Source organism: Zea mays, chromosome 6 (genome assembly GCF_902167145.1).
Source record: "Zea mays cultivar B73 chromosome 6, Zm-B73-REFERENCE-NAM-5.0, whole genome shotgun sequence".
Lineage (NCBI taxonomy): Eukaryota > Viridiplantae > Streptophyta > Magnoliopsida > Poales > Poaceae > Zea > Zea mays.
In genome coordinates, this window is record NC_050101.1 from 173,507,252 (window position 1) to 173,577,207 (window position 69,956).

General features: G+C 49.3%; 5 protein-coding genes and 1 pseudogene across 5 annotated transcripts; 5 read left to right on the forward strand and 1 right to left on the reverse strand.

Annotated features, from left to right (window-relative positions):
* Nucleotides 1-8,670: 8,670 nt before the first annotated feature.
* On the forward strand, nt 8,671-11,019 carry LOC103630676 (plant/F18B13-26 protein). Its single transcript, XM_008651725.4, has 2 exons — nt 8,671-9,390; nt 10,649-11,019. The coding sequence occupies exon 1, from the start codon at nt 9,071-9,073 to the stop codon at nt 9,380-9,382; it is 312 nt and encodes a 103-aa protein (XP_008649947.1). The 5' UTR covers nt 8,671-9,070; the 3' UTR covers nt 9,383-9,390; nt 10,649-11,019.
* An 877-nt stretch (nt 11,020-11,896) lies between these two features.
* On the forward strand, nt 11,897-14,359 carry LOC100285523 (polygalacturonase). The gene is made up of 9 exons (NM_001365189.1): nt 11,897-12,158; nt 12,236-12,367; nt 12,512-12,682; nt 12,769-12,795; nt 12,899-13,106; nt 13,386-13,467; nt 13,542-13,650; nt 13,728-13,844; nt 13,958-14,359. Exons 1-9 carry the CDS (start codon nt 12,018-12,020, stop codon nt 14,192-14,194), a joined length of 1,224 nt encoding a protein of 407 aa, NP_001352118.1. The 5' UTR covers nt 11,897-12,017; the 3' UTR covers nt 14,195-14,359.
* A 3,293-nt stretch (nt 14,360-17,652) lies between these two features.
* On the forward strand, nt 17,653-20,179 carry LOC100285007 (probable polygalacturonase At1g80170). Its single transcript, XM_008649732.4, has 8 exons — nt 17,653-17,790; nt 17,880-18,011; nt 18,136-18,312; nt 18,462-18,669; nt 18,919-19,000; nt 19,108-19,216; nt 19,340-19,477; nt 19,604-20,179. Exons 1-8 carry the CDS (start codon nt 17,653-17,655, stop codon nt 19,904-19,906), a joined length of 1,287 nt encoding a protein of 428 aa, XP_008647954.2. The 3' UTR covers nt 19,907-20,179.
* A 309-nt stretch (nt 20,180-20,488) lies between these two features.
* Nucleotides 20,489-21,458, forward strand: LOC100194407 (uncharacterized). The gene is made up of 2 exons (NM_001139435.1): nt 20,489-20,742; nt 20,896-21,458. Exons 1-2 carry the CDS (start codon nt 20,605-20,607, stop codon nt 21,358-21,360), a joined length of 603 nt encoding a protein of 200 aa, NP_001132907.1. The 5' UTR covers nt 20,489-20,604; the 3' UTR covers nt 21,361-21,458.
* Nucleotides 21,459-23,161: 1,703 nt separating this feature from the next.
* Nucleotides 23,162-26,273, forward strand: LOC100285923 (set1 complex component swd2). Its single transcript, NM_001158812.2, has 9 exons — nt 23,162-23,307; nt 23,391-23,491; nt 24,051-24,224; nt 24,319-24,418; nt 24,553-24,669; nt 24,762-24,899; nt 25,006-25,087; nt 25,748-25,797; nt 25,873-26,273. Exons 1-9 carry the CDS (start codon nt 23,233-23,235, stop codon nt 25,990-25,992), a joined length of 957 nt encoding a protein of 318 aa, NP_001152284.2. The 5' UTR covers nt 23,162-23,232; the 3' UTR covers nt 25,993-26,273.
* Nucleotides 26,274-27,052: 779 nt separating this feature from the next.
* Nucleotides 27,053-59,913, reverse strand: LOC103631615 (farnesyl pyrophosphate synthase-like; annotated as a pseudogene).
* Between the last annotated feature and the right edge of the window lie 10,043 nt (nt 59,914-69,956).

A 69,956-nucleotide genomic window follows, 5' to 3' on the forward strand; every position in this document is an offset into this window, starting at 1 on the left:
CTCTCTCTCACCCTCCTCTCCCTCCCTCTATCTCTCTCCCTCTCCCTCCTCTCTCTTCCCTCTCCCTCTCCTTCCTCTCTCTTCCTCCCTCTCGGCGGCGGCGGCGCGTGCCCTCCTCTCTCTTCCCTCTCCCTCTCCCTCCTCTCTCTTCCCTCTCCCTCTCCTTCCTCTCTCTTCCTCCCTCTCAGCGGCGGCGCGTGCCCTAGGGTTTACTAAACGCAGTGGCGGCGGCTGCCGGCGCGGTAGACGACGACGGTACGGCAGAGGGGAAATAGAAAGAGAAAGAAACCTGACGGCGGCGGTGCGGGGGCGCGGGGCGGGGATGGCGGCGTGGGGACGGGCGCGGGGACGATCGCCGGCGAAACCCTCGGGGTCGAAATCCAGCAGCCTGACGGCGTCTTGAAGTGAACTGGCGCCTAGGGGACTTGTAAATTTTTCGGCTCCCGCGTGCCACCCTTTATATAGGCGCCATTTCTACTGGCGGTTGACATAGAGAACCGCCAGTAGAAATTATTTCTACTGGCGGTTGTCATAGAGAACCGCCAGTAGAAATGGCTTCTACAGTCTGTGGAAGCCATTTCTACTGGCGGTTCTCTATGACAACCGCCAGTAGAAATTGTTTTTTATTATTATTTAACATAGTTTTTTATATATTGTTTTACTTCACTTTTTATATATTATATTAAGTATACTTTTATATATTGTTTAGTATACTTTTTATATATTTAATTAGTATAGTTTTTATATATTAAGTATACTCTCTCCTCTATCTCTCCTCTATCTCTCCTCTCTCTCCTCTATCTCTTCCCTCTCTCTCTCTCCTCTATCTCTCCTCTATCTCTCCTCTCTCTCCTCTATCTCTTCCCTCTCTCTCTCTCCTCTATCTCTCCTCTCTCTCTCTCTCCTCTCTGTCTCCTTTCCCTAGCTCCTCTCTCTCCCCTCTCCCTCTCTCTCTCCAAGTCCTCCCTGCTTTTATTTTACCTCGCGTTCTAGGTGATAAACCATGACCGGGAAAAAGACCACGGCTTCCTCTGACGGCGGCACTCCAAAGAAAGCCAAGGTGGTGGTGGAGGATGAGGAAGAGGCGGGGTTGGAGGATGAGGAAGAGGCGACTGTGACACTATCCGTGGAGAAGGACGCGCTGGAGTGCGACATCTGCTGCCTACCCTTCCAGTCCGAAGTTTTCATGGCAAGTCAGATTACCATGCATGTATATATACAGTACATATTGATCGGTAGGCTCCAGCATGATGTTCTGCTCTGTGTAAAATCAGTGCAAGAACGGGCATTCTAGATGTGCAAAGTGCTGCATCCGCACGGTGTATGAAATGGATTCACATTTTGTGCAAAGTGCTCTGTGTAAGTGCTGGACCTGCTCCGAGCGCATTGGCAACAATAGCTCTCTCTCCTCTCTCTCTCTCCCCTCTCCCTCTCTCTCTCCAAGTCCTCCCTGCTTTTATTTTACCTCGCGTTCTAGGTGATAAACCATGACCGGGAAAAAGACCACGACTTCCTCTGACGGCGGCACTCCAAAGAAAGCCAAGGTGGTGGTGGAGGATGAGGAAGAGGCGGGGTTGGAGGATGAGGAAGAGGCGACTGTGACACTATCCGTGGAGAAGGACGCGCTGGAGTGCGACATCTGCTGCCTACCCTTCCAGTCCGAAGTTTTCATGGCAAGTCAGATTACCATGCATGTATATATACAGTACATATTGATCGGTAGGCTCCAGCATGATGTTCTACTCTGTGTAAAATCAGTGCAAGAACGGGCATTCTGGATGTGCAAAGTGCTGCATCCGCACGGTGTATGAAATGGATTCACATTTTGTGCAAAGTGCTCTGTGTAAGTGCTGGACCTGCTCCGAGCGCATTGGCAACAATAGCTCTCTCTCCTCTCTCTCTCTCCCCTCTCCCTCTCTCTCTCCAAGTCCTCCCTGCTTTTATTTTACCTCGCGTTCTAGGTGATAAACCATGACCGGGAAAAAGACCACGGCTTCCTCTGACGGCGGCACTCCAAAGAAAGCCAAGGTGGTGGTGGAGGATGAGGAAGAGGCGGGGTTGGAGGATGAGGAAGAGGCGACTGTGACACTATCCGTGGAGAAGGACGAGCTGGAGTGCGACATCTGCTGCCTACCCTTCCAGTCCGAAGTTTTCATGGCAAGTCAGATTACCATGCATGTATATATACAGTACATATTGATCGGTAGGCTCCAGCATGATGTTCTGCTCTGTGTAAAATCAGTGCAAGAACGGGCATTCTGGATGTGCAAAGTGCTGCATCCGCACGGTGTATGAAATGGATTCACATTTTGTGCAAAGTGCTCTGTGTAAGTGCTGGACCTGCTCCGAGCGCATTGGCAACAATAGCTCTCTCTCCTCTCTCTCTCTCTCCCCTCTCCCTCTCTCTCTCCAAGTCCTCCCTGCTTTTATTTTACCTCGCGTTCTAGGTGATAAACCATGACCGGGAAAAAGACCATGGCTTCCTCTGACGGCGGCACTCCAAAGAAAGCCAAGGTGGTGGTGGAGGATGAGGAAGAGGCGGGGTTGGAGGATGACGAAGAGGCGACTGTGACACTATCCGTGGAGAAGGACGCGCTGGAGTGCGACATCTGCTGCCTACCCTTCCAGTCCGAAGTTTTCATGGCAAGTCAGATTACCATGCATGTATATATACAGTACATATTGATCGGTAGGCTCCAGCATGATGTTCTGCTCTGTGTAAAATCAGTGCAAGAACGGGCATTCTAGATGTGCAAAGTGCTGCATCCGCACGGTGTATGAAATGGATTCACATTTTGTGCAAAGTGCTCTGTGTAAGTGCTGGACCTGCTCCGAGCGCATTGGCAACAATAGCTCTCTCTCCTCTCTCTCTCCCCTCTCCCTCTCTCTCTCCAAGTCCTCCCTGCTTTTATTTTACCTCGCGTTCTAGGTGATAAACCATGACCGAGAAAAAGACCACGACATCCTCTGACGGCGGCACTCCAAAGAAAGCCAAGGTGGTGGTGGAGGATGAGGAAGAGGCGGGGTTGGAGGATGAGGAAGAGGCGACTGTGACACTATCCGTGGAGAAGGACGCGCTGGAGTGCGACATCTGCTGCCTACCCTTCCAGTCCGAAGTTTTCATGGCAAGTCAGATTACCATGCATGTATATATACAGTACATATTGATCGGTAGGCTCCAGCATGATGTTCTGCTCTGTGTAAAATCAGTGCAAGAACGGGCATTCTGGATGTGCAAAGTGCTGCATCCGCACGGTGTATGAAATGGATTCACATTTTGTGCAAAGTCCTAACAATAATCAATTACATGACAAGTCCTAACAATAATCAATTACATGACAAGTATATAATCTAGGAAGCTATTGTTCTGCCTTGTCCATCGTGGCGTACCCAGGGCAACGAATTGTGTGGGATGCTTCGCTCAACATTCCTTATCTTGGTTGGATGGTCTATGAAAAGAGACATGTCGTTGAACTGGTTAAAATCCTCTAAATCAGATACACCATCAACTCCTATAGCTTGTTGTTTTCCAGGAAAAACTACATGCTTCGGTTTGTCGGTGCTTTTCTTCTCATTGTTAGAAATGATCTGTTCAGCATAGAAGACCTGTGCAGCACGATTAGCAAGGATCCATGGGTCATCTTTGTAACCTACCTTACTTAGATCAAGAACTCTGACCCCATAGTTGTCTACCGTGACATGTTTGTCTTCAACCCATTGACATCGGAAAACCAAGATCTGAAATGTACCATAGTCTAGTTCCCATATGTCCTCAATAAAGCCAAAATATGTAATAATCTCACCAGTTTCATCATCTATGGCCTCGCATCGAACACCACTGTTTTGTTACATGCTCTTTTTGTCCTTGGACTTGGTACAAAATGTGAATCCACTAATGTCATAGGTTTGCCATGTTGTGACCTGGCGTGATGGTCCAGATGCCAAGCCCTTGATGGTTTGTTCTTCTATTGTTTCTCCACGTGGAATGTCCTTCACCATTAGCCATGTGTTGAACCGCTGCTTATGTTGCTTCATTACCCAATCATCCGTATGCCCAGGATTTTGCTCGCGAAGCTCATTGATGTGTTGTTGGATAAATGGCTCCATTATCGTTAGCTGATGTAGGATGCTCTGATGTGCCTCAAGTACTATATCGTAATCCGGTGGGATGAAAGATTTCCGTCCCATCCTCCCGCTTCCATACAGTCTACCCTCGTGTCGTGACGGAGGCAGACCTATTGCAACCTGGTCTTTTAGGACACTATTGCAGAATGGACCTCCGGACTCAATGGCCTCTTCGGTACAATACCCCTCTATCATGGATGCCTCGGGACGAGCACGGGTTGATACATAGCCATTCAGTATTGACATGAAACGCTCATACGTCCACATTTCATGCAAGTACATAGGACCCAATGCCTCTATTTGTGGCACCAAGTGCACCACAAGGTGCACCATAATATCAAAGAACGATGGAGGGAAACACATCTCAAACTGTGATATTGTCTCCACTGCGAATTCCTGAAGAGATGCCAACTCATCACGGCCAATTACCTTTTGTGAAATCCTGTTGAAAAAGTAGCACAACCGTGTGATTGCCATCTTTAAAAACAAAGGATTTATAGCCCTGATGGCAATAGGTAGGAATGTAGTCAGCATGACATGGCAATCATGTGAGTTGTAGTTGGTGTTTGTCAGGTCTTTCATTGACACAATACTCCGTATGCTAGAGCAGAATCCGGATGGGACTTTCAAATTCTTGAGCCAAACACACATCGCATGTTTCTCATCTACATTGAGATTGTAGCTTGCTGCTGGGAGATGGTACTTCCCATTTTCTTGAAGAACGGGATGTAGTTCCTTTTTTATGCCTAAATCTACCAAGTCCATGCGTGAATTGAGCCCTTCTTTTGTTTTGCCCTTTATGTCTAGCAAGGTGCCCATTATGCTTTCAAACACGTTCTTCTGAACGTGCATACCATCGATCGCATGTCGCACATCTAACTCTTTCCAGTAAGGCAAGTACTCGAAGAAAATAGACTTCTTCTTGAATATAGCCCCCGGAGCTGGTTTGGCATCCTTCCTTGTTTTTCCGTCTTTTGTCTTCTTCCCGAAAACAAACTTGATATTCCTGACTATTTCAAAAACTCTATGACCTCTATTGTTACCCGATGGAGCAGTAGAATGTAGTTCACCATTATTGTCGAAGTACTTATCCATCTTTCGCATGCGGTACCTGTGTCCTTCCAATAAAAAGCGTCTGTGCCTCATGTAAACTATCTTCTTAGATGCAGCAAGGGATACGTAAGCAGTTCCATCAATGCATACTGTGCAACCAACCTTTCCCTTAAACTGGCCTGATAATGTGAAGAGAGCAGGGTAATCGTTGATCGTAACAAAAAGAATTGCTCTCAGCGTGAATGAACCTTTACGATACTCATCCAACATTTGAACACCCGTTTCCCACAATATTTTCATATCCTCCATTAAGGGCTCCAAAAATACATCCATGTCAACTCCAGGTTGTGTAGGTCCAGAAATAAGGATGGTTAGCAAAATGTACTTCCGTTTCTGCATCAACCATGGAGGAAGGTTGTATATGGTGAGGATCACCGGCCATGTGCTATTCTTGCTGCTCCTCTCAGCAAATGGGTTCATTCCATCAGTACTCAGTGCGAACCTAACATTTCTTGGTTCATCGGCAAAGTCTCGGTGGTTGTCATTGAAATCTTGCCACTGCTTCCCATCGGCTGGATGTCGAAGCTTCCCATCGTTTTTGTGCTCATCAGAAGCATGCCAGCTCATAAGTCTGGCATCCTCAGGATTAGCGAACAAACACCTCAATCGATCGACGATGGGGAGGTACCACATCACCAAAGCAGGAATCTTTTTGAGCGCATAATAGTCTACTTCTTTTTCTTTGCTCGTGGATTTTGAAGTCTTTTTTTGGGCTTTCTTTCGCTTCTTTCCTTTAGACACGGATGCAACACACTCTTCCTCTCGATAGTCTTTATTCGTCTTGTACCTACTTGCACCGCACTTTGGGCAGCTCTCCAAGTCTTTATAATCATCACCTCGATAAAGAATACAGTGATTTCTACACGCGTGGATCTTCTCCACACCCATAGTGAGCGGACTGATTAGTTTCTTTGCATAGTACGTGTTAGCAGGCACTTTGTTCTCCTTTGGAAGCATGTCTGCGATAATACTCAAGAACGCATCGAAGCCAGCATCAGACACACCATATCTAGCTTTTAACATCAACAGCTTTAGCACAGACCGGAGCGTCGTGAACTCTTTGGTACAACCCTTAGACTCGTCGTACAAAGGCTCTTCTGCTGCCTTCTTTAGGGACTCCATACCTTTCATTAAGAACATCGATTGATCTGTATGACGACGCAACATTGCCTCTAGCAACTCTGCATCTTCCTCATCCATAACACTTGGCAGAACATGAGGTCTATCATGTTCATTTCCTCCAGCGTAACCATGATCAGTAACATTTTGCACTACATGTTCGCTCTGTGGAAGAGGTTGGTGTGTCTCGTGAACGAACTGAAATCTGTCGTCGATGTTCTCAGGGTTTCCAGTCGTATAAGGCGAAGAGCTACCCTCTCCATGCTTTGTCCAAATTGTGTAATCCTTCATAAATCCTCGGCATACCAGATGAGATATGATTTGTTCTGTGTCATTAAATACAGCAGCATTTTTGCAGTCCATGCATGGACAATATATGTGTTTTGTCTTTGTTCTCCAAGCATGGTTCGTAGCGACATCAATAAACCTATGGACCTCGGATATGTATGATGGATCTAGCCTTGATAAGTTATACATCCAGGATGTCCTCTCCATCACCACCTGTAAAAAAGTAACATAAACACACAAGAACCAAATAGAGAAAATAACCTAGCTATACACTTTCTCTCAAATGGTGAAACCCTAGATCCAAAATGTACTAATTTGAGGGAATAGAGAAAATAACCTAGCTATAGTACTAATTTCACTGGCGGGTTGCTTAAGAAACAGCCAGTGGAAACCTTTTTTCACTGGCGGTTATCCTAACACAACTGGAAGTTGGGCTGCGAGCTATAGTTCTTGTCGGGAAGGATGAAGGGGTGAAACCCTATATCCAAAATGTGGCTAAATTTGAGGAAAATGAACAAAAATTGGCAAGAGGAACATAAAACCAAACTTTCCTAGCCATACTCTTCTCTCTAACACATGGTGAAGGCCTAGTTCCAAAATTGAGCAAAGATGAACAATAATTGGCAATTAAAACATAATTAAACCAACCTTTCATAGCAACTAATAAAAACAATCTTAATTACCAAACCTATCTTCTTCTCTCTCCACACAACACATGAACCATTCATTAAACAACTTAATATGTCATGGATAAACTGGATTTGAGAACTAAACATGAAAAAGGAGAGAGGATAGACAAAATCTAACCATATTAAACAACTTTATTTGAGGGAATAGAGAAAATAACCTAGCTATACACTTTCTCTCTCAAATGGTGAAACCCTAGATCCAAAATGTGGCTAAAATTGAGCAAAAATGAATAAAAATTGACATTAGCAACATAAACCAACCTTTCTTAGCAATCTTCTTCCAAAAAATGAAGATCAAAACCTCTCCCCATGTATTCTGTGAAATCTGGACCTCCAAAATCGCCTCCAATGGAAGTTGGCTGCGAGCATACAGTTCACTGTCGGAGGAAGAAGAGGGGTATTTATAACAGACAGTTCACTGGCGGTTGGCTTAAGAAACCGCCAGTGAAAATTGATTTCCACTGGCGGTTATCTTAACACAACCGCCAGTGGAAATAGGATGTTTCCACTGGCGGTTAAGTTAAGATAACCGCCAGTGGAAATCAATTTTCACTGGCGGTTGGTGTTACACAACCGCCAGTGGAAACATCCTATTTCCACTGGCGGTTGCGTTAAGATAAACTGGCGGTTTTTAAAACCGGACCCACCTGTTTCTTTCACTGACGTTTGATAACGAAAACCGCCAGTGAAAAGTTGAACGTGCCGCAGGCTTTGAGCTCTTTTCTACTAGTGACAAGCACAGCATAGGGGCTATCATCTGCTTCGGCTGTTGGGTGGGCACTTGGGCTACACCTGCAGCCGCGGCCAAGCAACAGCCAGCCAAGAGCTGTTTAGGCCCTCCATTTTTTTGCCCCCAAACTAGTTCTAAACGAGCACCGTGATTAATAAAGGCTAACACTGGTTAGCGCAGTCGATGATTATATTATCGATAGATGATGTGGTGGGCGGCATAGACAAGTTGAGCATATACGACGTAAGGCTTCATGTCATTTCGTCACCATCGTACATATATACAACGGCAACATGCATGATTTGACGGCCGAACCCGGCGACCCCCACGATTGACTTGCCCCCCTTTTTTTTTTGAAGCAGAAGCAGTACGCAAATGTGATGGTGTAGGTAACGGTGACATTGATATGCACACCTTGATTCTCCCTTTCATGGAGCTGGTCCACCATCTTGGACCAGCAGCCGTCGTGCCGGAACCGCCATTCTTTCCCGGCTGCGGGCGCCACTACCTTGCTTGCACGGCCACGGCTCGCTGCCGCAAACGCTGAGTAGGCTAGGCTCATCAAGAAGCCATCAGGCCCCGCGCGGGGCGTCTTCTCCTTCCATGAACGCGACGCCGCCTGCTCAGGCAGCTGGGCCAACTGCAGTACTGCACCAGGAAACGGAGCAGGTGGGATCATCCGGTCAGCTGACCACAGAGTAGCATTATCGCAAGGAAGCCGCGGCCTTTTTCTTTTGTCGCTCATTCGTCTGGGTCAAACGCACACGTCCCTTTCGGTTCCCTCCTCCATAACAGATTTTTTTAATCGCATTCGCAACCGCCCCCGGCGACGACGGCGTCTAGCGTTGTACAGTCCTGCCGCCGTATATCTATCTGTCAATCAATCTACCTGCACCGCTGCACACAAGTCCAACGCCGGCTCTCTCTCTCTCTCTCTCTCTCTCTCTCTCTCTCTCTCTCTCTCTCTCTCTCTCTCTCTCTCTCTCTCTGGCTCTTTGCTGCGTGCATGGCGGGGCTGCAGCGGTCCAGCGAGACGTTCCGGCGGTCGGGCTCGTCAGGGCTTGTGTGGGACGACAACAAGAGCTTCTCGGGGGAGATCAAGCCGGCGGAGGAGGACGGCGGCGCGGGCGCGGCGCGGGCGGTGGAGCGCAGCCGCTCCACCGGGCACGCGCACGCCGGGTACAGGGCCACGGGGCGCGTGCCGCCCGCGCTCGACCCGCCGTCGCCGCGCGTCGCCGTCTGCGGCTTCTGCAGGCTCTTCGGCGGCGGAAAGGGCAAGGATGGCGGCAACGCCAAAGCCAAGGGCAGGCGCCACTGACTGATCTTGTGCGTACCACCTCCGGCTCCGATCGATCGGAACAGAATTCGGTAGCTTTCGTATGTTATTCCAAATTAAAGCCACTGTAACGGTCGCTTCATTAAAATTACAAGAAAAAATCACAGAAATTTCTGACACAGAGACATTTTGACCCTACAAGAAAATTAGAATAATTTATGACGGAGTGCTTAGTTTTTTCCCCCCCTCGTCTCTGTAATCTTGTATCTGAGATGACTGTGTAGAGTGCAACCGCACAAGTGAATCCAGTTGCCAGTAGTGCCAGCTCCCAGCTCCCATGGATCTGATCGTGCTTTGTGTTCTCTGTTCTTCCTTCAACGGACAAACAAACACGAAGGTTACAGCTCGATTCCTTCCGGAGACGGGAAAAGCTCAGTTACCTTGTGCACATTCGAGGGAACAGAGCAGATGACACGCAGCTTTCAGATAAGCTCGTTTGGCTGTTTCTCCAGTTCGGAATCACCAACAGATATGTTCCTTCCTTCACGCTTCCCTCCGCTTCTCGTTTTACGCATGGAATCGTCCACACCACTCTTCTGCCTCACGCCACTCACTGACGACGACGACGATCGCGCGCGGTGGCCTGCTTTCTTTGACGAGTTGAAAAGCTGGACTCCGGATCCGGATTCCTTCAGCGTTCCACATCTGCCGCGAGATCGATTTTCTGGCGGCAGCGTGTTGGAACTTTCCGTTTCCGACGTAGTAGTAGTAGAAGGAAGGGGAAAAAAAGGCAGAGAGAGGGGAATCGTTTTTAGGAGCAGTTCAAAGTTCAAACAACCACGATTCAACAGCTGCAAGTTCCAGACTTTGCAGTGAGGAATCGTTTTTAGAAGCTGCCTCTTGTGAAATTTTTTTCTTCTTTAAACAGAGCAGACATTAGACGTGTCTGAAGTCTGAACTGCATTTCGTCCTGGAAAAGAAGGCCTCATTTCTTCGTCCCCCAAAAAAAATCCTGCATCAGTACTGAAAAAAAAACTTGTGTGCCCCAATAATAAAAGGCCGTACATACAGTACCCCACAATAAAATCGATGGAATACCCCCCGGTAGTTCGTGTTTCTCATTTCGATTTGTACTCCGTAGATTAAGATTGACATCATATCATATTCATTCATTTTTTTTCCCTAAACGATTCATAGATGAAACTGACTTATAATAACCAAAGGAAGAAGTCATAAAACTTAAAACAAATGCCGTTTTATCTTTAATCCAACCGATGATTTGACCCAATTGATGCCTTTTTTATCTAGAGACAGGAAACGTGCGAGGCGCTTGATTTTGACAAGCAAAAAGGCGGGCAGCAGCACGTCTCGTGGTAGCAGAGTGCTTGCCAAAGGTCAGAAAGGAAGGTGTCGAATCATTTGAGACAAGGTTGAAAAGGGCCGGCCGGACTGTCTCAGGTGGATGGCATGGCGCAAGTTCTACTGCTCTCGCATTGGTTCCTTTTCGGCTACTTTGGTTAGCTCTGGTCGTCACGAAATTCATGATCTGACCAAGAGATCATATAGGGGAAAGGTATCAGAACCACACTGAAAAAAGATAGAAAATTCTTGTTAGGTCTACTCGGTCCACCGAATTGATCATCCAACAGTAATATATACTCCTTCCATGTTAATTTTTATTTATTTATATACATAAGATTTTCTATATATTTATGTATACTCTGTTCCTAGAAAATTAGAACACCCTACACAGTTTGGAATATGATGAAATAACATTTTTTTTCTAACACTCCTCAAACATATCGGTAAGTGTTTGTCAAAAAAAAAATATAACATGTCCAGATATCAATGTTGTAGTTTGAAAACTTTGGATGGTGGACAAAAAGGAATAACACACAGAGGTGAAGGTGAGCATGTTTTATGATCGCACCGGTACTTATTGTACCCAACCTAAACGTACCCTGACACTAAAAAATGAATCCCTGGTCGTACCTGAAAGCCCGAATTGATGGGCATTTCCGTTCGTTCGTCAGTTTCAAAGCGCCGGGCCGAATTGGGGGATGAAGGAAGGCTAGTAACAGTTGTGCCTGTGTGCAAATCTATGATACATTGATAATACCCTATTCAATTTGCCCTTGAAAAAAATCACATCCAAACCGCCCCTGCTGAATTCCTTTCCTTGCCATTGATTCGGAGAAACTCTTGCAGACTTCATGGCATGTCTGTTTAGCATCCAGTAACCGGCAACGGCAAAAGGGGAGTAGAGAGAGGGACTGCCGTGGTCCAGCTTCACCTGGCCAGAGCATGAACCGAGAGGCGTTTCCACCGCCAATCGCGGGCGTAGTCCGTAGACGGCAAATCTCGTGTCCGTCGCGCGTCACTCACCAGCTTAGCTTCCTCCGGGTCCGGGGAAAGGCAGACGCAGAGCCGCCGGCACAGCACAGAGGCCGCGCGCACATGCATGCTACCCGCTAGGTGTCGTACTGCTACTACTACTGCTGCCACAGTGCACCACCTACTTCTTCCAGCAGCACACGCTGGCGCCTACTAGTACTTCTCCCGTCCTCCCCTCTCCTCTCATCAACCTCTGCTGACCTCCCCGACCCCCGAGGCCGTTCGTTCGGTGCCTGCACTGCGCAGCAGCGCCGGCTGCTGGAGCTGGTCGGCGCGCGCAACAATGGCCAAGGCCGTGCCCTCGCCGCTCGCGGCCGTGGCCGTGTTGGCGCTGCTCCTCCTGTGCCGCGGCGCCGAGGCCCGCGTCCTCCTCACGCTCGACGACTTCGGCGGCGTCGGCGACGGCATTGCCAACGACACCCAGGTACGTACGTCGGTACGTGACCTGCTTGCTTGGCAACGGTGGACCGACGGCCGGCCGCTCTGTTCCGGAATCCGCAGGCTCTCCTGGACGCGTGGGCCGCCGCGTGCAGCTCCACCCAGGAGGCCGTCCTCGCCGTGCCGGCCGGGAAGGTCTACCAGATCTGGCCGGTGCAGCTCTCCGGGCCCTGCAAGAAGAGGCTCAAGCTGCTGGTACGTCACGTGCCCTGCCCCTGTCCATCCTGGCGTACGTTATACGTACTCGTTGCTCGCTCGATCGGTCGCTCATCAACGCTGGTCGGCTGGTGTGGATGTGGTGGTGGCGTGGCGTGGCGTCTCGGCCGCTGTGCGCGCTAGATTTCCGGCGCGATCGTGGCGCCGTCGAGCCCCGACGAGTGGGCCGGGCGGGACCCCATGAAGTGGCTCTACGTCTACGGCGTCGACGGCCTGTCCGTCAGCGGCGGCGGCACCATCGACGGCATGGGGCAGCAGTGGTGGGCCAGCACCTGCAAGCGCAAGAAGACCCAGGTAAGTAACAACCAACCACCTAACCCGTCTGAGCCTGCACCTTTTCGCAATGAAAGCCGCCTCCCTGAAGTCTCCTACTCTTGCAGCCGTGCTACTCGGGGCCTCGTCCAAAGGTGAACGAACGCTCTGCTCCTCTTTGTCTCAGCTGGTTGATCGCCGACGGTGGATGCGATCCATCCTTATTCCGTCTTTTGCGTTGCATTGCATGGCATGCAGGCGGTGCACTTCGAGGAGTGCCGGGAGGTGAGCGTGCAGGGCGTGACGCTGCAGAACGCGCAGCAGTTCCAGCTGACGTTCACGCGCTGCTCCTGCGTGAAGGCCAGCTTCCTCCGGGTGGTGGCGCCGGCGGACAGCCCCAACACCGACGGCATCCACCTCAACGACACCTCCCACGTCCGCATCACGGACAACCTCATCTCCACAGGTCCGTTGTCCGTCCACGCTTGCCCGATTAAATTATATATATTCGCAGGCACTCATCAGTAAGACCGTCAAAGCCGCCGCCGGTGACTAGTTGACCGGACAGATTGAAGTCCAAAATCGCTGCTGGCCTGCTTATGCTGATGCGTGTTGCACATTGGTTCCTTATTGCATCATACAAATTTCCAAATCTGTAATTACTAGTATCGTTATTGTTGAAGAAATATTCGTGGCTGGCTGCTGCTAGTATTTGACTAAAGCGGTTCTTCACGCTTCCGTGCAGGGGACGACTGCGTCTCCATGGTCGGCAATTGCTCTGACGTCCGTGTGAAAGACATCTCATGTGGGCCTGGCCATGGCATCAGGTGACTCCCTGCTCTTCTACTCCTCCATTCCAGGATCTGATCTCTGACACAGGGACTAACAACGTGCGCGTCAGCATCGGAAGCCTTGGAAAGAACCGGACCACCGACATGGTGGAGGACGTGAAGGTCGACACCTGCTTGCTCACCAACACGACCAACGGCGTCCGTATCAAGAGCTGGCAGGTAAAACACCTGACGCTGTGTGACAGGAGCAGAGAGCCACCACACCCTCCGGCTCCAACACGTGCGATTTCTTTCAGGGAGGCACGGGCTTCGCGCGGGACCTGCGGTTCGAGAACATCGTGATGAGGAACGTCTCCAACCCCATCATCATCGACCAGTACTACTGCGACCAGCCCACGCCCTGCGCCAACCAGGCACGCCATTCCTCAGTTCATCTGAATATCCAGAGCCAGAGCACAGCACACTGCTTGCATTGATGTCTCCGGTGGTATCTGAGGTCTGAACAGCTCTGCATGTGGCGGTGCAGACGCAGGCGGTGGAGGTGCGCAGGGTGGAGTTCGCGGGCATCCGGGGCACGTCGGCGACGCCGCAGGCGATCAGCATCGCGTGCAGCGACGCCGTGCCGTGCCGGGACCTGGAGCTGGCGAACGTCAACCTGACGCTGGAGGGCGGTGGTGCCGGCCGAGCCACCGCCCTCTGCTACCGGGCGTCGGGGAAGAGCGCCGGCACCGTGGTCCCGCCGTCCTGCCTCGCCAGGTCCTGACTGAGACTCACCTAGCGAAGCAGTGGCCGAAGCGCGTATACACCCACATGCTGCATGGCTGTCGATTGGAGCTGTTGCCATACCCAAACAAAACCAACCTGTTGATTGTACACGCCGTTGTTGACGACAAGGAAACACAGAGAAGAAATATCGGAGCTTCTTACCTGCAAAATGTCGTTCGCACTTAAAAAAGGTTCGGATTAAAAAAACACAACTTGATTAAAAAATCTCTAGGAAAAAAAAAGAGTACATCATAGACATCTTCGTTTGATTTTTGACACTCACCGGAACCTCTACAAAGGAAAAATTAAAAGACAAGAAGGGAAAGATTTGATAGAGTTTGGGGCCTTGGCTTCTGGCTTAGTTTTGGACTAAGTTTTGGATGAGACAGGGTCAACCTTCTCCTCACACTCCCATGCACAATTCATCTTCCCACATATATACTGTCATGAGGTCGATAGACTTCACTCCTAGATTCTACTCCATGATGGAGGAGACTGCATCGATGTGCTTTGGCAAGGGGTCCCCCCTCATCCACTCATACCGCGGCACTGATCGCCAATCCAATAACTCAAGAAACTTCAACTCATGATTTCCACAATAAAAAATTCAATGGACAGTCAAGATATTAGTAGTTAGCACAAAGCTAAACACCAACACGTCCGACCACGGTAGGTTGGTCCGTGTTGGGGGTAAGGATAGAGAAAGAAGAGATGCTATATATAATAGAGAAAAGATGGGGGAATTTCAAGGTATGTCGTATAGTGATAGGCTAAGATTGCAATATGTAGAATTGGGATTCAAGTGAATGAGTTTAATTTGTTAGTATAGTCAAGAAGATCTCAAAATAATTTTGAGGTTGGAAGCCTAAATCCACGCATAAGGAATGGGCAAAGACAACAATTTTATCGGCATATGGCGAGAAGGTTTCCTTACTAGGGATGCACCACCGAATTATCTTCTTGTCCTACAACAATCCCGCCGCATGAAGATGGGTTTGTTTGGTTTCTGGATAACTATGTCACGCTTTACCTAAGTTTAGACGTTCGAATTGGCAGAAAAGTTAGGCAGAGTGTGACAAGTTAGGCAACGAACCAAACAGACCTTCCAACTCTTGCATGCTTGCGGTGAATGTTGGAGCAGATTTCGGGATTTGGTGGCGGCGGAATCATGTGTTCGGTGCAAAGGGCTCTATGGAAGACGTATGGACAACTGTGATGTGCGTTTGGTGGCATAGAATATGAACAGACGGTTCGTGGAAGTTGAAGCATTGTTGGGCATTTTTTATAATGGGTTATGGAAGCTTAAGTACCACAAAGAGTTTCATTACAACCGACAGAATTTAAAGCGCTAGTTCAACAAATTGAACGAGTCCTAGATAGTGAGTTGAGTCTATAGACTCGAGGGCCATGCCGGGGACACGGTCGAAGACGGATCAACATAGACTTGAGAGCCATGTCAGGGACCCGGTCGAAGACAGATCAACATAGACACAGTAAATTCAAGACATTTTTAGAATATTCAAGAAGAGAGTCTTATTTGTCTGAATCAATGACTCGACCAAATAAGATTTACGGTCTACTTTTAATATAATATGTACTATAAAACACATGGGATCGGCGATCATGACCAGAAGGAGGTGTACCGCGAGGCGGACTTCAGAAGCACAAATACATCGATGATCTTATCAAAACAAAAGATATAGCAAAGATTATAACAGATAAGGAAGAGTACACTTGTGAAGATAGAGTTCAACTTATACACGACTCGGGACTGACTCGATCATGACTCCAACTAGATAATCCGACTCGATGTCTATTCTAAAAACCATCGCTCCTTCTTAGAATACAAAAGGAAGGTGGAGAGAGCCCTATGAGGGTAGATCCAATCAGATCATTAGATCATAATACAACAATTACCACAAACACGACGTAGGATATTATCTCGCGTCGAGAACTTGAACCTATATATATCATTGTGTCTCACATGTCTTTACTTTTAGTTTTCGACCACATGACATATCTCATATAAATACAACCGAACAATCTTTAACCATTGTCATGTTTAAGGACTAGAAAGAATTATCCATCTCCTATAATCCGTCATCTCAGTCTTATCAATGATCTCATTAGAAAGAATTGTTCATCTCCTCTAATTCGTCGTCTCGACCCAATCAATCTCCTCTAATTCGTCATCTCGACCCAATCAATGTTCTCATCATCTCAAATCCAATGACAAAGATCATTGACGCAAAAGATATGTCGATGCAAAGGGTCTTGTATGAAGCTAAAGTAATAGTCTATTCTTTAGCAGGTGAGGCAAACTCTTACTGCCTCTTTGGAATGGCTCCGGGGAGCTCCGGCTCCCGGCTGACCAACGTCCGACAGCTCATATGCGTAGACGAGAAACACTGCAGCGGCTCCGGCTCCGTTAATCCCGTAAAATGTATTCTCACAGTGAATGACTCCCTCCCAAGAGCCACAAGAAAGTGGCTCCATGGCCAGAGCTGGAGCCCGAGCATTTTGGAGCCCCCAAACACGCTCTTATTCAAATTCTCCATCGCAATATTCTCGTGCGTAACCATCTAATTAGAAAACTATGCCTAGGTCTAAATTTCCTACGATGCCTCGATGGCTATTCAAGGCTCCAATAGAAATAGCAAAACAAGCATTGGTGTTTCAGTTCTTCCTCAGCCTACTAGGACCCTCTCTCATGCTTCCTTTTTCAGGTGGCTATTCCAAAAGCTTTGGATCTCTCGAGTCAGAACCTCAAGACCCAAATTTTGGTGCTAAGCTGGTGGCAGCTCTTCAAGAGGTGACCCTATTTAGCGACGATTAAATATTTTAAGGGCTAGTTTGGCAACATTATTTTTTCATAGGATTTTCAATTTCCAAGGAAAAATGAACTAATTTGCTTTAGGAAAACGAAAAACACTTGGGAAAATAGAGTTTCCAAACTAGCTCGAAGTGTGATGTTCTCATCTCCAATTCTCAACTATGTCCTGCGATTAAAAAAATGCATGTAAGTTTGTTTTTTTTCAACAAAACAACGGATCGCTTATAAAATGTCTCTAAAATCGCCATCTGTTCTGACACGATGGATCATCTGCAGTGCAGCAGTAGCGCTGACCTTGTTGATGCCGTTTTCATCTTTGTTTCGGAACGTTAGATTGCTCGATGGGGCACCTGCAGCACGGCTGCCTGCTCTGGCCCATTCTGGGCTTCTGGCACGCCCCTCCGTACACGTAACACGCGCGCGCGCCACCCTGCGGAGTACGGCCTGTGCACGCGCTGACGCGCGCGCGCCACCCATCCTTGTGACCGTGTCCGTCGGGCGAGCCTGCGGTCTGCGCGCTTCAAGTAGCACCCTACCGGTGCGCGCGCACCTCAAAACGTAGTCAAGTGAGCGGTCTCATTCTGCTCTGCTGCTGCAACTGCAAGCGCGGAATCTGTTCGATGATGGCGCGGGGCGCCGTGCTGCTCCTGCTCGCGGCCGCCTTCGCCGCGGCGCTCCTGCCGGACGCCGCGGAATCCCGCATCCTCCTCACGCTCCACGACTTCGGCGCCGTCGGCGACGGCGTCGCGGACGACACCAAGGTACCCCCGCAGCGCCCGTACGCACGCTTCAGCGCGGCCCCAATGCGACTGAGACTGACCGCCAACGCCTCCTCGTCTCTCTCCCCAAGGCCTTGGCCGGCGCGTGGACGGCCGCGTGCGCCGCCGCGGACGACGTCATCCTCAACGTGCCCGCCGGCGGGACATTCCGGATCTGGCCGCTCACGCTCGCCGGACCCTGCAGGAGCGAGATCAAGCTGCTCGTAAGCACGCTCAGCAACCGTATAATCCGTTACCGTCTCTCTGCTCACGCGCACTGGCTCTGTTCCGTTCTTGCCTCACCCACCCTCCCGTCGCCGGGCGCGTTCTTGCCTCGCGGTCTCTCAGATTTCCGGGGACATCGTCGCGCCGGAAAGCCCCCAGGACTGGGGGCAAGGCCAGAGCGACCAGTGGCTCCACTTCCACAAGGTTCGGGACCTCACGGTCACCGGCGGGGGCATCATCGACGGCAGAGGGCAGCAGTGGTGGGCGCAGTCGCTTGCGCGCGCGCAGCCCGCTCCCAAGGTGAGCTTACGCGCGCGCTGTTCGATTGGAGGTTGGCTCCAATGGAACTGGAGCCGGCCACCGAGGTTAGGGACGGAGTTCCGAGCAGCAAGCCAGGAACTCACCGCGTGTTGTCTTCTGCTGCTGCTGCGTCTTTCTTTCATCCGCAGGCTGTTCACTTCGAGGACTGCCAGGGGATCAGCGTGAAGGGCATCACCTTGCAGAACAGCCAGTCGTACCACCTGACGTTCACCCGGAGCTCCGACGTCGAGGCCAATTACCTCAGGGTGACCTCGCCGGAGCACAGCGTCGACACCAAGGGCATTCACCTCGTTGACTCGTACAATGTTCACGTCATGGATAACCTCATCTCCACAGGTATCTGTAATCTTCCGACCCTCCATTCCCCTGCTTCATACAGGTTCAGCAGACGAGTTTGGTTTTCAGAAAACAATCTCGCAACAATGTATGCATGTGCCAGGGAAAAAAAAGTACGCTTCACTGAAGTTGGCTAGAGATTCAGTAGAACGAACACTGGAAACACTTACTCATTGCACAAACTTTGGGTACTGTTAAATCGTTGAGCATGTCATGTGATTTGCCCCGGTTTCCCTTCGTTTCGTGCAGGTGATGACTGCGTCTCCATAGTGGGCAACTGCACGGATGTCCGTCTAAGAGCCATCTCATGCGGACCTGGCCATGGTATCAGGTACCTTGCTAGCTGACTGTCGTGGTGTTGCCTCTTCAGATTTGTATCTCCCCACAATTTCCTGGTTTGCTAGCACAGCTAAGCTAATAGTACTCGGCTGCGATTAGCATCGGAACCTTAGGAGTAAACAGCTCCGTCGATTACGTGGAGAAGATCAAAGTCGACACCTTGTTCATCTCAAACGCCGAGAACGGCGTGCGCGTGAGGACCACCGAGGTAACAGCAGCCGACAGTTTCGCAATTTCTCCACCTGAATCAGAGTAGCCTGCTCATATGCGCGAGGAAGCTCAGGTGAAAACACCGTAAAAGTAAAACCTTTGTGGTCTGTGTCTTCTCCAGAACGGCGGCGGCGGCGGCTTCGCTCGCAAGGTGAAGTTCGAGAGCATCGTCATGAGGAACGTCACCAACCCCATCATCGTCGACCAGGGGATCTCCTCTGACGATCCGCCACCTTCATCGCCTGAAGCAGTAGCACTGGTACACCACACACTGATCAGACTTCCATCACTGTCTGCCTTTACGCCGCGGGACGCCGCAGCATACATTAGTGTCCGGCAAGCAGTGTCTCTGAACTCACGCGCCGGAAAATTCTGCGCCGCCCAGGCCGCGACGGCGTCGGCGGCAGTGCAGGTGGAGAAGATCAACTACATCGACATCACGGGCACGTCGGCGTCGGAGCGCGCGGTCACGTTCTCGTGCAGCGACGCCCGGCCGTGCAGGCGCCTGTCGCTCGACAACGTGAACCTGACCCAGGTGGACGGGAGCGAGGCGTCGTCCTACTGCCGCCAGGCGTTCGGGAGGAGCGTCGGCACCGTTGTCCCGGAGTCCTGCCTCTCCAAGGAGGACTTCGTCCACCACGTCCCGCCGCAGCGTTCTGAGGAAGACGGAGAAGACTCAGAATCGTGAATCTGTGGCGGTTCCTGCTTGGCTCTGGCCAGATTAGTTTTGTCAAGGGATCTCTGATACTACTAGTTGCTTCGGATTTTTGTTGGAACTATAGGTGTTGTTGGGGCTTTTCCCCTAGGCCTAGTCCTCTAGTGCAGTGCAGATCTGTCTGTGTGAACTGAAGAACCATGTTGCTGCCCAACTTTGGTTTCCAGTATTCCTAAACGTTTCCAGCCTTTCTGTGACTAATGACGCTAAACACCATTTCTATGTATGATTCAGATTCTTTTGATATATAGGGCATATATACACGTTCAGAGCATATCGGACTAGCTCAGTAGGATTAGGATTGGATGGTCGATCATGGCATGAATACACGTCTTTCTGTTGTCAAGTTGGCAACGCAAGCAGAAATCAGCTATGTTTAGGCCTTTAGGGGCCGGGGAGCGAGAGGCTAAAACCAAGCTAAGAGACCATGGCGGCCGGGGAACCACGAGACGCAAGGAAAAGCCATGGCCAAAGCTGTGGCCGCCATCGTTCGTCTCCCCTATATAAACCGAACGACGTTTGGAAGCGGAAGCGGAACCATCAGCCTGTACATTCTCTCTCTCCTCTCTCGGCCTTCTTCGCGTGTTTCCCTCTTTTTCTTAGGCCGCCCTCTACACTTCTCGACATAACCATCGAGAGGGCGGTCGAGAGAAACGAGAGCGGCAGACACCATGGGGAGCTCGAGGACCATCGTTGCGTCCCCCCTGCTCCTCCTCGCCCTCCTCCTCCTGGCTTTCGCGGCCACCGCCGAGGCCCGCGTTGTCCCCGAGCTGTTTGGCGAGGACCAATTCCAGCGGACATGCAACCAGGTAGGCGCGGGGCGCCGCGCGCGTCGATCACCTTTTAGGCTTTTACTGTGCTGGGCTGTGCAACGCATGAGATTTTCGGATAGGTCGATCGATCGGTCGGGGCACGGGATTTGCTAATGCTCCGGCGGTTCTTTTGTGCCGCATCACTCGCAGGTGCACTTCAGGAAGATGTGCCAGAGCTTGACGAGGCTCCCGAGGGTGACAACGCCGCGCGAACTGCTGCTAGCGTCGATGCGCGTCGCGGCGGAGAAGGCCAGGGAGGCCAAGAGCCGGGTGGACGAGTTCGCGGCGAGGAACCACGAGGGCCGGCCGATGGAGTCCATCCTCGGAGCCTGCAGCAACGGGTACGACAACGTTGTGCAGACGCTCGAGGAGGCGCGGAAGATCGTCGCCACGCGGCCGGCGGCGGGCACCCAGGCCCAGGCCGACGACATGAACACGAAGCTGTCGGCCGCCGTCACGAGCGCCAGCGACTGCGACAACGCCTTCGCCGACTTCCCGGCGATTAGGTCCCCATTCTTGCCCATGCAGCGGAACGTCTACCGCCTCGTCGACAACGTCCTCAACATCTTCGTCGTCGTCAACCAGCCGGAGCACGCGCACAAGCACGGGCACTAGCCGCGTGCGCGCTGGCCGGCCTGCCAGTTGTAAGAGCCGGGATGGTGTTGTATCGATCTCCTTTCTGCACTTGAATATATATGTGAACAAGGCTTGAGAAAAATCTGTATTGCTAGTTGTAGTGTAACTTGATCAGGTTACTGCTAACACGGAATTTCAGGTTTAGCTTCTTGTTCTTGGTTTCAAAAAAAAAATGTGTGTCTCGCCAAAAGTACGACTTCACTTTTTGGCAGCCGGATGTTAGCTGTTGAAAATTAACTCATTTTTAATTGCTGGTAACATACACCTAAGGGGGTGTTTGGAAACAAATTTTTTCTGCTGTTATTATATATTTTGAGGTGGTTGATAACTCATCTTAAATCTATGTATACTACTCCGTACTCGATACTCATCTGAAACTATAGTATTGTTAATACTGCACTTGTTTTGCAGTTTTGGAACCAAAATTTCTCCCAAACATCATGATGTATTGGATACTTTGTAATCGAAAACTGAAGTATTGTAAATAATAGTAATATCATGATAAAAGTATGCTACAATATTTGAAAAACTGCAGTTTTAAAAACCGTGTTCCTAAATAGAGCCTAAGGGCCTTTTTGGAAATACAGTTTTGAAATATTGTAGTTTTGAGATACCATAATTTACAATTGTACATGACATAAATACTACGTTATTATTTTACCACAGTAAAACAACAGTATTGTTCAAAACCGAGGCCTATTTGGTTCCATTGAAAAATAAAGTATATATAGAGAGAAGAGAAGAAAATTGAGGTACTGAGTGGAGTTTCAAAAATTCCAAAAATACCACGGTTTTTGGTAAACCATGGTATTAAAAACTATGTTTTGTCTGTACAAACCAAACACTTTTTGAGTTCCAATACTATAATATCATCAAATACCATAATATTGTTTCAAAACTGCAAAAATATTACACCTCCAAACAAAACCTAAAACTAAAGCCTTATTTTCGACAATGACTTGTTAGCCATAGAAAATAAGATATTTTTTTAAAAGCTAACAAGAAACCGCTGAAAATGAATACGGCAGCTGAAATTTTACTTATTCCATATAGCTATCTTAGTTTCTTAGGTATAATGGATATAAATTCGTCTTCATCTCTTGTCTCCAGGAGAATCAGATCAATTATTACACTATCTTGTGACCACGCAAATGTCCTACTTAAAATTCAATTATAACATTATAAGACCATCCAAATGATGAAAAAAAATCACTGTTTGCTTCTAACGGCCATCCAAAGGACCAAAACAAAAAAAAAACCATGGCCAGTGCTATCATTTGACGGGCTTGGATAATGTTCTGCTTGTTGGCAGTTAGTTATCTTGATATGTGTCATGTAACGTGATTTTGTATCTGTGGATCGATTGCTAATCGGTCGTGTCATGAAATTTCAGTCAGAATTTGCGTTGCAATATAGTTACAGTCCAAATAGCGCCATTTGTCCCTTTAGTTCGCTTGTTGCTTCATTTTGGACAATTTGCAACTCATAATACTTATCGTTAATATTTCTAGTTTAAATGGATATCCATAATATTTTATTTTAATGAAAAGATGATTCCTCTATTGTCATGAATGCTCATCTGATCGGCTATAAACGTTCAGTGATTTTAGTTTTATTTATCACATTCGGGTCCACTGGGCTTGGTCGGATTTTGCTAATTGACAGCCGTTACGGCTTACGGCCCAACAGTTTTTACCTATAAAACGAAAGGCCCAACTGCACGGTTCGTTTTGTTTTAATAAAAAAGAAAAACAGAAAATAAGCACATCCTCCTCCATCACCAAATTGACGATTATATCGAAAATCTGGACGGCGGCGGACTCGATTGTAGCAGCAGCCGCCGGGAACAAGATGGCGGCGGCGTTGTCGCAGCTGGACGACGAGATCGTCCGCGGCATGGCCATCGGCGCTGTCTTCACCGACTATGTGAGTTCCGGTGGAAGCCCCAACCCACTTATTCCTTGGAAGGTTTTGGCCTCGCACTAATTCGCCGCCCAAATCGGCTGCAGGCCGGGAAGATAAACTGCCTCGACTTCCACCGCAAGGAAGATCTCCTCGTCACTTCCAGCGAGGACGACTCCATCCGCATGTACAACATCACCAGCGCGACGTGAGTACTGAGTACCCTAACCTTTGTTTGATTTCTCCCAACTTTTTTGATGCAGCTGTAATGTGTAGAATCTAATTGTGCGATGAGAAGTGTTGGGTTTACTGAGTGGTTTCAATGAACAGTTCGTGTTGCGATGTGATTTTTGGGTACCTCACTGCAAGAGATTGTAGAAACATTTTGTGTGTGCGTGAGGTTAGAACCACTGTCACTGGAGTAGATGCTGTTGAAGCTAATTTTCTAATGGTTAGATGCAGCATGCCAGCATGTTTGACAATGGCCAGTTAACATTCGATAAATATACATGGATTATTCCTTAGTGTTGCTCTTCTATCATGTTGACCATATTGCTAGAGATGTTTCTACTTGTGCTGGCAGGCAACATTTGTTTCGTTCTGGATGTTTTATGAAATCTTTGGATCATCCAGCAGTTCACATTACCCTGTTTTCCCTAGTCCTGTCATTATTCTCTATGTTCGGTAGAAGTTTGCTTTGTCATATGTAGTCCATCAAAGTTAAGCCACCAGTAATCAGTGCTAGAACCTGCTGACTATCGTTTCAGGTTGTTAAAGACTACATATCACAGGAAACATGGTGCTGACCGTGTCTGTTTTAGTCATCATCCAAGTTCTATCTTATGCTCTTCACGATACAACCTAGAGTCTGCAGAATCACTTCGTTATCTGTCATTGTATGACAACCGTTGCTTAAGATACTTCAAAGGACACAAAGACAGGTTTGTTTTATTTTTTCTTTTGATGCTGCTGCATTTCTTGTTTGTGGCAACACATTTCGAGGGGCAGATGCTGAGGTGTTCCCTTTCATCTCAGGGTCGTTTCATTATGTATGTCGCCTGTCAATGATAGCTTTATGTCAGGATCACTTGATCACAGTGTCAGAATATGGGATCTTCGCGTAAATGCTTGTCAGGTTGGCTACCAATTTTGAGTGAAACTTAGTTGATGAGCTCACTATAGCAACCAACTATGCTTATTTTACATTTATGGGATGAAAGATGCTATTTATCCTCGAGGCTCTTTCATGCTTACTCATCTATCAATCAGGGCATACTAAGGCTGCGTGGTAGACCTTCTGTCGCATATGATCAGCAGGGACTTGTTTTTGCTGTAGCAATGGAAGGAGGTGCTATTAAGTTATTTGATTCCCGGTCATATGACAAGGTATGTAGTGAATGTAATACAGAACAGCCACATATTTGTGGAAGCCTGGAAGGTGTGTGAAATATTTATCTTGTGAATAAATTCAATTTCAGGGTCCATTTGACACTTTCTTGGTTGGTGGAGATACAGCTGAAGTTTCTGACATCAAATTTAGCAACGATGGCAAGTCTATGCTTTTGACAACAACTAACAACCATATATATGTTCTGGATGCATATGGAGGGGATAAGTTGAGTCATATTATCTTACCCATTTTCTTTGCTTCAGATACCCATCCTTGTGGTGCACATTTTCTGATGTTACATCCTTTTGCTAATATCTCAACGTAATTTGCAGAGGTGTGGCTTTAGTTTAGAGCCATCTCCCAATGTAACAAATGAAGCTGCTTTCACTCCAGATGGTCAATATGTAATTTCAGGTAATTGCATATTCTGGTTCATATGAAAAATTGCCCTCTAGTTTCCACACACTTGAGGCCTAACAAGGTGCTGTCTTTTTTTGTATCTCAACTTCTGCCTTCTCTTTGCATTGCTTTTGTGGATAGATCTGGCTAGTAACAGGATTTACTATGTTATTTGCCTTCAGTTTCACTTTTGCCATTGACCAACCATGTATATTTAGGGGGGACATATCTGGTGCACATAGAAGACTGGTGCACATGGTGCACATATTAAATCATCACCACTTATTTTAGATCTAACGTCTCTAGTTGATTATTCAATTTACAAATAACACCTTCCACCACTACACACCACCACGTTGAAGGGTGTCCTTAGTAAAATGTACCAAACAACTAGAGACGTTAGATCTAAAATGAGTGGTGATGATTTAATATGTGCACCATGTGCACCATTGTTCCATGTGCACCAGATATGTTGTCATATTTAGGAACCTATACTGCCTAAGTGTTACCGTCCAATAAAAAAAATGCAGTGATGATTATTGTACCATATGGCAGTATACATCGTTCTAGTGCACCTTAGACTTTACATATATGCTTCTATGAATAAACCTTGGAAATTTGAATGTAAATGGTGATTTTTCCTAGGAGAGCTATTTAATATGTTTGTTTTTGCAGGATCAGGTGATGGAACCCTGCACGCTTGGAACATCAATACAGTACAAGAGGTGCTTTTCTTTAATCAGGATTTTAACATGTCTTGTTGGGTTGCTACGACTCTTAGTGTCAGATTACTTTTGCAGATTGCTTGTTGGAACAGTCACATTGGTCCGATTACAGCATTGAAGTGGGCCCCTCGTCGAGCGATGTTTGCAACTGCATCAACTGCCCTAACTTTCTGGATTCCCAACCAATCGAATTAGGATCAGGTGCATGGAGAAAGAAGGGATGTGACTTCATGTATGTTAACGTAGCAAATGTTCATATCTTGTTCTTTTGTCCAAAAGATAGATGCCATGTATGAAATCACTTCATTACCATCTACGGAAACATTGACATGTTTCCAGGCAGATACTTGTTGTAGTGCTCCCTTATTTATATGTACTATACTAATACACCTGCCTGTTAAATTGTTGTAACATAGTTCTAGGCAGATACTTGTAGTGCCTCCTTCCTTATTTTATTTTATGTACACTTGCCTGTTAAATTATCGTGTTCTTGAAAGACCGGGGGGTGTTCGGTTTGAGGAATCAAACTATTCAAAATGAGGTGGTGCATTATGGATCCATTATTCAAATTTAGTGGGATGACCACATTTCTAATATTAGTACTAACTATGAAGAATGAGGTGATAATGAATCAAATTATTTCATTCTAAAAACCAAACAAAAAAAGTTATAGATTCCTAAGGTTGACTCCAACCATTCCCCCTCCTAAATTTTCTTATCCATATTTTCTATTCATATTTAAATATCTTCCTCTTAACTATTTTTCCCTATTTCATCCCCTCTCTAGTCATTCTCCCTATTTAACTCTATTTATTCTTTAACAGAGCTATTTCACTTTTTACATCAGTTTTTGTATTTTTAAAAAATACTACCATATTTATGGTGCCATAATACACATTGTTATGAGTTTATTATACTAAAAAGAAATTAATTTTATAGTTAAAGCACTAATAAACAAAATGAGGGGAGGTTAGAACTCCTACACATGGTAGGATTCTTCCCGTGGAGAGGGTGCCGGACGGTGCCTCCTCTCACCATTCCTACACCCCGTACGGGACAGCAGGGGGGGGGGGGGGCGTACAACGTGAGCTGTTGAAGCTCACCTAAGGGCCTGTTAAAATTCAGAGCAGCAAGGTGCATCATACTACATCGATTTTTTTCTTTTTCAACTAGAAAAGCTCCACATCATGCTACATCGTTTTTTTTTCTTTTTTTGAACCACATCATACTACAGCAGCAATGTGAGGAAGTCCGGTCTGTGTCAAGCATACGATGGAGTAACAGCTCCTGAGCTCCTCATCCAAGAGCACCCTACTTTTGCCTCTTGTAGATCTTGTGCAAAAAGGACTTCAGCACGTTCTGAACCGCGATGCTTGACTGGGATTCAATGTCTGTAATCAGCTTCTTGAAGCTCTCATTCTCGTACTCCTGAAATACTGCCTGGAAGAAAATGATAAACAAAAGGTCAGACTTTAGTAAGGTTTGAGAAGGGGCTTCAGTACGTCATCCTATTTTCAGACAAAGAAGAAAAGGGAAAAGGTGCGGCTGATCGCTACTTCATGCAGTTTGGTTTCAGTAACATATAAATATGGCAATTATCAAAACTTGTATATGAACATATGGGGTGTTCAGTTTGGTTTGATAATATGGTGGTCCATGGTGATGCGTCACCTTGCCATTCCTCGCCTTTTTGTTTGGTTTGTTGAATGGAATTAACTTGATGCATTACCACCTCATTTCTCACAAACTAATAATTAGTATAGGCATGAGAGATGGACTCATGTTAAATCATCCTCGTCTACTATGGGAACCAGACACCCCCACACTATATGCAAAATGGGCGTCACATTGATCTTTAATCAGTATTTACTGCATTATGTTTATGGTGGGCTTACATGAGCAAGTGATTACAATCTACAGATAAATAGAAAGCCTCATCAAGGGTAGAGACAGACCTCTAGGTTAAGGGTCTGTTTGGTTAGGTTGTGGCTGTGAAAAAAGTTGTTGTGGGCTGTAAGCTGTGGAAAAAGCTGTTGTAGCCTGAAAGCTGTTAAAAAGCTAAAAACTGTTTGGTGGAAACAACTAAAAGTCGTTAAAAATTCTTCGATATATGTTTTTATAGTTCCATCCGAAAAGCCACTAAAAACAGGTCCAGAGGTGCTTTCAGATTTGCACTACGAGAAAGTCGGCTTTTAGAAAAATTTGCTTCCTGGATCCAGCCCTTTGGTTGGCTTTTAGCTTTTAAGGGGGCAAAAGCCAAAGCCAAAAGTCAAACCAAACACACCCTAAGTTTTTTGTAGTGGTTCTTCATTTTTGCCACACAAGCTGTATCTTTTTTGCCATAAGTTTCCTGCAGAGCCATCAATTGTGTAAACCTTTAGACAGCAAAGTTCTAATCATTTCAAAGAGGTCTGGAGATGACCTACAAATAGAATGCACTTTTGGCTCTAATCAGCACGATCAAGGGCTTGCACAACTAGCCATGAGCACTTGTAATCTTCAATGTCGGTGCCGATCTACATTAAAAATTAACATCTATCAAATCACAATAGCTAAGAGAAAAAAATAAATATGGCAAGGATGCTAGTTCAAGTTACTGCAATAGAATGCACTACACCAACCTTGCCAATAAATTCAGGATCGCCATAACAATCCGGATAGTCATCCTGACAGAGAACAATCATTGTAAACTAATGCCTGTAACAGAAAATAGTTAACATAGTGTCGGGGACCATAATTAGGGGTACCCTCAAGGCTCCTAATTCTCAGCTGGTAACCCCCATCAGCATAAAGCTGCAAAGGCCTGATGGGTGCGATTAAGTCAGGGATCAGTCCATACGAGGGACTCGATCACGCCTCGCCCGAGCCTGGCCTCGGACAAGGGCAGCCGACCCCGGAGTATCTCCGTCTCGCCCGAGGCCCCCCTCCAGCGGCGAACGTGTTCCCGGCTCGTCCGAGGCCCTGTCTTCGCCAAGAAGCAACCCTGACCAAATCGCCGCACCGACCGACCAAGTCGCAGGAGAATTTAATGCAAAGGTGGTCTGACACCTTTATCCTGACGCGCGCCCCCCAGAGCCGGAGTGACCGCCGTCACTTCGCCGCTCCCCTGACCGGCCTGGCAGAAAGACAGCGCCGCCTGCGCCGCTCCGACTGCGGTGCCACTTGACAGAGTGAGGCTGACAGGCAGTCAGGCCCGGCCGCAGGCACCATAGGAAACTCCGCTCCGCCCGACCCAGGGCTCGGACTCGGGCTAAGCCCCGGAAGACGGCGAACTCCGCTCCGCCCGACCCAGGGCTCGGACTCGGGCTAAGCCCCGGAAGACGGCGAACTCCGCTCCGCCCGACCCAGGGCTCGGACTCGGGCTAAGCCCCGGAAGACGGCGAACTCAGCTCCGCCCGACCCAGGGCTCGGACTCGGGCTCGGCCCCAGAAGACGACGAACTCCGCTTCGCCCGACCCCAGGGCTCGGACTCCGCCCCGGCATCAGCCGGCGAACTCCGCTCCGCCCGACCCAGGGCTCGGGCTCGGGCTCGGCCTTAGAAGACGACGAACTCCGCTTCGCCCGACCCCAGGGCTCGGACTCCGCCCCGGCATCAGCTGGCGATCTCCGCTTCGCCCGACCCCAGGGCTCGGACTCCGCCCCGGCATCAGCCGGCGATCTCCGCCTCGCCCGAACCAGGGGCTCGGACTCGACCTCGGCCACGGAAGACAGACTCGACCTCGGCTTCGGAGGAGCTTCCACGTCGCCCAACCTAGGGCGCAGACCAGCCACGACAACGGGAGGCGCCATCATCACCCTACCCTGAACTGACTCGGGCCACGGGGAACAAGACCGGCGTCCCATCTGGCTCGCTCCACCAGATAGGCAATGATGGCGCCCCGCATACTCTGTGACGACGGCGGCTCTCAGCCCCCTTACGGAAGCAAAAGGACGTCAGCAAGGACTCAACAGCTCCGACAGTTGTCCCTCCACCAGGCTCCATCGCTCCTCCGACGGCCACGACATCACACCAGCAGGGTGCCAAAATCTCTCCGGCTGCCACGACGACATGTACTTAGGGCACTAGCTCTCCTCCGCTAGACACGTAGCACTCTGCTACACCCCCATTGTACACCTGGATCCTCTCCTTACGCCTATAAAAGGAAGGACCAGGGCCCTCTTAGAGAGGGTTGGCCGCGCGGGGACGAGGACGAGACAGGCGCTCGCGTGAGGCCGCTCGCTCCCTCTCCCGCGTGGACGCTTGTAACCCCCTACTGCAAGCGCACCCGACCTGGGCGCGGGACGAACACGAAGGCCGCGGGATTCCCACCTCTCTCACGCCGGTCTCCGGCCACCTCGCTTCCCCCCTTTGCGCTCGGCCTCGCGCTCGACCCATCTGGGCTGGGGCACGCGACAACATTCACTCGTCGGCCTAGGGACCCCCCGGTCTCGAAACGCCGACAGTTGGCGCGCCAGGTAGGGGCCTGCTGCGTGTTGACGAACAGCTTCCCGTCAAGCTCCAGATGGGCAGTCTCCAGCAACCTCTCCAACCCGGGACGGCGCTCCGTTTCGGGAGTCTTGAGTTCATGTCCCTCGACGGCAGCTACGACATGATACTCCTTCCACCGCCGTGCGACAACGACAATGACGGCCGACAGCCCGCCCGCCGGCGGCGGAATCGACGACGTCTTCCCCGCGTGGTGGAAGAACAACATTCGTGCTCACCCCGTCCTCTCCCCCGCCGACGGAGGAGGAGGCGGGGCAACCAAGGCCAAGCAGGAGGCAGCGCCTCGTCGGCTGTCGAGCGAGTTGACGACACCAGCACCCCAACGGGGGGCGCACCGGGCATCGACCCCGTGCTTGAGACGAAGACGAGCGCCGTCTCCCCGCAACGTGCCGATCCCGGGCAAACGGACGACGCCAGCGCGCTCGCGAAAGGCTTGCTGGACGTCACCCTTGTACCTGAGACGACGGCGCAGTCAGTCCCTGACGTGACCTCATCGCCGCCCGTCGACCAAAAGGTACCGACCGATTCCCATCCCACGTCTTTCGGATTCAGCCTCGACCCGCCTAGCGGCATCGCTTTGGCGGGTGCTCACGTAGAGGCGAGTCCAAACCCTCTGAGGTTTCGTATGCGGTCACCTTGGGACCGGCTGACGGACGTCTCGACCTACGGGCCCTCTGGGTCCGAGGAAGACGACGAGCCCAACATCTGTTGGGATTTCTCTGGACTTGGCAACCCCAGTGCCATGCGGGACTTCATGACCGCATGCGACTACCGCCTTTCTGACTGTTCCGACGGTAGTCGTAGCCTCGGCGACGAGGACTGCAGCCCAAGTCGCGAATGCTTCCACGTCGATCTGGGGGGTCCCTCCGAAGGCAACCATCTCGGCATGCCGGAGGACGGTGATCTCCCCAGGCCGGTGCCTCGCGTTGACATCCCACGGGAGCTAGCTGTGGTCCCCGTTCAGGCGGGGGGCCATGACCCACAGCTCGAGCAAATCCGCGGGGTACAGGCCAGGTTCGACGAGGGAGAAGGAGCGCTTGAGCCGATCCGTCGGGACGTCGGGCAGGCATGGGCGGGCCAGCCTCCGGCCGGAGAAATACGTCATCTGCCCCAGGGCCTCCAGCACCGCATCGCCGACGACGTCAGGTTCAGGCCGCCACCCGCATCTAGTGGGGTCGGCCAGAACCTGGCGGCAGCGGCAATGCTTCTTCGCGCGATGCCGGAGCCATCAACCACCGAGGGGCGGCGAATCCAGGGAGAGCTCAAGAATCTCCTGGAAGGCGCCGCGGTCCGACGGGCCGAGAGCTCCACCTCCCGAAGGCAGGGGTACCCCTCGGAACCTCATGTCGCGACTTCCCGATTCATGCGGGAAGCCTCGGTCTGCCCCGGGCGCACGCTCAACACAGCGACTGCGGCCCCGGGTCGCCTCGGCAACGAGCACCATCACCGCGACCGTCAGGCCCACCTCGACGAGAGGGTGCACCGAGGCTACCACTCCAGGCGTGGGGGACGCTACGACAACGGGGAGGATCGGAGTCCCTCGCCCGAGCCACCCGGTCCGCAGGCCTTCAGCCGAGCCATACGACGGGTGCCGTTCCCGACCCGGTTCCGACCCCCGACTACTATCACAAAGTACTCGGGGGAGACGAGACCGAAACTGTGGCTCATGGACTACCGTCTGGCCTGTCAACTGGGTGGAACGGACGATGACAACCTCATCATCCGCAACCTCCCCCTGTTCCTCTCCGACACCGCTCGCGCCTGGTTAGAGCACCTGCCTCCGGGGCAGATCTCCAACTGGGACGACCTGGTCCAAGCTTTTGCCGGGAATTTCCAGGGTACATACGTGCGCCCTGGGAATTCCTGGGACCTTCGAAGATGCCGACAGCAGCCGGGAGAGTCTCTCCGGGACTACATCCGGCGATTCTCGAAGCAGCGCACCGAGCTGCCCAACATCACCGACTCGGATGTCATCGACGCGTTCCTCGCTGGCACCACCTGCCGCGACCTGGTGAGCAAGCTGGGTCGCAAGACCCCCACCAGGGCGAGCGAGCTGATGGACATCGCCACCAAGTTCGCCTCCGGCCAGGAGGCGGTCGAGACTATCTTCCGGAAGGACAAGCAGCCCCAGGGCCGCCCTTCGGAAGATGCCCCCGAGGCGTCAACTCAGCGCGGCGCCAAGAAGAAGGGCAAGAAGAAGTCGCAAGCGAAACGCGCCGCCGCCGACGCGGACCTTGTCGCCGCCGCCGAGTACAAGAACCCTCGGAAGCCCCCGGAGGTGCCAACCTCTTCGACAAGATGCTCAAGGAGCCGTGCCCCTATCACCAGGGGCCCGTCAAGCACACCCTTGAGGAGTGTTGATAGTCACCTAGAGGGGGGGTGAATAGGGCGAAACTGAAATTTACAAAAATAATCACAACTACAAGCCGGGGTTAGCGTTAGTAATAATAAATGAGTCCGCGAGAGAGGGCGCAAAACAAATCGCAAGCAAATAAGGAGAGTGACACGCGGATTTGTTTTACCGAGGTTCGGTTCTCGCAAACCTACTCCCCGTTGAGGAGGCCACAAAGGCCGGGTCTCTTTCAACCCTTCCCTCTCTCAAACGGTCCCTCGGACCGAGTGAGCTTTCCTTCTTCTCAATCAACCGGGAACAAAACTTCCCCGCAAGGGCCACCACACAATTGGTGCCTCTTGCCTTGGTTACAATTGAGTGTTGATCACAAGAGCAAAAGAGAAAGAAAGAATGCGATCCAAGCGCAAGAGCTCAAAAGAACACGGCAAATCACTCTCTCTAGTCACTAGGGTTTTGTGTGGAATTGGAGAGGATTTGATCTCTTTGAATGTGTCTAGAATTGAATGCCTAGCTCTTGTAAGTGGTTGAGAAGTGGGAAAACTTGGATGGCTATGAATGTGGGGTGGTTGGGGTATTTATAGCCCCAACCACCAAACTTGACCGTTGGCTGGAGGCTTCTGTTCGATGGCGCACCGGACAGTCCGGTGCACACCGGACAGTCCGGTGCCCCTGCCACGTCAGCGTTGCCGTTGGATTCTAGCCGTTGGAGCTTCTGACTTGTGGGCCCGCCTGGGTGTCCGGTGCACACCGGACATGCACTGTTTGATGTCCGGTGCACCGGTATGGGCAGCCCTGACGTCTGCGCGCGCTGCGCGCGCATTTAATGCACGGCAGGGAGCCGTTGGCGCCGCAGGGAGCCGTTGCTCCGCTGGCACACCGGACAGTCCGGTGCACACCGGACAGTCCGGTGAATTTTAGCGGAGAGGCTGCCGCGCTAACCCGAGGCTGACGAGTTCCGGAAGCCGATCTTCCTTGGAGCACCGGACATGTCCGGTGCACACCGGACAGTCCGGTGAATTATAGCGCGCCGGCTTCCGAGAAATCCCGAGGGTGAGGAGTTTGAGTCTGGGTCCCCTGGTGCACCGGACAGGTACTGTTCACTGTCCGGTGGCACACCGGACAGTCCGGTGCGCCAGACCAGGGGTGCCCTCGGTTGCCCCTTTGCCCCTTTATTGAATCCAACACTTGGTCTTTTTATTGGCTGAGTGTGAACCTTTTACACCTGTATAATCTATACACTTGGGCAAACTAGTTAGTCCAAAGATTTGTGTTGGGCAATTCAACCACCAAAATTATATAAGAACTAGGTGTAAGCCTAATTCCCTTTCAATCTCCCCCTTTTTGGTGATTGATGCCAACACAAACCAAAGCAAATATCGAAGTGCATAATTGAACTAGTTTGCATAATGTAAGTGCAAAGGTTACTTGGAATTGAGCTAATAAAACTACTTACAAGATATGCATGGAATGTTTCTTTCTTATATAACATTTTGGACCACGTTTGCACCACATGTTTTGTTTTTGCAGAACCTTTTGTAAATCCTTTTCATAGATCTTTTGCAAATAGTCAAAGGTGAATAAATGAGAGTTTGCAAAAGCATTTTCAAGATTTGAAATTTCCTCCCCCTGTTTCAAATGCTTTTCCTTTGACTAAACAAAACTCCCCCTAAAAGAGATCCACCTCTTAGTGTTCAAGAGGGTTTTGATATATTTTTGAAATACTACTTTCTCCCCCTTTTGAACACAATAGGATACCAAATGATAAAGACTTTTGGAAAACGCTAAGTTTTGAATTTGGTGGTGGTGGTGCGGTCCTTTTGCTTTGGGCTCATTTCTCCCCCTTTTTGGCATGAATCGCCAAAAACGGAGTCATTAGAGCCCTGAAAGTGCAATCTTCCCCTTTGGTCATAAATAAGTGAGTTAAGATTATACCAAAGACGAAGTCCTGTTGCGTTTGAGCTATTACTCTCTCCCCCAAGGATGAAGTCTTTTTTTCTTGATGCTCATTTCTCCCCCAAAGACGAGAGAGTTGCTCGGAGTGATGGCGAAGCATGAGTTACGGAGTGGAAGCCTTTGTCTTCGCCGAAGACTCCAATTCCCTTTCAATATACCTATGACTTGGTTTGAAATCGACTTGAAAACACATTTGTCATAGCATATAAAAGAGATATGATCTAAGGTATTCAAAAGAGCTATGTGTGCAAGCTTAGCAAAAGAAATTTCTAGAATCAAGAATATTGAGCTCATGCCTAAGTCTGGTAAAAGATTGTTCATCAAGTGGCTTGGTAAAGATATCGGCTAATTGATCTTTAGTATTAATGTAAGAAATCTCGATATCCCCCTTTTGTTGGTGATCCCTAAGAAAATGATACCGAATGGCTATGTGCTTAGTGCGGCTATGCTCGACGGGATTGTCGGCCATTTTGATTGCACTCTCATTATCACATAGCAAAGGGACTTTGGTTAATTTGTAACCGTAGTCCCGCAAGGTTTGCCTCATCCAAAGCAATTGCGCGCAACAATGTCCTGCGGCAATGTACTCGGCTTCGACGGTGGACAGAGCGACCGAATTTTGCTTCTTTGAAGCCCATGACACCAAGGATCTTCCCAAGAACTGGCAAGTCCCCGATGTGCTCTTCCTATTGATTTTGCACCCTGCCCAATCGGCATCCGAATAACCAATTAAATCAAATGTGGATCCCCTAGGGTACCAAAGCCCAAACTTAGGAGTGTAAGCCAAATATCTCAAGATTCGTTTTACGGCCGTAAGGTGTGATTCCTTAGGGTCGGATTGGAATCTTGCACACATGCACACGGAAAGCATAATGTCCGGTCGAGATGCACATAAATAAAGCAATGAACCAATCATCGACCGGTATACCTTTTGATCCACGGACTTACCTCCCGTGTCGAGGTCGAGATGCCCATTAGTTCCCATGGGTGTCTTGATGGGTTTGGCATCCTTCATCCCAAACTTAGCAAGAATGTCTTGAGTGTACTTCGTTTGGCTAATGAAGGTGCCCTCTTGGAGTTGCTTGACTTGGAATCCTAGAAAATACTTCAACTCCCCCATCATTGACATCTCGAATTTCTGTGTCATGATCCTACTAAACTCTTCACATGTAGACTCGTTAGTAGACCCAAATATAATATCATCAACATAAATTTGGCATACAAACAAGTCATTTTCAAGAGTTTTAGTAAAGAGTGTAGGATCGGCCTTGCCGACTTTGAAGCCATTTGCAATAAGGAAATCTCTAAGGCATTCATACCATGCTCTTGGGGCTTGCTTGAGCCCATAAAGCGCCTTAGAGAGCCTATAAACATGGTTAGGATACTCACTGTCTTCAAAGCCGGGAGGTTGCTCAACATAGACCTCTTCCTTGATTGGTCCATTGAGGAAGGCACTCTTCACGTCCATTTGATAAAGCTTGAAGCCATGGTAAGTAGCATAGGCTAATAATATGCGAATTGACTCAAGCCTAGCTACAGGTGCATAGGTTTCACCGAAATCCAAACCTTCGACTTGTGAATACCCTTTGGCTACGAGTCGAGCTTTGTTCCTTGTCACCACACCATGCTCATCTTGCTTGTTGCGGAAGACCCATTTGGTTCCTACAACATTTTGGTTAGGACGTGGAACTAAATGCCATACCTCGTTCCTCGTGAAATTGTTGAGCTCCTCTTGCATTGCCACCACCCAATCCGAATCTTGGAGAGCTTCCTCTATCCTGTGTGGCTCAATAGAGGAAACAAAGGAGTAATGTTCGCAAAAATGTGCAACCCGAGATCTAGTAGTTACCCCCTTATGAATATCGCCGAGGATGGTGTCGACGGGGTGATCTCGTTGAATTGCTTGGTGGACTCTTGGGTGTGGCGGTCTTGGTTCTTCCTCATCCTCCTTTTCTTGATCATTTGCATCTCCCCCTTGATCATTGCCGTCATCTTGAGGTGGCTCATCTTCTTGATTTTGCTCTTCATGATTTTGAGCCTCATCCTCATTTTGAGTTGGTGGAGATGCTTGCATGGAGGAGGATGGTTGATCTTGTGTACTTGGAGGCTCTTCGGATTCCTTAGGACACACATCCCCGATGGACATGTTCCTTAGCGCGATACATGGAGCCTGTTCTTCACCTATCTCATCAAGATCAACTTGCTCTACTTGAGAGCCGTTAGTTTCATCAAACACAACGTCACATGAGACTTCAACTAGTCCAGTGGACTTGTTGAAGACCCTATATGCCCTTGTGTTTGAGTCATAACCAAGTAAAAAGCCTTCTACAGTTTTAGGAGCAAATTTAGATTTTCTACCTCTTTTAATAAGAATGAAGCATTTGCTACCAAAAACTCTAAAATATGAAATGTTGGGCTTTTTACCGGTTAGGAGTTCATATGATGTCTTCTTGAGGATTCGGTGAAGATATAACCGGTTGATGGCGTAACAGGCGGTGTTGACCGCTTCGGCCCAAAACCGGTCCGGTGTCTTGTACTCATCAAGCATGGTTCTTGCCATGTCCAATAGAGTTCGATTCTTCCTCTCCACTACACCATTTTGTTGTGGCGTGTAGGGAGAAGAGAACTCATGCTTGATGCCCTCCTCCTCAAGGAAGCTTTCAACTTGAGAGTTCTTGAACTCCGTCCCATTGTCGCTTCTTATTTTCTTGATCCTTAAGCTGAACTCATTTTGAGCCCGTCTCAAGAATCCTTTTAAAGTCTCTTGGGTTTGAGATTTTTCCTGTAAGAAGAATACCCAAGTGAAGCGAGAATAATCATCCACAATAACTAGACAGTACTTACTCCCGCCGATGCTTATGTAAGCGATCGGGCCGAATAGATCCATGTGTAGGAGCTCCAGTGGCCTGTCAGTCGTCATTATGTTCTTGTGTGGATGATGAGTGCCAACTTGCTTCCCTGCTTGGCATGCGCTACAAATCCTGTCTTTCTCAAAATGAACATTGGTTAGTCCTAAAATGTGCTCTCCCTTTAGAAGCTTATGAAGATTCTTCATCCCAACATGGGCTAGTCGGCGGTGCCAGAGCCAACCCATGTTAGTCTTAGCAATCAAACATGTGTCGAGCTCAGCTCTATCAAAATCTACTAGGTATAGCTGACCCTCTAACACACCCTTAAATGCTATTGAATCATCACTTCTTCTAAAGACAGTGACACCTATATCAGTAAAAAGACAGTTGTAGCCCATTTGACATAATTGGGAAACAGAAAGCAAGTTGTAATCTAATGAATCTACAAGAAAAACATTGGAAATAGAATGGTCAGGAGATATAGCAATTTTACCCAAACCTTTGACCAAACCTTGATTTCCATCCCCGAATGTGATGGCTCGTTGGGGATCCTGTTTTTTCTCATATGAGGAGAACATCCTTTTCTCCCCGGTCATGTGGTTTGTGCACCCGCTGTCGAGTATCCAACTTGTGCCCCCGGATGCATAAACCTACAAAACAAGTTTAGTTCTTTGTTTTAGGTACCCAAACGGTTTTGGGTCCTTTAGCATTAGATACAAGAACTTTGGGTACCCAAACACAAGTCTTGGAGCCCTTGTGTTTGCCCCCAACAATTTTGGCAACTACCTTGCCAGATTTGCTAGTCAACACATAAGATGCATCAAAAGTTTTAAATGAAATGGCATGATCATTTGATGCATTAATAGTTTTCTTTCTAGGCAACTTGGCATGGGTTGGTTGCCTAGATCTAGATGTCTCACCCTTATACATAAAAGCATAATTAGGGCCAGAGTGAGACTTCCTAGAATGAATTTTCTTAATCTTATTCTCAGGATACCCGGCAGGGTACAAAATGTAACCCTCGTTATCCTGAGGCATGGGAGCCTTGCCCTTAACAAAGTTAGACAAGTTCTTAGGAGGGGCATTAGTTTTGACATTGTCTCCCCTTTGAAAGCCAATGCCGTCCTTAATGCCCGGGCGTCTCCCATTATAGAGCATGCTTCTAGCCAATTTAAATTTTTCATTTTCTAAGTCATGCTCTCTAATTTTAGCATTAAGTTGTGCTATGTGATCATTTTGTTTTTTAATTAAGGCAAGGTGATCATGGATAGCATCAACATTAATATCTCTACATCTAGTGCAAATGGACACATGCTCAATAGTAGATGTAGAGGGTTTGCAAGACTTTAATTCAATAACCTTAGCATGCAACAAGTCATTCTTAGTTCTAAGGTCAGAAATAGTAGTATTGCAAACATCAAAATCCTTAGCCTTAGCAATTAATTTCTCATTCTCATTTCTAAGGCTAGCGATGGAAGCATTCAATTCATCAATCCTAGCAAGCAAATTAACATCATCATTTCTAGGATCAATGCAAACATGAGAATCAACCTTAGCCAACAAATTAGCATTTTCATTTCTAAGGTTGTCTAAAATCTCATGGCAAGTGCTTAGCTCACTAGATAATTTTTCACATTTTTCTCTTTCTAGAGCATAAGCATTTTTAATCTTAACATGTTTCTTGTTTTCCTTGATTAGGAAGTCCTCTTGGGAGTCCAAGAGATCATCCTTTTCATGGATAGCACTAATTAGCTCATTTAATTTTTCTTTTTGTTCCATGTTAAGGTTGGCAAAAAGAATACGCAAGTTATCCTCCTCATTTTTATCATCCTCATCACTAGATGTTTCATATTTAGTGGAGGACTTTGATTTTACCTTCTTTTTGCCGTCCTTGGCCATGAGGCACTTGTGGCCGACGTTGGGGAAAAGGAGGCCTTTGGTGACGGCGATGTTGGCGGCGTCCTCGTCGTCGGAGGAGTCGCTTGAGCTTTCGTCGGAGTCCCACTCCCGACAAACGTGGGCATCGCCGCCCTTCTTCTTGTAGTACTTCTTCTTCTCCTTCCTCTTGCCCTTCTTGTCGTTGTCCCTGTCACTATCACTTGATAATGGACATTTAGCAATGAAGTGACCGGGCTTACCGCACTTGTAGCAAACCTTCTTGGAACGGGATTTGTAGTCCTTCCCCTTCCGTTGCTTGAGGATTTGCCGGAAGCTTTTGATGATTAGGGCCATCTCCTCGTTGTCGAGCTTGGAGGCGTCAATTGGTTGTCTACTTGGTGTAGACTCCTCTTTCTTCTCCTCCGTTGCCTTGAAGGCCACGGGTTGCGCCTCGGATGTGGAAGGCTCATCAAGCTCGTTGATCTTCTTGGAGCCCTTAATCATGCATTCAAAACTAACAAAATTCCCGATGACTTCTTCGGGGGTCATTTGTGTATATCTAGGATTGCCACGAATTAATTGTACTTGAGTAGGGTTAAGGAAAATAAGGGCTCTCAGAATAACCTTAACCACTTCGTGGTCATCCCATTTTGTGCTCCCGAGGTTGCGCACTTGGTTCACCAAGGTCTTGAGCCGGTTGTACATGTCTTGTGGCTCCTCCCCTTGGCGAAGACGGAAGCGACCGAGCTCCCCCTCGATCGTTTCCCGCTTGGTGATCTTGGTGAGTTCATCACCCTCATGCGCCGTCTTGAGTAGGTCCCAAATCTCCTTGGCGTTCTTCAACCCTTGTACTTTGTTGTATTCCTCCTTGCTTAAAGAGGCAAGGAGAATGGTTGTGGCTTGAGAGTTGAAGTGCTCAATTTGGGCCACTTCGTCCGTGTCGTAGTCCTCATCCCCTACGGATGGTACCTGTACACCATACTCAACAACATCCCATAATCTTTTGTGGAGAGAGGTTAGATGAAATTGCATCAAATTACTCCACATAGCATAATCTTCACCATTAAAAGTTGGTGGTTTGCCTAATGGGACGGAAAGTAAAGGTGTATGTTTAGGAACGCGAGGGTAGCGTAGGGGGATCTTACTATACTTCTTACGCTCTTGGCGTTTAGAAGTGACGGACGCCGCGTCGGAGCCGGAGGTGGAGGTCGATGAAGTGTCGGTCTCGTAGAAGACCACCTTCCTCATCCTTTTGTGCTTGTCCCCACTCCGATGCGGCTTGTGAGAAGATTTTTCCTTCTTCTCCTTATGGTGAGAAGAGGAAGATCTTTTCTCCTTTCGCTTGGAGGATTTCTTCTTCTTCTCTCTTCTCTTGGTGCGGGACTCTTCCGATGAAGATGAAGTGCTCCCTTGGCTTGTAGTGGGCTTGTCGTCGCCGGTCTCCATCTCCTTCTTGGCGTGATCTCCCGACATCACTTCGAGCGGTTAGGCTCTAATGAAGCACCGGGCTCTGATACCAATTGATAGTCGCCTAGAGGGGGGGTGAATAGGGCGAAACTGAAATTTACAAAAATAATCACAACTACAAGCCGGGGTTAGCGTTAGTAATAATAAATGAGTCCGCGAGAGAGGGGGCAAAACAAATCGCAAGCAAATAAGGAGAGTGACACGCGGATTTGTTTTACCGAGGTTCGGTTCTCGCAAACCTACTCCCCGTTGAGGAGGCCACAAAGGCCGGGTCTCTTTCAACCCTTCCCTCTCTCAAACGGTCCCTCGGACCGAGTGAGCTTTCCTTCTTCTCAATCAACCGGGAACAAAACTTCCCCGCAAGGGCCACCACACAATTGGTGCCTCTTGCCTTGGTTACAATTGAGTGTTGATCACAAGAGCAAAAGAGAAAGAAAGAATGCGATCCAAGCGCAAGAGCTCAAAAGAACACGGCAAATCACTCTCTCTAGTCACTAGGGTTTTGTGTGGAATTGGAGAGGATTTGATCTCTTTGAATGTGTCTAGAATTGAATGCCTAGCTCTTGTAAGTGGTTGAGAAGTGGGAAAACTTGGATGGCTATGAATGTGGGGTGGTTGGGGTATTTATAGCCCCAACCACCAAACTTGACCGTTGGCTGGAGGCTTCTGTTCGATGGCGCACCGGACAGTCCGGTGCCCCTGCCACGTCAGCGTTGCCGTTGGATTCTAGCCGTTGGAGCTTCTGACTTGTGGGCCCGCCTGGGTGTCCGGTGCACACCGGACATGCACTGTTTGATGTCCGGTGCACCGGTATGGGCAGCCCTGACGTCTGCGCGCGCTGCGCGCGCATTTAATGCACGACAGGGAGCCGTTGGCGCCGCAGGGAGCCGTTGCTCCGCTGGCACACCGGACAGTCCGGTGCACACCGGACAGTCCGGTGAATTTTAGCGGAGAGGCTGCCGCGTGAACCCGAGGCTGACGAGTTCCGGAAGCCGATCTTCCTTGGAGCACCGGACATGTCCGGTGCACACCGGACAGTCCGGTGAATTATAGCGCGCCGGCTTCCGAGAAATCCCGAGGGTGAGGAGTTTGAGTCTGGGTCCCCTGGTGCACCGGACAGGTACTGTTCACTGTCCGGTGGCACACCGGACAGTCCGGTGCGCCAGACCAGGGGTGCCCTCGGTTGCCCCTTTGCCCCTTTATTGAATCCAACACTTGGTCTTTTTATTGGCTGAGTGTGAACCTTTTACACCTGTATAATCTATACACTTGGGCAAACTAGTTAGTCCAAAGATTTGTGTTGGGCAATTCAACCACCAAAATTATATAAGAACTAGGTGTAAGCCTAATTCCCTTTCAAGTGTGTCATGCTTCGGCGCCACTTCCACAGGGCCGGGCCACCCATGGAGGGTGGCAAGGCCCGCGACGACGACGAGAAGGAAGATCACCAGGCAGGAGAGTTCCCCGAGGTCCGCGACTGCTTCATGATCTATGGTGGGCAAGCGGCGAACGCCTCGGCTCGGCACCGCAAGCAAGAGCGCCGGGAGGTCTGTTCGGTGAAGGTAGCGGCGCCAGTCTACCTAGACTGGTCCGACAAGCCCATCACCTTCGACCAAGCCGACCACCCCGACCATGTGCCGAGCCCGGGGAAATACCCGCTCGTCGTCAACCCCGTCATCGGCGACGTCAGGCTCACCAAGGTCCTCATGGACGGAGGCAGCAGCCTCAACATCATCTACGCCGAGACCCTCGGGCTCCTGCGTGTCGATCTGTCCTCCGTCCGGGCAGGCGCTGCGCCCTTCCATGGGATCATTCCCGGGAAGCGCGTCCAGCCCCTCGGACAGCTCGACCTTCCCGTCTGCTTTGGAACACCCTCCAACTTCTGAAGGGAGACCCTGACGTTCGAGGTGGTTGGGTTCCGAGGAACCTACCACGCGGTACTGGGGAGGCCATGCTACGTGAAGTTCATGGCCGTCCCCAACTACACCTACCTGAAGCTCAAGATGCCGGGCCCCAACGGGGTCATCACCGTCGGCCCCACGTACAAACACGCGTTCGAATGCGACGTGGAGTGCGTGGAGTACGCCGAGGCCCTCGCCGAGTCCGAGGCCCTCATCGCCGACCTGGAGAGCCTCTCGAAGGAGGTGCCAGACGTGAAGCGTCATGCCGGCAACTTTGAGCCAGCGGAGACGGTTAAGTCCGTCCCCCTCGACCCCAGCAGTGACGCCTCCAAGCAAGTCCGGATCGGCTCCGAGCTCGGTCCCAAATAGGAAGCAGTGCTCGTCGACTTTCTCCGCGTGAACGCCGACGTCTTCGCGTGGAGTCCCTCGGACATGCCCGGCATACCGAGGGATGTCGCCGAGCACTCGCTGGACATACGAGCTGGAGCCCGACCCGTTAAGCAGCCTCTGCACCGATTCGACGAGGAGAAGCGCAGAGCCATAGGCGAGGAGATCCACAAGCTAATGGCGGCGGGGTTTATCAAGGAGGTATTCCATCCCGAATGGCTTGCCAACCCTGTGCTTGTGAGAAAGAAAGGGGGGAAATGGCGGATGTGTGTAGACTACACTGGTCTCAACAAAGCATGTCCGAAGGTTCCCTACCCTCTGCCTCGCATCGACCAAATCGTGGATTCCACTGCTGGGTGCGAAACCCTGTCTTTCCTCGATGCCTACTTGGGGTATCACCAAATCAGGATGAAAGAGTCCGACCAGCTCGCGACTTCTTTCATCACACCCTTCGGCATGTACTGCTATGTCACCATGCCGTTTGGCTTGAGGAATGCGGGCGCGACGTACCAGCGGTGCATGAACCATGTGTTCGGCGAACACATTGGCCGCACGGTCGAGGCCTACGTCGATGACATCGTAGTCAAGACGAGGAAAGCCTCCGACCTCCTTTCCGACCTTGAAGTGACATTCCGATGCCTCAAGGCGAAGGGCATCAAGCTCAATCCCGAAAAGTGTGTTTTCGGGGTGCCCCGAGGCATGCTCTTGGGGTTCATCGTCTCCGAGCGGGGCATCGAAGCCAACCCGGAGAAGATCGCAGCCATCACCAGCATGGGGCCCATCAAGGACTTGAAAGGCATACAGAGGGTCATGGGATGCCTCGCGGCTCTGAGCCGCTTCATCTCACGCCTCGGCGAAAGAGGTCTACCTCTGTACCGCCTCTTAAGGAAGGCCGAGTGCTTCACTTGGACCCCTGAGGCTGAGGAAGCCCTCGGGAACCTGAAGGCGCTCCTCACGAAGGCGCCTATCTTGGTACCCCCAGCTGCCGGAGAAGCCCTTTTGGTCTACGTCGCCGCGACCACTCAGGTGGTTAGCGCCGCGATTGTGGTCGAGAGGCAAGAAGAAGGGCATGCATTGCCCGTTCAGAGGCCAGTCTACTTCGTCAGCGAGGTACTGTCCAAAACCAAGATCCGCTACCCACAAGTTCAGAAGCTGTTGTACGCGGTGATCCTAACGCGGCGGAAGTTGCGACACTACTTCGAGTCTCATCCAGTAACTGTGGTGTCATCCTTCCCCCTAGGGGAGATCATCCAGTGCCGAGAGGCCTCAGGTAGGATTGCAAAGTGGGCGGTGGAAATCATGGGCGAGACAATCTCGTTCGCTCCTCGGAAGGCCATCAAGTCCCAGGTCTTGGCGGACTTCGTAGCTGAATGGGTCGACACTTAGCTCCCGACAGCTCCGATCCAGCCGGAGCTCTGGACTATGTTCTTCGACGGGTCGCTGATGAAGACAGGAGCCGGCGTAGGCCTACTCTTCATCTCGCCCCTCGGGAAGCACCTACGCTACGTGCTACGCCTCCATTTCCCGGCGTCCAACAATGTGGCCGAGTATAAGGCTCTGGTCAACGGGTTGCGGATCGCCATCGAGCTAGGGGTCCGACTCCTCGACGCTCGCGGTGACTCGCAGCTCGTCATCGACCAAGTTATGAAGAACTCCCACTGCCGCGACCTGAAGATGGAGGCCTACTGCGATGAGGTTCGGCGCCTGGAAGACAAGTTCTACGGGCTCGAGCTCAACCACATCGCTCGGCGCTACAACGAGACTGCGGACGAGCTGGCTAAAATAGCCTCGGGGCGAACAACGGTTCCTCCGGACGTCTTCTCCCGAGATCTGTGTCAGCCCTCCGTCAAGATCGACGACATGCCCGAGCCTGAGGCACCCTCGGCCCAGCCCGAGGTACCCTCGGCACAGTCCGAGGCACCCTCGGCTCTGCCCGAGGCACCCTCGGCCCAGCCCGAGGTACCCTCGGCACAGTCCGAGGCACCCTCGGCTCGGCTCAAGGCACCCTCGGTTCGGTCCGAGGTACCCTCGGCCCCCGAGGGCGAGACGCTGCACGTTGGGGGGGAGCGAAGTGGGGTCATGCCTGATCAAAGCTGGCAGACCCCGTACCAAGGAGAGCTACCCTCCGACCGAGCCGAAGCTCGGCGACTGGCGCGACGCGCCAAGTCGTTCGTCTTGCTGGGAGATAAGAAGGAGCTCTACCACCGCAGCCCCTCGGGCATCCTCCAGCGATGCATCTCCATCGCCGAAGGTCAGGAACTCCTGCGAGAGATACACTCGGGGGCTTGCGACCATCACGCAGCGCCTCGAGCCCTTGTCGGGAATGCTTTCCGACAAGGCTTCTACTGGCCGACGGCGGTGGCCGACGCCACTAAAATTGTCCGCACCTGCGAGGGGTGTCAGTTCTACGCAAGGCAGACCCACCTACCCGCTCAGGCTCTACAGACGATACCCATCACCTGGCCTTTCGCTGTGTGGGGTCTGGATCTCGTCGGCCCCTTGCAGAAGGCACCCGGGGGCTACACGCACCTGCTGGTCGCCATAGACAAATTCTCCAAGTGGATCGAGGTCCGACCCTTGAACAGCATCAGGTCCGAGCAGGCGGTGGCGTTCTTCACCAACATCATCCATCGCTTCGGGGTCCCGAACTCCATCATCACCGACAACGGCACCCAGTTCACCGGCAGAAAGTTCCTGGACTTCTGCGAGGATCACCACATCCGGGTGGACTGGGCCGCCGTGGCTCATCCCATGTCAAATGGGCAAGTAGAGCGTGCCAACGGCATGATTCTACAAGGGCTCAAGCCTCGAATCTACAACGACTTCAACAAGTTTGGCAAGCGATGGATGAAGGAGCTCCCCTCGGTGGTCTGGAGTCTGAGGACAACGCCGAGCCGAGCCACGGGCTTCACGCCGTTCGTCCTAGTCTACGGGGCCGAGGCCGTCTTGCCCGCAGACCTGGAATACGGCTCCCCGAGGACAAGGGCCTATGCCGACCAGAGCAACCAAGCTAGTCGAGAAGACTCGCTGGACCAGCTGGAGGAGGCTCGGGACAAGGCCTTACTACACTCGGCGCGGTACCAGCAGTCCCTGCGACGCTACCACGCCCGAGGGGTCCGGTCCCGAGACCTCCAGGTGGGTGACTTGGTGCTTCGGCTGCGACAAGACGCCCGAGGGCGGCACAAGCTCACGCCCCCCTGGGAGGGGCCGCTTGTCATCGCCAAAGTTCTGAAGCCCGAAACGTACAAGCTGGCCAACAGCCAAGGCGAGGTCTACGACAACGCTTGGAACATCCAACAGCTACGTCGCTTCTACCCTTAAGATATTTTCAAGTTGTTCGCATACCTCGCTCCCACGCGAGTTTTAGTCGTCAAGGAAGGGTCAGCCTTGCCTCGGCAGAGCCCGACCCTCCCTCGGGGGCTAAAAAGGGGGGAACCCCTCTGCGTCAAGATTGGGGAACCCCTCTGCGTCTAAAATTTTCAATCAAAAAGGCTTTTGCGTTTCCCCGGCTATGTCGGAAGCAGGACCCCAAGGAGCAAATGCGGGTGCATGTAAGTGGCAAGGCCGACTGAGCCGAGGGACTCCTATGCCTCCGGGTTACGGACACCTCACTCGTCACCCGCCACGAAAAGTGACCCCTACTTTGGGAAGCCACCCTGTTACTAACAGGCGAAGCCGGACACGCAATATGAAAAGGAAAGGAGTACGACTTCATGCAACGGTAACAAGGTGTTCAGGCCTCAGTGGCCGCAGAAGGACACACGTGCATCCAACAGAAACTGTTCCAACAGAGTTAGGCGTCGCCTCGGGAAGGAGCCGCGACTTCGGCTTCGTCCCCACCTTCGGCAAAGTCCATCCCGGCTTCCGACGACGGCGCAGGTGGGAGGATCTCTGCCTCAAAGGTGGTCGCCAGCACTGCGCTCAGACCCGCGGCGGCCGCATCGAGCCTCTAGACTTCTGCCAGGGCGGCTTCGTCTTCGTCGGGAAGGCAATACCCCTCGCTGACCCGCTCCAGGTCCACAACGTAGTGGGAAGCGAGCACGGTGAAGGCCCGCCTGACGCCGTGGTGTAGCGCCTCGCGGAGTCTGCCGCGCACATGATCGCCCAAGACTTGAAGGCGACTTTGAGGGGAGCTTCCTGAGGGGACGTCGCCGGAGCCAAGGACCCGACAAAAATCCGAGACGGCCTCGGACATGGTCGCGTGGTCGGCCTCCCTCTGCTCGGCCGCCCCGGCAAGCGCCTTGGCAGACTCATCAAGGGTGGACTCGAGCTCTGCGAACAGCCAGAAGAAAGATCTCAAACACAAGCAGAGGAAACAAGCAGGAACGAAAACCGAAGATGGCCAAGGCGTACCTCCGGCACGGGCACACTGCTCTGAGGCTGCGACCTGGGCTACGGCTAGGTCGGCTGCAAGGGTTTCGGCCCAGCTTTCGGCCTCGGCAGCCCGGCCCCGAGATTGGTCCCGCTCCTTGACGACCCGGTCGAACTCCGACTGCTGTCGTTGCGCTTCTGCGCGCGCCGCGGCTGCCTCCGCGCGCGCCGCTGCCGCCTCGGCTCTCAGATCGGTGCAGAGCAACCGAAGGTCCGCCACCTCAGCACCCTGCCGAGAGAGGCGCGCAGTAGCCCCGGCGAGCGAGGTCCTCAGGGATCGCAGCGAGCCCCTGAAAGGGAAATGTGCCCTTGGGCCATTTCTAAGTATTTTGGTGATTTAGTGTCCAACACAAGTGCCTAATTGTAAAAAGGTGGGCAAAGTACAAATCAAGGATAAAGGTATGTTTCTCAGACTTAGTACATTGTTTTATGGACTAATGTATTGTGTCTAAGTGCTGGAAACAGGAAAAATCCAATTGGAAATGTCTTGGCTCGAGCAACCAAGACTCTGCTGAGTCTGGGAGCACCGGACTGTCCGGTGGTGCACCGGACAGTGTCCGGTGCGCCAGGCTTGCTCGAGCGAACTGGCCGCTCTCAGGAATTCACCGGCGACGTACGGCTATAATTCACCGGACTGTCCGGTGTGCACCGGACTGTCCGGTGAGCCAACGGTCGGTCGGGCCAACGATCGGCCGCGCGATCTGCACGGGACACGTGGCCGAGCCAACGGCTAGAAGGAGGCACCAGACTGTCCGATGTGCACCGGACATGTCCGGTGCGCCAACGGCTCTCTGGCTGCCAACGGTCGACTGTGCCATTTATGGAAAGAAATCGGGCACCGGACTGTCTGGTGCGCCAGTCGACAGAAGGCAAGATCAGCCTTCCTAGATTGCTCTCAACGGCTCCTAGCTGCCTTGGGGCTATAAAAGGGACCCCTAGGCGCATGGAGGAGGAGACCAAGCATCTCCTAAGCATTCCTAAGCACCAAGACATCGATTCCGCGCCTTTGATTCTTTGCAATAGCAATTAGAGCTCTAGTTGAGTGGTGAACTCATTGAGTTGTGTTGTGAGCTCTCGTTGCGACTTGTGTGCGTGGTGTTGCTGTGATTTCTTGTCTTGAGTGCGTTGCTAATCCCTCCCTTGCTCCGTGTTCTTTGTGAATTTCAAGTGTAAGGGCGAGAGGCTCCAAATTTGTGGAGATTCCTCGCAAACGGGATTGAGTAAAGTAAACAAAACACCGTGGTATTCAAGTGGGTCTTTGGACCGCTTGAGAGGGGTTGATTGCAACCCTCGTCCGTTGGTACGCCACAACGTGGAGTAGGCAAGCGTTGGTCTTGGCCGAACCACGGGATAACCACCGTGCCATCTCTGTGATTGATCCTTGTTGGTTATTGTGTTTTGTTAAGGATTCCTATCTAGCTACTTGGCAATTATTGTGCTAACAATTAACCAAGTTTTGTGGCTTAAGTTTTCAAGTTTCACAGGATCACCTATTCACCCCCCTCTAGGTGCTCTCAATTGGTATCGGAGCCGTTCTCTTCACAAAGGGACTAACCGCCCGAAGAGATGGATCCTAAGGGGAAGGGAATCGTGATCAACGACAAAGAGAAGGAATCCTTCGTCAACGAGCCGAAGGACGACAAGCCTACCGACTCCGGCTCGGGCCATAGACGGAAGGAAGGGAAGAAGAAGAAGACGAGGCGCATCAAGGAGATCGTCTATTACGACGACAGCGATGAGTCTACTTCTTCCCAAAAGGACGACGACCACAACGACTACGAGAGAAGGAAACCGGTTAATTCGAACTTTTCTTTTGACTACTCTCGTATTCCGCAAAGTTCAAATTCACATTTGTTCTCCATTCCACTCGGCAAGCCCCCACACTTCGATGGGGAGGACTACGGATTTTGGAGCCACAAAATGCGTAGTCACCTATTCTCTCTCCATCCTAGTATATGGGAGATTGTAGAGAGTGGAATGCACTTTGATAGTTCGGATAGTCCCATGTTCATTAATGAGCAAATCCATAAGAATGCACAAGCTACTACTGTTCTTCTAGCTTCACTGTGCAGGGATGAATATCACAAAGTGAGCGGCTTGGATAACGCCAAGCAGATCTGGGACACCCTCAAGATTTCTCATGAGGGGAACGACGTCACCTTGCTCACCAAAATGGAGTTGGTGGAGGGCGAGCTTGGACGGTTCGCGATGATAAGGGGCGAGGAGCCAACTCAAACATACAACCGGCTCAAGACTCTTATCAACAAAATAAGGAGCTACGGAAGCACGCGATGGACGGACCACGACGTCGTCCGACTGATGCTAAGGTCCTTTACCGTTCTTGATCCTCATTTGGTAAATAATATTCGTGAGAATCCCAGGTACACCAAAATGTCGCCCGAAGAGGTCCTTGGAAAATTCGTTAGCGGGCGGATGATGATCAAGGAGGCGAGGTACGTGGACGACGCCTTGAATGGTCCAATCAACGAGCCGCAACCCCTTGCTCTCAAGGCAACAAGAAGCAAGGAGGCGCTACCTAGTAAGGTGGCACAAATTGAGGCAGCCGGACTTAATGATGAAGAGATGGCCCTCATCATCAAAAGATTCAAGACGGCGCTTAAAGGTCGCAAGGGACAGCCAAGCAAGACCAAAGCCAAGGGGAAGCGCTCATGCTTCAAATGCGGTAAGCTTGGTCATTTTATTGCTAACTGTCACGACAATGATAGTGATCAGGACCAAGGGAACAAGAGGGAGAGGGAGAAGAATTATAAGAAGGCAAAGGGCGAGGCTCATCTTGGCAAGGAGTGGGATTCGGACTGCTCCTCGTCCGACACCGACAATGAAGGACTTGCCGCCACCGCCTTCAACAAGTCATCCCTCTTCCCCAACGAGCGTCACACATGCCTCATGGCAAGGGAGAAGAAGGTATGTACTCGAGACTCTACTTATGCTTCTTCAAGTGAAAACGAATCTAGTGATGAGGAAATAGATTACTCTAGCTTGTTCAAGGGATTGGATAGAAATAAAATTGATAAAATCAATGAATTGATTGATGCCTTGAATGAAAAGGATAGGCTTTTAGAAAAGCAAGAGGATTTGTTGTATGATGAACATGACAAATTTGTAGAGGCACAAAAATCCTATGCTTTAGAAGGTAAAAGAAATGAAATGCTCTCTTATGAACTATCTACGTGTCATGAAACCATTTCTACTTTACAAAGTGTTAACAATGATTTAAATGCTAAATTAGAAGTAGCAAATAAATCTAATTCTTGTATAGAACATGTTATGATTTGCACTAGGTGTAAGGATTTTGATATTGATGCATGTAATGGACACCTAGTTTCAATTTCGAGATTAAATGATGAAGTAGCTAGTCTTAATGCCCAACTTAAGACTAGCAAAAGTGATTTCGATAAGCTAAAATTTGCAAGGGATGCCTACACGATTGGTAGACACCCCTCAATTAAGGATGGACTTGGCTTCAAGAGGGAAGCCAAGGACTTAACAAGCCATAAGATTCCCATTTCCGCCAAGGAGAAAGGGAAGGCCCCTATGGCAAGTAGTACTAAAAAGAACCATGTGTTTATGTACAATGATAGAAGACAGTCTCATAGGAATTGTAATGCTTTTGACTCGCATGCCTATGACTCTTATGCTATGTTTGCCCCCAGCTCTTCCTATATGCATGGTAGAAATATGCCTAGGAAAAATATTCATCATGCTCCTAGGAAAGTTTTGAATGGACCCTCTACAATTTATCATGCTTTAAATGCTTCCTTCGCTATTTGTAGAAAGGATAGGAAGATAGTTGCTAGGAAGTTAGGGGCAAAATGCCAGGGCGATAAAACTTGCATTTGGGTCCCTAAGACAGTTTTGACTAACCTTGTAGGACCCAACAAGAGTTGGGTACCTAAGACCCAAGCCTAAATTTGCCTTGCAGGTTTATGCATCCGGGGGCTCAAGCTGGATTATCGACAGCGGATGCACAAACCATATGACGGGGGAGAAGAAGATGTTCACCTCCTACGTCAAGAATAAGGATTCCCAAGATTCAATCATATTCGGTGATGGGAACCAAGGCAAGGTGAAAGGTTTAGGCAAGATTGCAATATCAAATGAGCACTCTATCTCTAATGTGTTTTTAGTTGAGTCTCTTGGATATAATTTACTATCTGTCAGTCAATTATGTAATATGGGATATAATTGTTTATTTACAAATATAGATGTGTCTGTCTTTAGAAGATGTGATGGTTCACTAGCTTTTAAGGGTGTACTAGACGTCAAACTTTACTTAGTAGATTTTACAAAAGAAGAGGCCGGTCTAGATGCATGCTTAATGGCTAAGACTTGCATGGGCTGGTTGTGGCATCGCCGCTTAGCACATGTGGGGATGAAGAACCTCCACAAGCTTCTAAAGGGAGAACACGTGATAGGTCTAACCAATGTTCATTTCGAAAAAGATAGACCTTGTGCAGCTTGTCAAGCAGGTAAACAAGTGGGAGGAGCACATCACATCAAGAATGTGATGACCACGTCAAGACCTCTAGAGCTGCTGCATATGGACCTCTTCGGACCCGTCGCCTATCTGAGCATAGGAGGAAGTAAGTATGGTCTAGTTATTGTTGATGACTTTTCCCGCTTCACTTGGGTGTTCTTTTTGTAGGATAAGTCTGAAACCCAAGGGACCCTCAAGCGTTTCCTAAGGAGAACTCAAAATGAGTTTGAGCTCAAGGTGAAGAAGATAAGGAGCGACAATGGGTCCGAATTCAAGAATCTTCAAGTGGAGGAGTTCCTTGAGGAGGAGGGGATCAAGCACGAGTTCTCCGCTCCCTACACACCTCAGCAAAATGGTGTGGTAGAGAGAAAGAACAGGACGCTCATAGATATGGCGAGGACTATGCTTGGAGAGTTCAAGACCCCCGAGTGTTTTTGGTCAGAAGCCGTGAACACAGCTTGCCACGCCATCAACAGGGTCTACCTTCACCGCCTCCTCAAGAAGACTTCATATGAGCTGCTGACTGGTAACAAACCCAATGTATCGTACTTTCGTGTATTTGGGAGTAAATGCTACATTCTAGTGAAGAAGGGTAGGAATTCCAAATTTGCTCCCAAGGCTGTAGAAGGGTTTTTATTAGGTTATGATTCAAATACAAAGGCGTATAGGGTCTTCAACAAATCATCGGGTTTGGTTGAAGTCTCTAGCGACGTTGTATTTGATGAGACTAATGGCTCTCCAAGAGAGCAAGTTGATCTTGATGATGTAGATGAAGAAGACGTTCCAACGGCCGCGATACGCACCATGGCGATTGGAGATGTACGGCCTCAGGAACATTTGGAGCAAGATCAACCGTCTTCCTCAACTATGGTGCATCCCCAACCCAAGATGACGAATAGGTACCTCAAGTGGAGGCGCATGATCAAGGGGGAGCACAGGATGTTCAAGTTGAAGAGGAAGAAGCACCTCAGGCACCTCCAACCCAAGTTCGAGCGACGATCCAAAGGGATCATCCCGTCGATCAAATACTGGGTGATATTAGCAAGGGAGTAACTACTCGTTCAAGATTAGTTAATTTTTGTGAGCATTACTCTTTTGTTTCTTCTATTGAGCCTTTCAGGGTAGAAGAGGCCTTGCTAGATCCGGACTAGGTGTTGGCCATGCAGGAGGAACTCAACAGCTTCAAGCGCAATGAAGTTTGGACACTGGTGCCTCGTCCCAAGCAAAATGTTGTGGGAACCAAGTGGGTGTTCCGCAACAAACAGGACGAGCACGGGGTGGTGACAAGGAACAAGGCTCGGCTTGTGGCAAAAGGTTATGCCCAAGTCGCAGGTTTGGACTTTGAGGAGACTTTTGCTCCTGTGGCTAGGCTAGAATCAATTCGTATCTTGCTAGCATATGCCGCTCACCATTCTTTCAGGTTGTACCAAATGGATGTGAAGAGCGCTTTCCTCAACGGGCCGATCAAGGAGGAGGTGTACGTGGAGCAACCCCCTGGCTTCGAGGATGAACGGTACCCCGACCACGTGTGTAAGCTCTCTAAGACGCTCTATGGACTTAAGCAAACCCCAAGAGCATGGTATGAATGCCTTAGAGACTTTTTAATTGCTAATGCTTTCAAGGTTGGGAAAGCCGATCCAACTCTTTTTACTAAGACTTGCGATGGTGATCTTTTTGTGTGCCAAATTTATGTCGATGACATAATATTTGGTTCTACTAATCAAAAGTCTTGTGAAGAGTTTAGCAGGGTGATGACGCAGAAATTCGAGATGTCGATGATGGGCGAGTTGAACTACTTCCTTGGGTTCCAAGTGAAGCAACTCAAGGACAGCACTTTCATCTCCCAAACGAAGTACACGCAAGACTTGCTAAAGAGGTTTGGGATGAAGGATGCCAAGCCCGCAAAGACACCGATGGGAACTGACGGACATACCGACCTCAACAAAGGAGGTAAGTCCGTTGATCAAAAAGCATACCGATCCATGATAGGTTCTTTGCTTTATCTATGTGCTAGTAGACCGGATATTATGCTTAGCGTATGCATGTGTGCTAGATTTCAATCCAATCCTAAGGAGTGTCACTTAGTGGCTGTGAAGCGAATTCTTCGATATTTAGTCGCTATAATGAGAGTGCTATTCGAATAGCGGAAAATCCTGTTGAGCACAGTCGCACAAAGCACATTGACATCTGGCATCACTTTTTGAGAGACCACCAGCAAAAGGGAGATATCGAAGTGTTTCATGTTAGCACCGAGAACCAGCTAGCCGATATCTTTACCAAGCCTCTAGATGAGAAGACCTTTTGCAGGCTGCGTAGTGAGCTAAATGTCTTAGATTCGCGGAACTTGGATTGAATTGTAGCATACATGTGTTTATGCCTTTGATCATGTTCATTCTGCATTTTGTTGCTTATTGTGGTGCTCAAGTTGTACAAACACTCCATGGACCTCACAAGTCCTTTTTGCAAGCGATGCACATATTTAGTGGGAGTTGTGCTACAACTTGACCCTTTGAGACTAACCCTATGCTTGAGTTTGCTTGTTTTAGTCTCAAAGGAGGTTTGAAAGGGAAAAGGTGGACTTGGACCATGAAAGACTTCCACTGCACTCCGATGAGAGGGTAACTTATTCCAAGTTCATCTCATGTACTCTTACTGCCTTTGTGTTCTTATTTGAAGATTTTGGTGAGGCAATGGGGTTAAAGGGCCAAGATTGATCCCGTTTTGGTGCTTGATGCCAAAGGGGGAGAAAATAAAGGCCAAAGCAATAGATGGATCAGCTACCACTTGAGAAATTTTGAAAATAGTAGATTAGAGCTTTTGGTTTGTCAAAACTCTCTTATTACCTCTTATGTCAAAAGTTGGCCTCTTGTGGGGAGAAGTGTTGATTATGGGAAAAAGAGGGAGTTTTTGAAATCCTTGATCAAATTTCTTTGGAAAACCTCTCTTTATGTCTCTACAAGTGGTTTTGACTTAGAGATAGGAATTTGAGTTTGATTTGCAAAAACAAACCAAGTGGTGGCATAGAGTGATCCATATATGTCAAATTTGAATCAAAATAATTTGAGTTCTTATTTGAAGTGACTTTGTACTTGTTCCACTTGCTTTATGTTGTGTTGGCATAAATCACCAAAAAGGGGGGAGATTGAAAGGAAAATGTGCCCTTGGGCCATTTCTAAGTATTTTGGTGATTTAGTGTCCAACACAAGTGCCTAATTGTAAAAAGGTGGACAAAGTACAAATCAAGGATAAAGGTATGTTTCTCAGACTTAGTACATTGTTTTATGGACTAATGTATTGTGTCTAAGTGCTGGAAACAGGAAAAATTCAATTGGAAATGTCTTGGCTCGAGCAGCCAAGACTCTGCTAAGTCTGGGAGCACCGGACTGTCCGGTGGTGCACCGGACAGTGTCCGGTGCGCCAGGCTTGCTCGAGCGAACTGGCCGCTCTCGGGAATTCACCGGCGACGTACGGCTATAATTCACCGGACTGTCCGGTGTGCACCGGACTGTCCGGTGAGCCAACAGTCGGTCGGGCCAACGGTCGGCCGCGCGATCTGCGCGGGACACGTGGCCGAGCCAACGGCTAGAAGGAGGCACCGGACTGTCCGGTGTGCACCGGACATGTCCGGTGCGCCAACGGCTCTCTGGCTGCCAATGGTCGATTGTGCCATTTATGGAAAGAAATCGGGCACCGGACTGTCCGGTGCGCCAGTCGACAGAAGGCAAGATCAGCCTTCCTAGATTGCTCTCAACGGCTCCTAGCTGCCTTGGGGCTATAAAAGGGACCCCTAGGCGCATGGAGGAGGAGACCAAGCATCTCCTAAGCATTCCTAAGCACCAAGACATCGATTCCGCGCCTTTGATTCTTTGCAATAGCAATTAGTGCTCTAGTTGAGTGGTGAACTCATTGAGTTGTGTTGTGAGCTCTCGTTGCGACTTGTGTGCGTGGTGTTGCTGTGATTTCTTGTCTTGAGTGTGTTGCTAATCCCTCCCTTGCTCCGTGTTCTTTGTGAATTTCAAGTGTAAGGGCGAGAGGCTCCAAATTTGTGGAGATTCCTCGCAAACGGGATTGAGTAAAGTAAACAAAACACCGTGGTATTCAAGTGGGTCTTTGGACCGCTTGAGAGGGGTTGATTGCAACCCTCGTCCGTTGGGACGCCACAACGTGGAGTAGGCAAGCGTTGGTCTTGGCCGAACCACGGGATAACCACCGTGCCATCTCTGTGATTGATCCTTGTTGGTTATTGTGTTTTGTTAAGGATTCCTATCTAGCTACTTGGCAATTATTGTGCTAACGATTAACCAAGTTTTGTGGCTTAAGTTTTCAAGTTTCACAGGATCACCTATTCACCCCCCCCCCTCTAGGTGCTCTCAGCCCCAGACGTCGACCTCGCGGCGGATGAACGACGACTTGGCGGCGCTCAGATCCGTCAGATCCTGAGGGAAGGAAGCGGGGCATCACGAGAGACACCTTGGTCACAAAAGAAAAAAGGTATGCCTGAAACCGTTACCTGGAGGATTTTGGTGACGTCCCTGCAGAAAACCTCCAGCGATGACCGGAGCGACCCCACCGTTGCTTCGACACACTCGCGGAGCTCGTCCCAGGACTAGCCCTCCCGTTCATCGAATGGGCCGGCAGTAATGGCGGTGGCAGGCGGGCAGGAGCAGCGGCCACGTCGTCAGCCAAGCTCACGTCCTGTCCGGGGGCAGCGAGAGAACCCTCTCTCACGGCGTGAAGACAACGCGCCCATGATCCGTTCCTCGAACGGCTCACACACGCGCAACGACCGCCCCGCCAACCACTCGCCCCGTCGCATTAACTCCGCGGCGGGACAGGCGGCGCCTCTGGCAGGAGAAGCGGACGACGCTTCGCCTTCGCCATAATGACCGCGCCAAAAAAGGTACGCCACGTCATTCGATTTCGTATCCTTTTCCTTTTTCCTCTTTCTCTCTCTTGCAACAGGGACCGGGAAAGGGGGATACCCCGAAAAGGATCCTTCCCCGTGAAGGAACCAGGCTCCGAGCCTCCCTATTGATCAGAGGTTCGAAGGCTGGCCCCTCGGAAGGGTTCGGCAGCCGCCTCAGATCGCGTGGGCTCTACACCCACTACTGGTCAGAGGTTCGAAGGCCGGCCCCTCGGAAGGGTTCAACGGCCGCCTCAGGCTACTCGGGCTCCGCGCCCATTACTGATCAGGGGTTCGAAGGCTGGCCCCCGAAGGGTTCACAGCCGCCTCAGACGCCGAGCGAGGGATGACCATGGGTATGTTCGATACATAACCGAGGCACGGGCTGCGCTCCCGAGGTACCCTAGGACATTTCCGAGACCAGCGGGAACGATCTTGTAACGGAATCCCATCGGAGGGAGGCATCGAGCCCTCGGACCCCGTCGCCAGGGGACCGGGTCCGGCAGATCACCCGCAGGTACTTTTGGGCGTGCCTCTGGGCCCCTAGCCGAACCCCAACGAACGGGGCACAGACGTCCACTCGGATTACCCGCTTGCAGCTCACCGGAGACACCATGTTCGGCGCCCATCGAGGGCAACATGGCGCTTCCCCCCTCCTCCTTGCGGAAAGGCGACGCAGGGGCATATGTAAAAAGTCGAGTCTGTCCCTGATCGTCCTCTCGCCCTGTGCAGAGGCTCGGGGGCTGCTCTCGCAAACCCAGCTCCGGCCGAACCGTTGATGGCGTCAACATACCAGCCCGAGAACTTGGGACCCGACCATACACCTGGGCTACGGCCAGCTCGCATGAGGGACGACCAGACTAGCCGAAGCATTGCGCAAGGCATTAAGACCTCGGAGGAGTGAAACCACTCCTCCGAGGCCTCGGGGGCTACACCCGGCGGGTGCGCTCGCGCGCACCCACCGGAACAAAACGCAACCGAGAAAGGCTGGTCCCCTTGCAAAAAAGTGCGACGAAAAGCCTCCAAGCGAGTGCTAACACTCCCTTCGAGGCTCGGGGGCTACTGTCGGGGACCATAATTAGGGGTACCCTCAAGGCTCCTAATTCTCAGCTGGTAACCCCCATCAGCATAAAGCTGCAAAGGCCTGATGGGTGCGATTAAGTCAGGGATCAGTCCATATGAGGGACTCGATCACGCCTCGCCCGAGCCTGGCCTCGGACAAGGGCAGCCGACCCCAGAGTATCTCTGTCTCGCCCGAGGCCCCCCTCCAGCGGCGAACGTGTTCTCGGCTCGCCCGAGGCCCTGTCTTCGCCAAGAAGCAACCCTGACCAAATCGCCGCACCGACCGACCAAGTCGCAGGAGTATTTAATGCAAAGGTGGTCTGACACCTTTATCCTGACGCGCGCCCCCCAGAGCCGGAGTGACCGCCGTCACTTCGCCGCTCCCCTGACCGGCCTGGCAGAAAGATAGCGCCGCCTGCGCCGCTCCGACTGTGGTGCCACTTGACAGAGTGAGGCTGACAGGCAGTCAGGCCCGGCCGCAGGCACCATAGGAAACTCCGCTTCGCCCGACCCAGGGCTCGGACTCGGGCTAAGCCCTAGAAGACGACGATCTCCGCTCTGCCCGACCCAGGGCTCGGACTCGGGCTAAGCCCCGGAAGACGGCGAACTCCGCTCCGCCCGACCCAGGGCTCGAACTCGGGCTAAGCCCCGAAAGACGGCAAACTCCGCTCCGCCCGACCCAGGGCTCGGACTCGGGCTTGGCCCCAGAAGACGACGAACTCCGCTTCGCCCGACCCCAGGGCTCGGACTCGGGCTCGGCCCCAGAAGACGACGAACTCCGCTTCGCCCGACCCCAGGGCTCGGACTCCGCCCCGACATCAGCCGGCGAACTCCGCTCCGCCCGACCCAGGGCTCGGGCTCGGGCTCGGCCCCAGAAGACGACGAACTCCGCTTCGCCCGACCCCAGGGCTCGGACTCCGCCTCGGCATCAGCTGGCGATCTCCACTTCGCCCGACCCCAGGGCTCGGACTCCGCCCCGGCATCAGCCGGCGATCTCCGCCTCGCCCGAACCAGGGGCTCGGACTCGACCTCGGCTTCGGAGGAGCTTCCACGTCGCCCAACCTAGGGCGCAGACCAGCCACGACAACGGGAGGCGCCATCATCACCCTACCCTGAACTGACTCGGGCCACGGGGAACAAGACCGGCGTCCCATCTGGCTCGCTCCGCCAGATAGGCAATGATGGCGCCTCGCATACTCTGTGACGACGGCGGCTCTCAGCCCCCTTACGGAAGCAAAAGGACGTCAGCAAGGACTCAACAGCTCCGACAGCTGTCCCTCCACCAGGCTCCATCGCTCCTCCGACGGCCACGACACCACACCAGCAGGGTGCCAAAATCTCTCCGGCTGCCACGGCGGCATGTACTTAGGGCACTAGCTCTCCTCCGCTAGACACGTAGCACTCTGCTACACCCCCCATTGTACACCTGGATCCTCTCCTTACGCCTATAAAAGGAAGGACCAGGGCCCTCTTAGAGAGGGTTGGCCGCGCGGGGACGAGGACGAGACAGGCGCTCGCGTGAGGCCGCTCGCTCCCTCTCCCGCGTGGACGCTTGTAACCCCCTATTGCAAGCGCACCCGACCTGGGCGCGGGACGAACACGAAGGCCGCGGGATTCCCACCTCTCTCACGCCGGTCTCCGGCCACCTCGCTTCCCCCCTTTGCGCTCGGCCTCGCGCTCGACCCATCTGGGCTGGGGCACGCGGCGACATTCACTCGTCAGCCTAGGGACCCCCCGGTCTCGAAACACCGACACATAGATACACACAGCAAAATAGGTGTTACCTGGACTTGAAAGTATGTTCCCATTTCAACAAGGATGTTCTCTACATCGTCATACTTGTCCAAATTCTCGCCAGAGAGCAGAAGGGCACATGCAACCTTTGATAAAGCAGCATATCAGTAACACATTCATGTGGTATTGATAATCTCGATAGGAGTCGCATGAAAATAGTATACACAAAAAAAAGGTTAATTACCGGCAGATAAAATGAATAGTAGGATGTCATAAGCACGAGAGTTGGTTGAAGTTGTATTTCATTATTCTCGTTGAAATGCAACAATAGAGCAAGGCAAAAGTTCAATCATTTTCCTATATCGATAACTGATGGTTTCGTTTGCTTTGCGACCTGCCAAAACTAGTGGCTCAACACGACATGGAAACCGGTAAGCATGAGAGTTAGCTCGAATTGTATTTTTTTATTCTCGTTGAGTCCAATTCCACTGGTATGAAAGCAAGACCAAAGTTCAAGTGATTTTTTTCTTTATAGATAACCAATAACTAGGGTTGCTTTGGGACCTACCAAAACTAATGGATAAACATGACATGGAAAGGCGTTAACATAAGAGTTGGTTGGAATTATATTTTATTATTCTTGATGAATCCAACTCCACTGATACGAAGCCTAGCCGAAAGTTCAAGCGTTTTTCCATGTAGACAACCGATGACTTGGCTTGCTTTGCGATCTACCAAAACCAATGGCCCAACACGACACATAAAGGCATAAACATGATAGTTGGTTTGAAGTGTATTTTAAATTCAAGTGTTTTTTCGTGTATTGATAATCGATGACTTGGGTTGGAAGCGTCGTGACAACGTATGCAATTTCAATTGCTCGGTGCATTAAATAACGAAAACATTTTTACTAGCCCGCACACACGAAGTCACGAGCACGAGAGTTGGTTGAAGTTGTATTTCATTATTCTTTTTGAAATCCAACAGTAGAGCAAGGCAAAAGTTCAATCATTTTCCTATATCGATAACTGATGGTTTCGTTTTCTTTGCGATCTGCCAAAACTAGTGGCTCAACATGACATGGAAACCATAAGCATGAGAGTTAGCTGGAATTGTATTTTTTATTCTTGTTGAGTCCAATTCCACTGGTACGAAAGCAAGTCGAAAGTTCAAGCATTTTTTCTTTATAGATAACCAATGACTTGGGTTGCTTTGCGACCTACCAAAACTAATGGCTCAACATGACACAAAAAGCGTAAACATAAGAGTTGGTTTGAATTGTACTTTATTATTCTTGATGAATCCAACTCCACTGATACAAAACCAAGCCAAAAGTTCAATCGTTGTTCCATATAGGCAATCGATGACTTGGCTTGCTTTGTGATCTACCAAAACCAATGGCCCAACATGACACATAAAGGCATAAACATGATAGTTGGTTTGAAGTGTATTTTTAAGTTCAAGTGTTTTTTTCCTGTATTGATAATCGATGACTTGGCTTGCTTTGCGATCTGCCAAAACTACGGGCTCAACACGGCATGGAAACCCATAAACATAAGAGTTGTTTAGGATTGTATTTTATTATTCTTGCTGAGTACAACTCCACTTATACGAAAGCAAGCCGACAGTTCAAGCATTTTTTCGTATTGACAATCGATGATTTGGCTTGCTTTGCGATCTGCCACAACTAGTGGCTCAACACGACACGGAAACTCGTAAACATGAGAGTTGGTTGGAATTGTATTTTATTATATTCGGTGAGTCCAAATTTATTGATACAAAAGCAAGTTGAATGTTGAAGCATTCTTTGTTGCAATTATAACCGACGACTTAACTTGCTTTGCAACCTAAAAACAGTGGCTCAACACGCACAGAGAAAAGCCATATGCTCAAGAGTTGGTTGGGATTACATTTCATTATCCTTGGTGAGTCCAACTTCATACCAAAGCAAGTTAGAAGCTAAATCTTATTTGGCTATATTAAAAAAACATGATTGTGTTTTCTCTGCAACCTATCAAAAAACCGTCACTCAATATGTGCCCAGAAAACTATGAGCAAGAGAGTTGGTAGGAATTATGTTTTATTATTCTCGATGAGTCTGACTCAATTGATATGAAAGCAAGTCGAAAGTTAAAGTATTTTTTATTAATAACTGATAAATTTGATTGTTTTGTTACTGAAAGTAGCCTAAAGGGGGGTGAATAGGGCGAAACTGAAATTTACAAAGTTAATCACAACTACAAGCCGGGTTAGCATTAGAAATATAATCGAGTCCGTGATAGAGGGTGCAAAACAAATCGCAAGCGAATAAGGAGTGTGACACGTGAATTTGTTTTACCGAGGTTCGGTTCTCGCAAATCTACTCCCCGTTGAGGTGGTCACAAAGACCGGGTCTCTTTCAACCCTTTCCCTCTCTCAAACGGTCCCTCGGACCGAGTGAGCTTCTTCTTCTCAATCAAACGGGAACAAAACTTCCCCGCAAGGGCCACCACACAATTGGTGCCTCTTGCCTTGGTTACAATTGAGTTGATCGCAAGAAAGAATCAAAGAAGAAAGCAATCCAAGCGCAAGAGCTTGAAAGAACACAAGCAAATCTCTCTCACTAATCACTAAGGCGTTGTGTGGAATTTGGAGAGGATTTGATCACTTGGATGTGTCTAGAATTGAATGCTAGAGCTCTTGTAAGTGGTTGAAGTAGGAAAACTTGGATGACTTGAATGTGGGGTGGTTGGGGGTATTTATAGCCCCAACCACCAAACTAGCCGTTTGGTGGAGGCTGTCTGTCGCATGGTGCACCGGACAGTGTCCGGTGCGCCAGCCACGTCACCAGGTCGTTGGGTTCCGACCGTTGGAGCTCTGACTGCTGGGCCCTCCTGGATGTCCGGTGGCACACCGGACATGCACTGTAGAGTGTCCGGTGCGCCACTTCGGGCGTGTCTGACTTCTGCGCGCTCTGGCGCGCATTTAATGCTTCTGCAGGTGACCGTTGGCGTCGAATAGCTGTTGCTCCGCTGGCTCACCGGACAGTCCGGTGTACACCGGACATGTCCGGTGAATTATAGCGGAGCGAATTCCCGAAGCTGGCGAGTTCCAGAGTCGCTCTTCCCTGGGGCATCAGACACTGTCCGGTGTACACCGGACAGTCCGGTGAATTATAGCGGAGCGCCTCTGGATTTTCCCGAAGGTGAGGAGTTCAGCGTGAAGTCCCCTGGTGCACCGGACACTGTCCGGTGGCACACCGGACAGTCCGGTGCGCCAAACCAGGGCACACTTCGGTTATCCCTTGCTCTCTTTGTTGAACCCAATTCTTGGTCTTTTTATTGGCTAAGTGTGAACATTTGGCACCTGTATAACTTATACACTAGAGCAAACTAGTTAGTCCAATTATTTGTGTTGGGCAATTCAACCACCAAAATCATTTAGGAAATAGGTGTAAGCCTAATTCCCTTTCAATCTCCCCCTTTTTGGTGATTGATGCCAACACAAACCAAAGCAAGTATAGAAATACATAATTGAACTAGTTTGCATAATGTAAGTGCAAAGGTTGCTTGGAATTGAGCCAATATAAATACTTATAATACATGCATGGATTGTTTCTTTGATTTTTGATATTTTGGACCACGCTTGCACCACTTGTTTTGTTTGTTTTTTTTGCAAATTCTTTTGTAAATCCTTTTCAAAGTTCTTTTGCAAATAGTCAAAGGTAAATGAATAATATTTTGCGAAGCATTTCCAAGATTTGAAATTTTCTCCCCCTGTTTCAAATGCTTTTCCTTTGACTAAACAAAACTCCCCCTAAATGAAATCCTCCTCTTAGTGTTCAAGAGGGTTTTGAGATATTTATTTTGAAATACTATTTTCTCCCCCTTTGGAACATAATAAGGTACTAATTTGAAATTTACCAATTGAAAGTCTTTTTAAAATTAGGTGGTGGTGCGGTCCTTTTGCTTTGGGCTAATATTTTGGTGCGGTCCTTTTGCTTTGGGCTAATATTTTCTCCCCCTTTGGCATGAATCACCAAAAACGGAGTCATTAGAGCCCTTTTATAATCACTTTCTCCCCTTTGGTAAATAAAACATATGAGTGAAGATTATACCAAAACGGAGAGATGCTCGGAGTGACGGCGAAGGATGAGTTACGGAGTGGAAGCCTTTGTCTTCGCTGAAGACTCCAATTCCCTTTCAATATACCTATGACTTGGTTTGAAATAGACTTGAAAACACATCAGTCATAGTACATAAAAGAGACATGATCAAAGGTATATTAATGAGCTATGTGTGCAAATTAACAAAAGAAGTTCCTAGAATCAAGAATATTTAGCTCATGCCTAAGTTTGTTAAAAGTTTGTTCATCAAGTGGCTTGGTAACGATATCGGCTAATTGATCTTTAGTGTTAATATATGAAATCTCGATATCTCCCTTTTGTTGGTGATCCCTTAAAAAGTGATACCGAATGGCTATGTGTTTAGTGCGGCTATGCTCAACGGGATTATCCGCCATGCGGATTGCACTCTCATTATCACATAGAAGAGGAACTTTGGTTAGTTTGTAACCGTAGTCCCTAAGGGTTTGCCTCATCCAAAGTAGTTGCACGCAACAATGGCCTGCGACAATGTACTCGGCTTCGGCGGTAGAAAGAGCTACGGAATTTTGCTTCTTTGAAGCCCAAGACACCAAGGATCTTCCCAAGAACTGGCAAGTCCTCGATGTGCTCTTTCTATTGATTTTACACCCCGCCCAATCGGCATCCGAATATCCAATCAAATCAAAAGTGGATCCCCTAGGATACCAAAGCCCAAACTTAGGAGTATAAACTAAATATCTCAAGATTCGTTTTACGGCCGTAAGGTGAGCTTCCTTAGGGTCGGCTTGGAATCTTGCACATATGCATACGGAAAGCATAATATCCGGTCGAGATGCACATAAATATAGTAAAGAACCTATCATCGACCGGTATACCTTTTGATCCACGGATTTACCTCCCTCGTCGAGGTCGAGATGCCCATTGGTTCCCATGGGTGTCTTGATGGGTTTGGCATCCTTCATCCCAAACTTGCTTAGAATATCTTGAGTATACTTCGTTTGGCTTAGGAAGGTGCCTTCATGGAGTTGCTTCACTTGAAATCCTAAGAAGTACTTCAACTCCCCCATCATAGACATCTCGAATTTTTGTGTCATGATCCTACTAAATTCTTCACATGTAGACTCGTTAGTAGACCCAAATATAATATCATCAACATAAATTTGGCATACAAACAAGTCATTTTCAAGAGTTTTAGTGAATAAAGTAGGATCGGCCTTTCCGACTTTGAATCCATTAGTGATAAGGAAATCCCTAAGGCATTCATACCATGCTTGTGGGGCTTGCTTAAGCCCATAAAGCGCCTTAGAGAGTTTATACACATGGTTAGGGTACTCACTATCTTCAAAGCCGGGAGGTTGCTCAACATAGACCTCTTCCTTGATTGGTCCATTGAGGAAGGCACTCTTCACGTCCATTTGATAAAGCTTGAAGCCATGGTAAGTAGCATAGGCCAATAATATACGAATTGACTAAAGCCTAACTACGGGTGCATAGGTTTCACCGAAATCCAAACCTTCAACTTGGGAGTATCCTTTGGCCACAAGTCGGGCTTTGTTCCTTGTCACCACACCATGCTCATCTTGCTTGTTGCGGAAAACCCACTTGGTTCCTACAACATTTTGATTAGGACGTGGAACTAAATGCCATACCTCATTCCTTGTGAAGTTGTTGAGCTCCTCTTGCATCGCCATCACCCAATCCGAATCTTGAAGTGCTTCCTCTATCCTGTGTGGCTCAATAGAGGAAACAAAAGAGTAATGCTCACAAAAATATGCAACATGAGATCTAGTGGTTACCACCTTATGAATGTCACCGAGGATGGTGTCGACGGGGTGATCTCGTTGGATTTGTTGGTGGACTCTTGGGTGTGGCGGCCTTTGTTCTTCATCCTCCTTGTCTTGATCATTTGCATCTCCCCCTTGATCATTGCCGTCATCTTGAGGTAGCTCATTTGCTTGATCTTCTCCTTCATCAACTTGAGCCTCATCCTCATTTTGAGTTGGTGGAGATGCTTGCGTGGAGGAGGATGGTTGATCTTGTGTATTTGGAGGCTCTTCGCATTCCTTAGGACACACATCCCCAATGGACATGTTCCTTAGCGCGATGCATGGAGCCTCTTCATCACCTATCTCATCAAGATCAACTTGCTCTACTTGAGAGCCGTTAGTCTCATCAAACACAACGTCACAAGAAACTTCAACTTGTCCGGAGGACTTGTTAAAGACTCTATATGCCCTTGTGTTTGAATCATATCCTAGTAAAAGCCTTCTACAGTCTTAGGAGCAAATTTAGATTTTCTACCTCTTTTAACAAGAATAAAACATTTGCTACCAAAGACTCTAAAATATGAAATGTTGGGCTTTTTACCGGTAAGGAGTTCATATGATGTCTTCTTGAGGATTCGGTGTAGATACAACCGGTTGATGGTGTAGCAAGCGGTGTTGACCGCCTCGGCCCAAAACCGATCCGAAGTCTTGTACTCATCAAGCATGGTTCTTGCCATGTCCAATAGAGTTCTATTTTTCCTCTCCACTACACCATTTTGTTGAGGGGTGTAGGGAGAAGAGAACTCATGCTTGATGCCCTCCTCCTCAAGGAAGCCTTCAATTTGAGAGTTCTTGAACTCCGTCCTGTTGTCGCTTCTAATTTTCTTGATCCTTAAGTCGAACTCGTTTTGAGCCTGTCTCAAGAATCCCTTTAAGGTCTCTTGGGTGTGAGATTTTTCCTGCAAAAAGAACACCCAAGTGAAGCGAGAATAATCATCCACAATAACTAGACAGTACTTACTCTCGCCGATGCTTATGTAAGCAATCGGGTCGAATAGATCCATGTGTAGGAGCTCCAGTGGCCTGTCGGTTGTCATGATGTTCTTGTGTGGATGATGAGCACCAACTTGCTTCCCTGCTTGGCATGCGCTACAAATCCTGTCTTTCTCAAAATGAACATTTGTTAATCCTAAAATGTGCTCTCCCTTTAGAAGCTTGTGAAGATTCTTCATCCCAACATGGGCTAGTCGGCGGTGCCATAGCCAACCCATGTTAGTCTTAGCAATTAAGCAAGTGTCGAGTTCAGCTCTATCAAAATCTACCAAGTATAGCTGACCCTCTAACACTCCCTTAAATGCTATTGAATCATCACTTCTTTTAAAGACAGTGACACCTACATCAGTAAATAGACAGTTGTAGCCCATTTTGCATAATTGAGAAACGGAAAGCAAATTGTAATCTAATGAATCTACAAGAAAAACATTGAAAATAGAATGGTCAGGTGATATAGCAATTTTACCCAATCCTTTGACCAAACCTTGATTTCCATCCCCGAATGTGATAGCTCGTTGGGGATCTAGATTTTTCTCATAGGAGGAGAACATCTTTTTCTCCCCTGTCATGTGGTTTGTGCACCCGCTGTCGATTACCCAGCTTGAGCCCCCGGATGCATAAACCTACAAAACAAGTTTAGTTCTTTACTTTAGGTACCCAAATGGTTTTGGGTCCTTTGGCATTAGATACAAGAACTTTGGGTACCCAAACACAAGTCTTTGACCCCTTGTGCTTGCCCCCAACATACTTGGCAACTACCTTGCCGGATTTGTTAGTTAAAACATATGATGCATCAAAAGTTTTAAATGAAATGCTATGTTCATTTGATGCACTAGGAGTCTTCTTCTTAGGCAACTTAGCATGGGTTGGTTGCCTAGAACTAGATGTCTCACCCTTATACATAAAAGCATGGTTAGGGCCAGAGTGAGACTTCCTAGAATGAATTCTCCTAATTTTGCTCTCAGGATAACCGGCAGGATACAAAATGTAACCCTCGTTATCCTGAGGCATGGGAGCCTTGCCCTTAACAAAATTGGACAATTTCTTAGGAGGGGCATTAAGTTTGACATTGCCTCCCTGTTGGAAGCCAATGCCATCCTTAATGCCAGGGCGTCTCCCACTATAAAGCATACTACGAGCAAATTTGAATTTTTCATTTTCAAGTTCATGCTCGGCAATTTTAGCATCTAGTTTTGCTATATGATCATTTTGTTGTTTAATTAAAGCCATGTGATCATGTATAGCATTAACATCAACATCTCTACATCTAGTGCAAATAGAAGTATGTTCAACGGTAGATGTAGAGGGTTTGCAAGATTTCAATTCTACAACCTTAGCATGCAATATATCATTTTTAGTTCTAAGGTCGGAAATTGTAGCATTGCAAACATCTAATTCTTTAGGCCTTAGCAAGCAATTTTTCATTTTCAATCCTAAGGCTAGCAAGAGACATGTTTAATTCTTCAATCTTAGCAAGCAAATCATCATTATCATTTCTAAGATTGGGAATTGAAACATTGCAAGCAGTAGAGTCAACCTTAGCTAACAAATTAGAATTCTCATTTCTAAGGTTGTCTATAGTCTCATGGCAAGTGCTTAGCTCACTAGATAATTTTTCACATTTTTCAACTTCTAGAGCATAAGCATTTTTAACTTTAACATGCTTCTTGTTTTCTTTAATGAGGAAGTCCTCTTGGGAGTCCAAGAGATCATCCTTCTCATGGATAGCACTAATCAATTCATTTAATTTCTCTTTTTGTTGCATGTTTAAGTTGGCAAAAAGAGTATGTAAATTATCTTCCTCATCACTAGCATTATCATCGCTAGAAGACTCATATCTAGTGGAGGATTTAGATTTAACCTTCTTCTTTTTGCCGTCCTTTGCCATGAGGCACTTGTGGCCGACGTTGGGGAAGAGAAGGCCCTTGGTGATGGCGATGTTGGCGGCATCCCCGTCGTCGGAGGAGTCGCTAGAGCTTTCGTCGGAGTCCCACTCCCGACAAACGTGGGCATCACCGCCCTTCTTCTTGTAGTACCTATTCTTCTCCTTTCTTCTCCCCTTCTTGTCATCGCCCCTGTCACTGTCACTAGTGAAAGGGAAATGTGCCCTTGGGCCATTTCTAAGTATTTTGGTGAATGAGTGCAAACACAAGTGCTTAAATATGAATTTATGCCCATAGATGAACAAAGTGCAAATCACGAGTAAAGGTATGTTTCTAAGCCTTAGTACATTGGTTTCGTGTACTAATATACTTGTCTAAGTGTTAGAAACAGAAAGAAGAAGAAAAGAAAAGAGGTGGAAAAGGCTTGGTTGTGTACAGCCAAGACTCAGCTCAGTCTGGCACACCGGACTGTCCGGTGGTGCACCGGACAGTGTCCGGTGCGCCAGGCTGACTCATGTGAAGTGGCCGCTCTCGAGAATTCGCCGACGGCGTACGGCTAAAATTCACCGGACTGTCCGGTGGGCACCGGACTGTCCGGTGAGCCAACGGTCGGCCGAGTCAACGGTCGGCAGCGGAATCTGCGCGCGACACGTGGTCGGGCCAACGGTCGGAAGGGGGCACCGGACTGTCCGGTGTACAGCGGACATGTCCGGTGCGCCAACGGCTCCCAGATCTGCATCGGTCGGCTGCGCCATTTTAGGAAGGAGATCGGGCACCGGACAGTGTCCGGTGTGCACCGGACTGTCCGGTGCACCCGACGACAGAAGGCAAGCTTGGTCTTCCAGATTTGCTCTCAACGGCTCCTAGCTGCCTTGGGGCTATAAAAGGGACCCCTAGGCACATGGAGGAGACACACAAGCAACCTTAGAGCATTCTTGATCATCCACACTCAGTCTTTGCGCATTCGTTTGTCATTTTCAGTGATTCGAGCTCCGTTCTAGTGAGAACTTTGAGATAGTCATTTGAGCTCGATTCTTGGCCGTGTGTGTGCGTATTTTGCTGTGAATTTGTGTGTGTTGCTTCCCTTCCTTACTCCGTACTTCTTTGTGAACTTCAATTGTAAGGGCGAGAGACTCCAAATTATGGAGATTCCTCGCAAACGGGAAAAGATTAAAGTAAAGAAGAACACCGTGGTATTCAAGTTGATCATTGGATCACGTGAGAGGAGTTGAGTGCAACTCTCGTCCGTTGGGACGCCACAACGTGGAGTAGGCAAGTTTTATACTTGGCCGAACCACGGGATAACCACCATGCCATCTCTGTGATTGATTTCTTGTGGTTATTGTGTTTTGACTCCTCTCTAGCCACTTGGCAATTATTGTGCTAACGATTAACCAAGTTTTTGTGGCTTAAGTTTTCAAGTTTCACAGGATCACCTATTCACCCCCCCCCCCCCTCTAGGTGCTCTCAATTGGTATCAGAGCCGTTCTCTTCACAAAGGGACTAACCGCCCGAAGAGATGGATCCTAAA

Excerpts from the sequence above, each read along its gene's own strand:
- LOC103630676 (XM_008651725.4), top strand. The coding sequence starts at position 9,071 with ATGGCGGGGCTGCAGCGGTCCAGCGAGACGTTCCGGCGGTCGGGCTCG.
- LOC100285523 (NM_001365189.1), top strand. The coding sequence starts at position 12,018 with ATGGCCAAGGCCGTGCCCTCGCCGCTCGCGGCCGTGGCCGTGTTGGCG. Across the intron at positions 12,796-12,898 it reads ACTCGGGGCCTCGTCCAAAG|GCGGTGCACTTCGAGGAGTG; the intron begins GTGAACGAACGC and ends CATGGCATGCAG. Across the intron at positions 13,107-13,385 it reads GGACAACCTCATCTCCACAG|GGGACGACTGCGTCTCCATG; the intron begins GTCCGTTGTCCG and ends GCTTCCGTGCAG.
- LOC100285007 (XM_008649732.4), top strand. The coding sequence starts at position 17,653 with ATGGCGCGGGGCGCCGTGCTGCTCCTGCTCGCGGCCGCCTTCGCCGCG. Across the intron at positions 17,791-17,879 it reads GCGTCGCGGACGACACCAAG|GCCTTGGCCGGCGCGTGGAC; the intron begins GTACCCCCGCAG and ends TCTCTCCCCAAG. Across the intron at positions 18,670-18,918 it reads GGATAACCTCATCTCCACAG|GTGATGACTGCGTCTCCATA; the intron begins GTATCTGTAATC and ends CGTTTCGTGCAG.
- LOC100194407 (NM_001139435.1), top strand. The coding sequence starts at position 20,605 with ATGGGGAGCTCGAGGACCATCGTTGCGTCCCCCCTGCTCCTCCTCGCC. Across the intron at positions 20,743-20,895 it reads TCCAGCGGACATGCAACCAG|GTGCACTTCAGGAAGATGTG; the intron begins GTAGGCGCGGGG and ends CATCACTCGCAG.
- LOC100285923 (NM_001158812.2), top strand. The coding sequence starts at position 23,233 with ATGGCGGCGGCGTTGTCGCAGCTGGACGACGAGATCGTCCGCGGCATG. Across the intron at positions 24,419-24,552 it reads TTCGCGTAAATGCTTGTCAG|GGCATACTAAGGCTGCGTGG; the intron begins GTTGGCTACCAA and ends TCTATCAATCAG. Across the intron at positions 24,900-25,005 it reads ATGCATATGGAGGGGATAAG|AGGTGTGGCTTTAGTTTAGA; the intron begins TTGAGTCATATT and ends CGTAATTTGCAG.